Source organism: Pinus tabuliformis, chromosome 2_1, assembly GCF_031772625.1.
Source record: "Pinus tabuliformis cultivar Carrire ecotype Pingquan chromosome 2_1, CPIR1, whole genome shotgun sequence".
NCBI classification, from domain to species: domain Eukaryota; kingdom Viridiplantae; phylum Streptophyta; class Pinopsida; order Pinales; family Pinaceae; genus Pinus; species Pinus tabuliformis.
The window spans coordinates 429,032,095-429,104,183 of record NC_142299.1 but is presented as its reverse complement, the minus strand read 5'-3'; positions in this window follow the sequence as shown (position 1 = coordinate 429,104,183).

Genomic DNA, 72,089 nt, shown 5'->3' with positions numbered 1-72,089 from the left:
AGAAAAATATTTCTGATTTCTCTTTATTGATCTCTGTCCCGGATGCTTGGGTGAACTCAGATAGGGTTTTTAAGATCTGTTGGGCTTCCTTAAGCGAGGCCTGGCCATAAAACATTACGTCATCTACGAATTGCTGGTGTGTTATGGGGAGATCATTCCCACAGATTCTTAGCCCCTTTATCTGTTCCCTGGCTACTCGTGCTTTTACCAGCCTGCCCAGTCCTTCTGCTGCTAGGATGAATAGAAATGGGGACAGGGGATCTCCCTGTCTGAGCCCTCTCGAAGGGTTAAAAGCTTCGGATGGGGTTCCATTCAACATAACTGACATCATTGGTGTGCTCACCATTGACAAGATCCATTTCACCCATCTCTCATCAAATCCGTGAGCTTTGAGGATGCCTTCTAGGTACACCCAACTAAGGCGATCATAAGCCTTTGCCAGGTCTAATTTGATTATCATGCCTTTATTTCGAGAGTTTTTCAAAGAGCGGATTACCTCTTGGGCGACTATAATTCCATCTGTTATCTGCCTTCCTTTTACAAAGCCAGTTTGTTCCTATGCAACGAGGTCGGGCAGAATTAGCTTGAGTCTATTCACCATAATTGTAGCCAATATTTTGTACACTACATTACATAGCGATATTGGTCTGAATCCTTGAGGTTCATCTGAGTTTCCATTCTTTGGAATCAATGCCAGGAAGGTGGCATTAACGCCCTGATGCATACGCTTTGTACACCTTGATTCCTCCACTAGGTCCAATAGGTCATTACCCATAAAACTCCAGGCTGCTTGGTAAAATTCGATGGTAAATCCATCAGGTCCCGGGGCCTTATTCTTCACCATTTTGTTAACCACTTCCTCCACTTCTTCTTTTGTAATTACCCTGAGTAGAGCCAGATTTTGTTCTCTAGTTACTTTTTTAGGTATATGTTGACAAACTCTGGCGATTTCCTCCTCCCTACTAATGTTTGGTTCTATTAGGATCCCTTTGAAATAGTCCACCAGGAGCTTCTCCATTTCTTCCTGTTGCAGCACTCTGTTTCCTTGACTATCTTTTAGTGAAAAGATTCTATTATGTTGTCTGTGGTTCAACATTGCTTTGTGAAAGAATTTGGAGTTCTTCTCCCCTTCTTTCAGCCATTGGACTCGTGATTTCTGTTTCCACAGAATTTCTTCTTGCTTTTGTCTTTCCTCTAATTGATTAATTATCCTTCCTTCCTCCTTGACCAACTCCTCACTTCTTCCTCCTTCAATGATTTGTTGTTGAATTCCTTCCATTCTGGACTGTAGTTTCCCTCTCTCTTTTTGAATGTTGCCAAATTCCTCCCTGTTCCATTTCTTAATTTTGCCCTTTATGTCTTTGAGTCTAATTTGGAACGTGTGCATTTTGTTTCTACCTTCCGTTCCCATTTTTCTTTCTTGCCACCAGTTTTTTACTTTGTTTAAGAATTCTGGATCTCTTAGCCAAAAGGACTCAAAACGAAAAGGTCTCTTTTTATTCTGATTGTTCATAGCTATTTCCAGTTTAATTGGCCAATGGTCTGACCCTATAGAGGGGAGGATGGAGGCTTCGTAGAAGATGTCCATACCTATTATGTGTTCAGAGACTAAGAATCTATCTAATCTTGACGCTATTTGTTTGTTCCCACCTCTTCTATTGTTCCAGGTGAATTTCCCATTTATTGTTGGTATGTCTACCAGACTTAAGTTTGTTTGGATATCTATGGATCTTTCCATCTCCGGGTCTTCCCTCCTTATTCCTCCTTTCTTCTCCTCTTTAGAGGTTATCATATTAAAGTCTCCTGCAATAATCCACCTTTGCTCCTAGTGCATATTCTTTAGTTTTTTCCAGTGACTGAGGAATAGGCCTCTATCTACCGGGGTGTGGGGCCCGTAGACTGCTGACACTACAACCCATTCACTTTTCCCAATGAGTCTGAATCTGCCAGTCAGGATTCTGGGCATTCCTATCCACCAGTCTGATAGGACTTCTGCTGGGTTCCAAATTACTGCTATCCCTCCCACACTTCCTTTAGCATCTATGGTTACTTGCTCATATCTTAGACTTATTTTATTGAGTATTTCCTCCATCTTCTGGCCTGAAATTTTCGTTTCTTGAATAAGCATTATCTGTGGTTTGTCTTTCCTCAATCTTTCCGCTAAATGTCTCTGCTTCCCTTTATTGTTCAAGCCTCTAATATTCCAGGATGTCAAAATCATTGAGGGGTTTGATTTAGGTTTTGAAACACCGCTGAAAGCGGAACCACTCTCCCTGTGTTCACTAGCATTTCTCCCATTAGTTGGATGGAGTCTTTAAGATTTTTCCTTCCTCTTTTTTTTTCCCGCCCTTGATTTGTCCTTGTTGATCTGTTCTGCTGTCCTTCTGGTTCTCTTGGTATTCTTCAGGCGCAGCTTTACCTTTTTCCTGTTTAGCTATATACTGCTAGAAGGTTTCCGCATACAACCTCTTCTGGTCTTCCGGGATAAATCTCTCATCCAAGTTTCTCCATTCATTTAATAATTTTCTCAGAACTTCTTGTTCTTTACTAAGATCATCCCTGGTTATCTCCATTTCTGTATCCATATGTTCTGCCTGTTCTTTGCCTTTGTCTGTGACATCACTCAGGGCTTTCCTCTTTGTGTGAGATCTTTCACTGCTGGAGCTATTGTCTGACTCTTTATCTTCCTGATTTTCCATGGTTTGATCCTCATCTTCTCCCTCTTCCTGTAGTATTTCAAAGCTATTTGATTTCCCTGGGTTTATTTGTTTTTCCTTCTTATCTTCTTTGGAGTTTTCTTTGGTTATTTTCCTTCTACTTTTTACCTCTTGGAATCCTTCCTGGTCTACTAGCCCTCTCTTTTGCTGCTTACTTTTCCTTTCTTCTTCTTCCATTGTAATAGGGCATTCCTTAACCAGATGTCCATATTCATGGCATCTGCGGCATCTAAATGGTATATGCTCATAGTCTAGGTTTTGCTGCCAGACTTCTTCATGATACTCTAGTTCCATGGAATCTGGGATTGGGTTCACAATGTTCATATACACGCATATCCTGGCATACGATGTATACCTTCCTTTCTTCGTAGTTTCCGCTATTTTCACAAAACTACCTATTGTGTTTCCTATCCCTTCCAAGATTTCTGGATCCCAAAAGTCCATAGGTAACCCAAATAATTGAACCCATACTGGAGCTGTTAAATTTTTTTCCTTATTGGGGTTATAACATTCTTCCCAATATCTCATAAATAGACCAGCATTATAATAAAAATAAGGGCCATTTTCAAACACTTTTTCTTTATCTTGCAGATTAGAGAAGATTACTGTAAAGAAGCCTTTAGCTCCCAACTTTAGCTTGATGTGTCCTTGGGGCTGCCATTTTTGCTGAATCCATCTGGTAAGGTCTCTTTCAGATGGCCAGACACCGACAGACTTACAGATAAGGGCATGATCCTTCATGTAGCTTCTGTACCTTTCCAATTTATTTGGCGGGATTACAAATCTTGGTTTCTCCTCCGCACATGGCAGGCATTTTCCCCTTCTGCCCGCCTGCCATGTCACTCCCAAAATAGGACCTGCATTCTGCTTCTCCTTTGCCGACTGACTATTCTGTCCTTCCCCTGTTGTTGCATCCCGATAGGAGGGGATCTCTCCCCTCCTGACCTCTTCTGTCATGACTGTGGCTCTCAGATGTCCAACTTGTCTTCTGTTGTGACTCTCTGTTGTCTGCACCCTTACCTTTCTTGATTCCTCCCCGCCGATTTTACCACATGGCCGCCATTAGGTTTTGGTTGCAGAGCTCTCATATAAAAAAACGGCTACGACTTATGAAATATTAAAAAACCGGTTAATAATCTAATTGAGACACTTCTAGGTGGGATTTCTAGAAACGATTTCTAGGTTTTGGAGATCTCAATTATTCTAGCATCTACACCAAATTTTGTGGCTAGAGCACACCCGATGCTACAAAAAATAACATATACAAATGAAGTCAAATTGCTCTTTATATAGCCTTTTGAAGGGGTTGAATTCCCTCCTTTAGGTCGACTTGTTCTCTTGAGTATTCCAGGGCTTTCTAGACTCAAAACTAATCCTTTTTTCAGTTACAAATAGAATCACATCACACATCACAATAAATCCAAAAACCTAACAAACCCTAAAAGCATGAAGAACATGTTTGATCTAAAAACTGGAGAGCATAAAACTTGAAATAAAATCCCTTTTAATTGATTGTAAGGACTTGTAAACTTAAGTTACAAATTGTCACGTAAGCATGTAAATTAACCCATAATAGTGCAACTTAAGAAACCATAATAACTTATTCAAACAATGATCAAAGAGAAAACGTGCAGCATCAAGACAAAGATGATAACGGAGTTCACCCCGTCCACCAGGCTACGCCTCTGGATTCGCCTCCAAAGGTCGAAATTCTTTATTGTCCTTCTTCAAAAGAGGATGAATATATAAAATGTTTTACAAAAATGATTGAATCCCAAAATTTCCTTCTACTAACAAAGAGATTTCAAGGCCAACACATTGCATACATTTCTTCAATACCTCAAAAAGAAAAGACCCTCTCTTGAGCTCTCAAGGCTCTCTAAACAAAATCTTCTTCAACAATCCCTCTAACAAGACTCTCTCAAACAAGCTCTCCAAAAACTCTCAACAAGCTCTCTCAAGAAAAAAATCTCTACCTCCAAAGGCACATAAGAAAATTTACAACTTTTTGAGATCTATAAACAAAGGAGAGAATATTTCCTTAGATCCACATTCCAATGAGAGAATAACTCTCTTGATTCGTAAAATGAGGAGCTTCTAAAATTCTTAAGGAGAAAATATCTCAAATCCACATATCAAGGACCTCATCCACATTTTTAAAAGAAACAATCCCATGAAAATATCAACTTCCAACTTGAGGTTAGGAAATCGTTTGTGAGGTGGATTCTCACACTTAATCAAATTCCTTTTTTTTTTTACAAATTTAAAATTCAAATATATGAGCACATCCACATGAAGCTCATATTTAACATTTCAAATTTAAAATTATCACAACCTAGGCTTTAATGGACTTTTTTTAAGCATGGTACTCTTTGGAAAATGGTGACAAGATCCTTCTGGATCACACCTCCCCTTGGAGGAAAGCTTGTAGAAATTCCTTGTAGATTCAAACTGCAGATTGTAATATGTTAAAATAATTGACTTGAATCTACTCTACTCATCAGCGGAAATGATAAATGATCGATAAAATCACGAAACATAGAAGAGAAAGAATTCAATCACACATAACACAATGATTTTCTCGAGAAAGCCACAGCTAAAAACTCTTGCTATGTATATATATATATATATATATATATATATATATATATATATATATATATATATATATATATATATATATATATATATATATATATTGCATTAATAAGAAAATATGAGAATATTACAATGTTTTGCTCAAGCCCAAGCTATTAGTGTGAAATTTCTTGGAAGGTGTACCAAAAACACTTCACTTAAGTCACTAGGTGACAAGTGACCCTAACAACAAGTTGATGGCTGCTAGCAATTCAGATCTACAATAAAAATGGAAAACCTGCAACAAAAAGTATAGATGATCCAGAATAGAAAGCAGCAGTAAAAATATCCAATGCAATAACCCAAATGGAAAAATTTAATTGAATAAATATTTTATTAAAAACACCTGGTGAAGGAGATCTACAGATGGGTCTGTAAGTCCCCCTTTGTGGGATGGGTCCTTTGATGTCCTTGATGCTTCAAAAAATGATATTCTCTCTCAATATGTGAAAAACCCAGACAAAATGTGGAGAACTCGAATGGGATCTCAAAAGAAAAAAGATGATAATGGTGATGATGATTATGATCATGGTGAAGAATGAACGAAAAACCCTCCTATTTATAACAAAGTATTGAGTTAATCTCGAAAATGGAGAATAATAAAATAATATTAACCAAATCAAGATCTAACCGCTTGGAATACTTTATTATATTTATTGGAGAGGGAAAAGACATTTAAAATGGTTAAATATCTTTATTTAGAAATAATTAACAAATAAAATAATTTATTAATTATTTCGCGAGAATTAAGAATGGTGTGAAATTGAAATAATTATTAAATAGTGATTTAACAATTATTCCAATAACATAAATAAGGAAAATTAAATAAATAGTGATTTATTTAATTATTCCTAAGGGATTTAGTCAAATGTGACAAATAATAATTGTTTAAATAATGATTTAATAATTATTCCTAAAGAAAATTAAATAAATAATCATTTATCTAATTATTCTCATGGGTTTTTTTATTTAAATTAGAAAATAATTTAATAAAAGTGGTTTACTAAATTATTTTCCACAATGAAAGTGATTTTACTATGCTAAAATTAAATCTACATAGTGTATTTCGATCCACCTAGTTAGAAATGGCTAGGTGATCATTTTTTGGTGATAACACGAGCAACCTTTGCACTATCTCTATCTATCTCACTGCATCCCAGACAAGCTCTAGCCAATACTTAGCGAAATTCTTGCTTTCCCAAGTCCATATTTCCTTACATTGTTCACTTGGGAACTAGCCCCTATTTAATTGGGAAATTCGACAATTATGAATTGTGCAATCCTCATAGGCTTTCCTTTAATTGCATGCACCATCGTTTTAATTTAGATGATTTTACAACTGATAGTACATTGTTCCTGAACTCCAATCTCAACTGGGTCTTTCTCTGATATGACATGCATAAGTTAATAATGTGTGAATATTCAGTTTATTGGTTGATTACTACAGGTTACACCGCACTACTACAGGTTACATCCCACTACAGTAAGTTACACCCCACTACTGGACATCCCACTAATACCTCCATTAGTTGGAATTAGTTTAACTAACTTTAACTCAGTTAGACTTAATTAAATAATTACAACTCAAAATAAACTCAACTAGTGCTCCTAATTGTAGGAGACATTCTACATGACTCTAGTTAAACCCTAAACTCGAATCAACTTAGCTAACTAAGTCAAATTAACTTAGTTAACTATTACAAGTTGTCATGAGATGTGGAATTACAATTTTATTCCCAATTTAATTCAAGGAGAAAATTAATTTAAGATTTTCTTGTTGCATTTTAAAAACTCCCTCTCAATAAGAAAGGTATTATCTACTACCCCGATTTTGCCTCTGTGAAACTTGAATTTTCATCTTGATAATGCCTTTGTCAAAATATCTGAATCTTTCTCCTCTGTAGGAATGTACTCTAGCAACGTGATTCTCCTCTGCACACAATCTCGTATATGGTGATACTAGATGTTGATATGCTTGGACCGATCATGAAAAATTGGATTCTTAGAGAGTTGGATATAAATCTAATTATCACAGTAAATCACTATAGGATCCATCTGTTGACCAAATAACCCAACAAGGATCTTCCTCATCTAGATAGCCTCACAAGTTTCTTGACTAGCAGCCATGTACTCTACTTCTATTGAATTGAGTGCAACTGATATCTTCTTCATGTTGTACTATGAAACGGTTGCTAACGCAATACTGAAGATTCCCCCTAATGTTCTTTTCCTATCGGATGGACTCCCTACCAAATCTAAATCTGTGAAGCCTTGAAGTTTCACTCCCTCTATCTGTATGTACCAAAGACCACACTGAATGGTGCCTCTAAGGTTTCTTAACACATGTTTAGTTTCCTTCCAATAGAATTTGGTTGGCTTAACCATGGATTGACTAAGTTAGTTAGCTGGAAAACACATGTTCGGTCATGTGTTCACCAAATACATAAGTGAACCCACAAGTTGTCTATAAATAGTAGCCACCACTACTTCACCTGAAGTAGCATCTTCCTTCCTCCAATTACCTGCTAGAGGAGTCTCCATGGGTTTTTTTCTCTCCATGTGGAACTTCTTCATCATTTCATTGAAATACTTTCACTGAGGGACAAACAATTTTCCATCTCCTTGCCATACTTCCATAACAAGAAAGTAATGTATGAGCCCTAGATCCTTCATCTCCAATTCTCTTGCAAGATCCTCTTTACAAGAATTTATCAGCTTCTCATCACCTGTTAGAATCAAATCATCGACATATAATACTATAATCAACAATTTACCTTCAACCACAATATGGTAAGGTTTGCATCTGCTTCACTTTTGGTGAAGCCCAAACCAGTGAAATAGTTGTCAATCCTGGTGTACCAAACACGACGTGCTTGTTTTAGTCCATACATCGCTCGCTTGAGTCTGCACACATGTGACTCTCTCTTTAAGGTCTCAAATCCTTTTGGCTACTCAATAAACACCTCTTCCTCAATTATATCATTGAGGAATGTTGTCTTCTCATCTATCTTATGTATCTTCCATCCTATCTGCGCTGATATTGCTAGAATAGATCTGATTGAAGAGAACCTTGCTACCAGAGCAAAGGTCTCATCGTAATCAATTCACTCCACCTAAGAGAATCCTCTTTCCACAAATCTGGCATTGTTTTTCTCCACACTCCCATCTGCTACTTGCTTTACCTTGTAAATCCATCTGGAACTCACCACTGACTTGTCTGCTGGTCGTGGGACCACTTCCCAAATATTGCTTCTGAAAATGGATTCATACTCCTCAACCATGGCATCAACCCGTACTGGTTATTGCACTGCTTCCTCGAATGAGGATGGCTCAACCTCTACACTCTCGCTCATCAGAGCCATGTAGCCAGTGTATTGATCTAGTGACCTCCTCTTCCTGCATTGTGATGTGGGTGCTCCCACGTTATTTCTAGCATCATGCATCAATCTGTCAGCCTCTCTGGTTTTCTTCCTTCCATCTTTAGAAGTCTTTGCATGAGTGGGTGCTTCCACTCTCTGCTCCTTTGCATGTGGTTGTTCCACGTCATCTTGAGGTTCCTCCTTTGGAGCTAAAAGCTCCTCATTTGCATGTAACTGAAGCTCCCTCTCAAGGGAACATCTCATGGCCTTCTCTTCATTGAACTTCACATCTCTACGAACCACTTTCATCCTGTTGGATGGTAGGTACACCCGATAGTTGTGAGGTGTATCAATGTACCCCACAAATATGCCCAATTTAGTCGTTGGCTCCAGCTTTTTCCGTGCATCCTTGATAACATGAAAGTATAATGATGAACCAAATATCCTGAAGCATCCCTGATTTGAATTGGGACAGACTAGTAATGTTGTGCTAATTCCCCTAATCAGAATATAAAAATGTTCTTAAGGTTTGAATCCAAAGTAGCAAGTAAAAACATGAATTTTGTGTGTGTTTACTTAAGTGGGTTTCATGAAGAAAACTTAAAACATGAAACCAAAACACTAAATGGAGGCATGCATTAAATAATAATACACCAGCCATTGATAAAGGAGTTCACCCCTCATGGGCTATATTTCCTTGGATTAGCTCTAAAGGCATGACCCCTTCTCATTATGCTCAATATCAAGAAAAGAAGAGTACATTAGTTGTTGAAATGGAATGGCTAGTTTCTCCTTCAAAGAAACAACTTCCTACAAAAGTTCTCACTCCATACACATGTTAACCTATGGTTAAACATGTAAATATTCATCAAACAAAGGCATCTTACACCAAGACCCCATACTCCAACGTCCAAGAACATAAACAATACTACAATCCACTTGAAGTATTTAAACAATTCTCTTTCTCCATACACATATAGAGCAAAGAATAAATAAAGCTACAACATTGTTGTAATGGCTGTTGTAGAAAACATATGGAGATTGGAAGACCCCTACAAGGTCATCTCCATCTTGGAACTCCTCCATAAACTGAATCAACACTCTGGTTGACCAGGGCACCCATAGGCTTCACTTTACAAAAATCCTATCTAGAAGTTCTCCTTTGCTCCTAAAACGTGTTCCAATGAGTTCAGAATGCTCAAAAATGAAAATCTAGCCTCTTTTTGCAACTCATTTGGTCGAAAATTGCCTTAGTTATGACTTCTGCCAGTCTCTCCACAATTTTCTCCTCCAAATCTGGCTTACTGCCAGTTAAATTCAATATCTACAATTAAAACTGGAAATTCCTTCGAAATCGGCGGTTCCGCCATCATTCCCACCTATCTTGTGGTTAAGGGTCGAGTAGTCACATGCAGAGTGGTGGTCTGACAGTTAAGGCTACGGTTCTGTAGCCCTGTCGGATATCGCAATCACAATTGGCTATTAGCGAAGGGACAAACATCAACACTCCTTTAGAAAATGCATCTAGCAAATCTGACAAGTTATAAATTACAACTCTGAAAACATATCGCATTCGGGAATTATCGCAATTCGGAACTCATCGCATTTCGCTATTGGTGATCACAACCAGAACCATATCGCAAATCGCAATCATTTTCTACGATTGCAATATGTGATAAATCACATCGCAACCAAGCTTCATCGGGGGTCGATTCTAATCATTATGCGATATGTGATTTGTGGGGCCAACAAAAACTTGCCACTTGGTGCATCCTGATTCGTTGGGACCTTTTCCATGTCATCCAATCCTGCCATGTCATCAAGTCAACCCTGAACTTTGACTTGCTCTAACTTTTGCATACAAGCTCGGATTTGAGTGTCATTTGCACTGTTGGATTCCGAATGATGATCTCTTCGATCTGAAGCTAATATTATCAAGATTTTGACACTTTGAACTTTTTTTTGGGGAAAATTTTGAGCTCCTAATCACTCTCCCCACTGAAACTTTTGGTCTCCAAGATTTTAAATAATATGCAACTGCTCTGTACTTTGTTTGCACCGCAAGTGTCCTACATTTCATCCTTCCTTCTCCTTCACCTTTGTTCTTTAGAGCCATAAGAGATGAGCCAACACCTACATCCCCTACAAACTTGTAGTACAATATCTTGCAAATTACATATTTCGCTACGCGACCAAATAATTCAAGTTTGATGTTCTTCTCGACCTGTCCATGTCACTATGGCCATCCACAGCAACATCCTTCCCAAGAAGAATTCCAAAAAAATGAGCACCTTGGAATTGCTTATCTTCAAAATCCTTATCAAGGATAAGATCCTAAAAGACTTTTCTGCTTGAGGTAGGCCTTCCCATCTCTTAAGACTACCTCACACCCTTTGTCTTCAATCCTCAATTTCTTCATCAGTTCAAGTTTCTTGGCTTCATTGTTATTTCCGAATAGCTCATTGAGAGTCTTCCACATAGCAAAGGGAGTCTCTTTTCCATGTAGTTTCAAGACTATGTGATCTCTCACACCCTCCAGGATGATCCTCCTGGCTCTAGCTACACACTTCTTCCAATCTGCTAGATTCTGAGCATCGACTGCTACCGATTTTTGGACATTATCAATGAATTCCTTCGACCCATTATCTTCCAACATTGCCTCCATGCGGTCCTTCCAAGCAACATAGTTCGAGCTTCCCTCAAGGGCATACTCGAGTCTTAGTCCATAAAAGGCCATCTTGCTAGCTTTGAAGATTGATCCTGCAAGTTTGATCCTCTTGTAATAACAAGTTCAAAATCTCTTCTCTACTATGATTCCAGCTCAGATACCATGTAGAAATTAATGTGTAGATTCTAAATTTCTCATGAAAATTTCTAAAACACAATATTGGAACCTACTCTGTTGCTTTAGGGAACTCAATTCACAAATTAGAACATCAATCACAAACATCCAATGAGAAATAACACATATGCACACAATATTTTTCCAGGGGAAAACAATATGCTAAAAACCCCTTTGCTTGCTTGCATTAATATGGTGAATATCTATGTACTACAATTGCTAGCTCAATTTGAGCTCAACCTACAAGTGAATAACCTATCTCTCTGTTCACTAAGAAACTCTAACCCAGACTTAGTTAATTTCTGCCTCTGCTTGAGCCCCTATTTCCTTGCGTTGTTCCTTGAGGAATTGAGACCCTATTTAATATGAATTTTCCTCCATAGGATTGCTCAGTTCCTTTAGGCTAATTCTTTGACTACATGCACCACCTATACAAATTAGAATAGTTTACAATCGATAATACACTGCCCTTGAACTCTAATCTCACATGGGTAACTTGAATTCTCTACAGGCATGAGTTAATTTAGGTTGATTAATAAGTTAACTGGTTTATCACTGAAGTCACACCCCACTACTTAACCTTCCACTAGTTCACCCAACAGATAGAACTAGTTTAACTGACCACGGCTCCATTTATTTGGATTAAATTGCTACAACTGAATTTAATTCAACCTAGGCTCTGTTAGGGTCCCACCCTAACCCCCTTATTTATGTAGTGGGATAAGTCATAGTAAAGAGTCAATAAAGCCCATATTAATAATTGTAAGTGGTTAACCCACAATTAATGTCGGGACCACAGTTAGTTGCAAATGGGCCATGGTATTAGATAGATGGTATTAATAAAACCCATGGTATTGCATGTATGAGTCATATATAAAGGATAGAGACTCCTTGTGAGGAGCATCGTGTCTTATTTTTGAATCGAGCTCTGCTCTATTGGAGGTTGCCCCCTCGGAGAGGCCAGTGAACATTGCTTTATGAATAATAAAATATTTGTTGTTGCCTCTCACTATTCTATGTTCTGGGTATCTTTCTTCACATATTTTGTATTTGGGTATCTTTTTGCAGGTTAAGAGCATAACAAGTGGTATCAGAGCACTTTCCAGGGCCGGTGGGATCTCCATTTCTTAGCAATTTTTTTTTTGGCTAGAGACGTGTTCCGGTGTCTTTAAACCACAAGATCTGTCGTTAAGTGCATAAACCTGCGGATTTGGGGAGGCATGCACACAGGAAATACAAGAGGTGGTCACGCTTGTTGGACTCCCTTGTAACCCCTGTGGGTACCCCTTCGAGTAGTAGCGCATTAGATAGAACCGCGTACGGACTGTCTTCCAAGTACCTTCTGGGTATATCAGAAGCCCCTTAGCTCCTCTGCAACCTAGCCATAGATAAACCGTCAATCATCTTGCTGCTACAGTACACCGAGAACAACACTTGGAGAGATTGCTCGCCCGTACGATAGGGTAGTTGGGTTGTACGGCTAAGGGTACGGTTGATCCTCCTTAGTTAGAGCCCTGAAACATTGGGCCGAGTACTACTGTCAGACCCTTATGTATATTGTGATCTGTATCACCTGACACTCCTCGAGACCAGAGTTCCATTTTCTATCTTGGGATCACGCATCATCTCTGCCAGATCCGCTCGCGCAAAGGGGTACAGCAGCAGCAGACATCAGTCCCGCAGTTCTGAGTTCGCAGATCAGCCATTCCGATCTATTAGATCCATCAGATCCGCAGCAACAATCTATTCCGCCGCTCAGAGCTATCCGATCCGCCATTCAGATCTCTCAAATCCACCTGATCTGAGTAGTTGTGTGGGGTTCCTATACCGGGGCATGATTTTCGCAGGACTTTTGGTAGCATTGACATTTTGAGGATTCAGCGACTGCAGTATTCCTAAGGGAGTAAAACTCCGTTAGGAGTCTGAGATCTCTCAGGGCGCTTATTGGTGATCTAGCCCATCAGAATCAGGACAACGAGCTGAGCACGGTGGTACCATTCAATTCTTAGTGAAAAAAAATTTGGGCGGTCCCAAATTTCAAGAACATCAGGTCGGTGCATGGTAGAAACTAGAGCTCAAGCTATGGCCAATGAGAGGATGGACAAACTTGAACAATCCTTGCAATCCCTCCAAACTCAGCTTGACAGACTAACTAGCATAATCCCGAGCATAATCCCAAAGGGCAAGGAGGAAGCCCATGAGGAGGCGTATATTGGCAATGGACACAGTGAGGGTGAGTCTAGCCATTCTCTTCACCTCTGGGGCCCCCAACAACAATCCCGTCCGCGACCTCCCAAGTTGGATATGCATAAATTTGATGGTTCTCACCCGGCAGCATGGATAACACAAATGGAGCAGTATTTCAATCTGAACAACATCTTAGATAATGAGACTCAGCTTATGGTGAGGAGCATGTACTTGGACAATGAAAGGTGGCAATGGTGGGAATGGCATCAACGTTGCAACGGACCTTTTGTGACTTGGACCACCTTTTAAAAAGTTCTTACAGAACGCTTTGACCAGGAATCTTCTTTTTTGGGTCGTCTTAATAAGCTCTGACATACTGGCACAGTGGATGAATATATTACAGCCTTTGAAGCCTTAGCCTTCCGCACTAGGGGTCTCTTAGATGTGTTCTACATGGAATGTTTTATTAACGGTCTTAAAGAAGCCATAAAAGCCCACGTCCTACTGCACCACCCTCCCACATGGACGAAGGCTTGCAAGGTAGCTCGTAACGTGGAACGTGCATTAGCAGCCCAGTACAGTCGCGCAAATTTCACCGCTAAGGGTCGCCTCCCACAGGCTCACAGCACGACTCAAACACTTAAGGTTCAACAGGTGTCACCTGCAGAAATGGTCGAAAGAAAAAAGCAAGGATTATGTTACTATTGTGATGAAAAATACTCCCCAGGTCATAAATGCAAGGAGCCAAATTTTTTTCAAATTGATGCCACTGATTACAGCTCATCGGAGGAAGATCCACCACTGGAGGAACATGAGGCGGTAGAAGACGACAACCAAAAGGACAATGTCCCTGACGAACCAGTTATTGCGCTACATGCTTTGGTAGGGATTTCTTCACCTCAAACTCTCAAAATCAGATGTTTTATTAAACATCGCCCAGTAGTAGTCTTGATTGATAGTGGAAGTTCACATAATTTCATCCATCAAAAAGTCACGGAAGTAGTGCATTGTTTTGTACGAGCAGTTTCTAACTTCCAAGTCCAAATTGCGGATGGGGGCACAATGAAATGTGAAGGCCGCTGTGAAAATGTCAAACTTCAAATGGGGGATTATCAGTGGAAAACCCACATGTTTGCCATACACATGGGAGGGTGCGACATTGTCCTCGGTGCTGAATGGCTTCGCACTCTTGGGCCAATCACAATGGATTTCCAGGAGTTATATATGAGTTTTAAGCAGAACAACTCCACACATACCCTCCGCGGACTCCAATCAGGAGCTCCCTCTATCATCAGCTCGCATAGGATGGAAAATTTGCTAAAAAAGGGCCATCATGGAGTTATAGCTCAATTTAATGCCATCCAGGCAATCGAAACCAAGTCTCTGCCGATTCATCCTGAGAAGCAACAGATTTTAAATAACCATCTGTCGGTCATTGACAAGCCTCATGAGATTCCACCCTCGAGAGGGGAACATGATCATAGCATCACCTTGGTTCCAGGGGCCCAACCCCCAAACGTGCGCCCATACAGATATCCGTTCACCCAAAAGAATGAAATAGAAAAAATAATCAAGGAACTTTTGGAAGCAGGTGTCATTCGTCCCAGCATTAGTCCTTATTCATCACCGGTGGTCATGGTGCTCAAGAAAAATGGGGAGTAGCGGATGTGTCCAAACTTCAGGGCCCTCAATAAGTTGACAGTCAAAGATAAATTTCCCATCTCGGTGGTTGATGATTTGCTGGATGAACTCAATGGGGCTCAATTCTTCACTAAACTAGATCTTCACTCAGGCTACCACCAAATTCGCATGAAGGAAGTCGACATTCCAAAGACTGCTTTCCGAACTCATGAAGGCCATTATGAGTTCCTGGTCATGCCATTCGGTCTTTGTAATGCCCCATCTACTTTTCAGAGCCTTATGAACCACCTTCTCAAACCATATCTCAGGAAATTTGTCCTTGTCTTCTTCAATGACATCCTCATCTATAGTTGCACTTGGGCCGCACATCTTCAGCATGTAGATCTACTCTTGCAACTGCTCCGCAAGCATAAATTATTTGTCAAGATGTCCAAGTGTTCGTTTGGCATGGAAGAAGTTGAGTATTTGGGCCACATTGTTGGGCGTGAAGGTGTCAAGGTGGACCCCAAAAAGATCTAGGCAATGTAGGATTGGCCTCAACCTAAGACCTTGAAGAGTCTGCTAGGATTTTTGGGTCTCACAGGCTATTATCACAAATTTGTCCGCAATTATGGTCGCATAGCGAAGCCCCTCACTCAACTCTTGAAGAAAAATTCATTCTTCTGGAATGAGGACGCACAACAGGCATTTATAGCTCTCAAAAATGGCATGTGTTCCACTCCAGTCTTAGCACTACTTGACTTCACCAAATATTTTGTCATTAAATGTGATGCCTCGAGTACGGGTATTGGGGCGGTCTTAATGCAGGAAGGGCGACCTTTGGCCTTCACAAGCCAACAACTAAGTGGGAAGAACCTGGGCCAATCTACCTATGAGAAGGAAATGATGGCCATTTTACATGCAGTAGAGACCTGGTGACCTTACTTATTGGGGCGACGTTTCCAAATCCGCACAGACCATCACAGTCTTAGATATTTTTTGGAGCAACGCCTATCCTCCCCACAACAAAATAAATGGCTCGCCAAAATGTTGGGATATGATTATGAGATCATTTACAAGAAAGGGCAAGAAAATAGTGTAGCAGATGCATTATATCGCCAATTTGAGGAGGGAAGTACCTTGCTAGCAATTTCCCTTCCCATTCCATAATGGATTGAAGAGGCTTGCAGGGAATGGTTTTCACATCCCGGGCTCTCCCAACTCATTTCTCAATTGCAGTCAGATCCAAATTCCACCAAGGGCTACTCGTGGTAGGATGAGATTCTTCGCTACAGGGACAGAGTCGTAATATCACCAACATCCACCCTCAAAAGTCGCAATTTGGCAGAATTGCACTCATCCCCCATTGCCGGACATTCAGGCTTTCAAAAGACGTATGCTCGCACCAGAAGATCATTTTTTTGGATAGGCATGAAAAAGGACATCCTCACTTTTGTAGCAGAATGTGATGTCTGTCAATGCCACAAAGGGGAGACCGTCAAAGCACCAGGCACATTACAACCGTTGCCCATCCCGGTAGCAATATGGATAGAGGTTTCTATGGATTTCATTACAGGTCTTCCAAAGTCAGGAAACAAGTCAATCATCATGGTGGTTGTAGACAGACTTTCGAAGTATGCTCATTTCTGCGCCCTACCCCACCCGTTTACATCGACTTTGGTCACTCAATCTTTCATGGATCAGATCTTCAAATTGTATGGCATGCCCACTTCTATTGTGTCTGATCGCGACCCGATCTTCACCAGTAATTTTTGGCAGGAACTCTTTAGGCTACAAGGCACCCAACTAAAACTCAGTACTTCTTATCATCCTCAAATGGATGGTCAAACGGAAGCCGTCAACAAATGTCTCAAAACCTACCTTAGGTGTTTCACTTCAGAAAAGCAACATCTTTGGGTACAGTGGTTACCTCTGGCTGAATGGTGGTATAACACCAACTATCATGCCACCACCAAAATGACTCCTTATGAAGCAGTATATGGTCAACTCCCTCCTTCCCCTACTTCTTATATCAAAGGGGGCTCAAAGGTACAAGCAGTGGATCAACTCCTACAAAACCGTGCAACCATGCTCGCCCATCTTAGAGAGAATCTTCATCAAGCTCAAAACCGCATGAAGCAACAGGTAGACCAGCATCGCTCAGAGCGCCAATTTCAAGAAGGGGATCAGGTCTTTTTGAGGCAAAAACCATATAAGCAAACATCACTCAAAGACAAGGGTTGTCAGAAACTCTCTCCAAAATTCTACGGACCATATCAAGTACTGCAGCGCATTGGAGAAATAGCCTACAAGATGGCTTTGCCGGCTACTGCAAAAATCCATCCAGTTTTCCATGTCTCATGCCTCAAGAAAGTGATTGGGAACAATTGCAGAATTCAATCCAGTCTACCTGAATTGGACAAGGAAGGGTCAATCTAGCTCCAACCTGAACAGGTCCTAGACAAAAGAGAAAGGCATCTGCGTGGCCGCATGATTAGGGAAGTTCTCGTCAAGTGGAAAGACACCTCTCCGGAAGATGCAACTTGGGGAACCAACCACTATTCTTCAGCAGTTTCCGCAGCTTTAGCCTTGAGGACAAGGCTATTCTTAAGGGGGAGGGCATGTTAGGGTCCCACCCTAACCCCCTTATTTATGTAGTGGGATCGAGTCATAGTAAAGAGTCAATAAAGCCCATATTAATAATTGTAAGTGGTTAACCTGCAATTAATGTCGGGACCACAGTTAGTTGCAAATGGGCCATGGTACTAGATAGATGGTATTAATAAAACCCATGGTATTGATCCATGATATTGCATGTATGAGTCATATATAAAGGATAGAGACTCCCTCCGAGGAGCATCGTGTCTTATTTTTTAATCTAGCTCTGCTCTATTGGAGGTTGCCCCCTCGAAGAGGCCAGTGAACATTGCTTTCTGAATAATAAAATATTTGTTGTTGCCTCTCACTATTCTATGTTCTAGGTATCTTTCTTCGCATATTCTGTATTTGGGTATCTTTTTGCAGGTTAAGAGCATAACGGGCTCCTAAAATTTAGGAACCCATTGCGCAGAACTGAACTTCATGTCCCTAACTCGAATTAACTAAGCTAGAATCCTATTTTTTAGGAATCAACTCAAGTAGATTGAACTTCAACTCATTAACTCGAATTGACTGTTCTTAACTGAGTGAAAAGTGCCATGTGACCTCTGTTAACTCCTCTAAGTTGTTTGCTGATATGGAATTTCCTAAATTTAATTAAGGTAAAAATCAAAATTGAGACTTTCTTGTTGCATTTTCAACACTCACTCTCAACGAGAAATGGATTCACATCTACCCCAATCCAACACCTTTGGAATGTATTGCATGCAACACTTCTATTTGTTGTTACTGCTACTGCAACATATGTAATTGAGAAGCATCCAAAAAATAAAAATAATCATTGAATCAATGTGTAGTTGTCTATTGGAAACAACACTGTGTCTGAAATTTGTGAACAGAAGTATGGTAGGTTATTACTTGTTTGAGAACAACATTGACCACAAGAAGTTGTCACTGAAGGACAAGCTTTGTAGCATCAAGATGCAAAAGAATGACACAATTCCACAGTACTTGAGCAAGTTTACATGGTGTTGTGATGAACTTGGCGGGATTGGTGTGTCTATCCCTGAAGAAGATTTGGTAGCTCTAGCTCTGTTGGGTCTTCCCAAGAGCTGACACATTTATCAGTGTTTCGTGAACGGTAGAGACAAACTACCGAGTTGGGAGCAATTATGGTTCAATCTAGTGTAGGAAGAAATAAGGTAGGACAATTGAAATGGGACCTCATCCAAAGAAGAGGAAGAGCACCTTGCATTAGTCAACAAAGGAAAGAAAGCCAAGGGAAGGAAGTCCCAAGGCAAGGAGGGAAGGAAGAAAGACTTGTCCAACATCAAGTGCTTTCGTTCTCATGAATTCAGGCACTATGCCACAAAATATCTACAAAAGAAGGCAAACAAGAATGAGCTTGTAGTAGCAGCAGCAACAGGTGAAGCTCTAGCTTCATAATTTGAGCTTGATTTTACTCTCATTTCATGCATAGAAAGCATAGTAATGAGAAGCATGTAGTATCTCGACAGCGGTGCCTTGTTCCATGTGACGGAGAATAAAGATCTCTTTAGTGACTTGGAGGAGAAAGACCTCAAGCAGAACATTAAGTTTGGAGATGTCGAAAGGTATACGTGACCAATACCGATACAGTACTTTTTAGAGCGAGTCTAGCTCCCCTCTCAGACTCAAGGATGTGATGTTTATTTCGAGTCTAAAGAAGAATCTTATTTCCATCGTGGTATTGGAAGACTATGGCTATGATGTGATATTTAGTGAAGGAAAGGTTTTCCTTAGACATATCGCCACCAGACAAGTGAAGCAGATCGTTGTATGAGTCAAGAACTTGTATGCACTTGAGGTCGGAGATGCAGGAAAATCCTTGAGGATAAAGGCAAAGGTTAGAGACTTGGGGGTTGAGAGGGAGCATAATTTACCTCTAAAAATGGAGCCTCAGTAGTAGCCTTAGTAAGTTGAGGAGCAGTCACAATTGGAGAAGTAGAGAGGAGACATGGTGGAAAATCCCACTCAAGCAGAGACCTCCAGTAGGGGGAAATTTCAAGCTAAGTGGGCAGAGGGAGCACATGCAACCATACCTCCAGGTGTGAGGTGGGGCGATGTGAAGCAATAGTCCCAAGAGTTGCAAAAATTTGGGCAGGGTCCATTGAGGTGTTTTTGTCTCATGGATCATTACCTTGCTACGGGGGCCCACAATATTCAGTAGCAGGAGGATCAATGTTAGTCAAATACTGAGGAGTGCAGAGTAGTGTTGACAGTAGAGCAGGAGGCTCAATAGCATAGTCAACAACAACACAATTTTCCTAATAGACAGTTGCAAATTGATTCAATGATTTTATTTATTTATTTTTGGATGCTTTTCAGTTGCAGATGTTGCAGTAGAAACAACAATAGTGAGAAGTGTTGCATGTCGTACATTCCAAAGGTGCTAGATTGGGATAGATGTGAATCCATTTCTTGTTGAGAGGGAGTGTTGAAAATGGCAACAAGAAAATCCTGATTTAATTTTCCCTTGAATTAAATTAGGAGAAAATTGTAATTCCACATCACAAGATAACAAGAATGTGTTAACTAAGTTAATTTCACTTAGTTGGCTCAGTTAATTCAATTTGAGGGCCTAACTTGAGTAATGTAGAGTGGTTCCTAAATTCCAAGAGCCTAGGTTGAGCTTAATCTGAGTTGTAATAATTTAATTCAGTTAAAATTAGTTAAGCTAGTTCCAACTGTAGTAGGAACTAGTAGGAGGTCTAGCAATGGGGTGCAACTTTAGTGTTCAACCAATTAACTGATAAATCAACCATAATTAACTCATGCATGCATGAAATTCGAGTTACCCAGTTGAGATTGGAGTTCAAGGGCAGTGTATTATCAGTTGTATAATTTTTCGAGTTGTACAAGCGGTGCATGCAGTCAGAGAGTGACCTATAGGGATTGCACAACTTTGGATGGGTATTTCCCTAATTAATAGGGGGCTAATTCCTTGAGAAACAATGCAAGGAAATAGGAGCTTGGTAGGAAACAAAATTGGTTAAGTATAGACTAGAGGCAGTTTGTGAAGCAGTGAGCAAGATTATACTTGTGTAGATATTGTTCAGGCTTGAACAAGCACAATATTTATTCTTTATTTTTTTGATCTAATGCAATATCGATAGGAAGGGGTTTTGTGCAGTTACTTTCCCCTTAGATAAATCTCTGAACATATGTGATTGAATCTTGTCTCGTGTTTATATTGTGATTTCTTGATGGATTAATTGTGTCCGTTGAGGAGTAGATTAGATTCAAGTCTTTTGTTTTAGCATATTACATAAGCAATTTGAATCTACAAGGAATTTCTACACTCCCACCCCTTTGTTTTGATAATTGGTTTCGCCTCATGGCTAGGTGTTGCCTTTTAGCCTCCCATCATAGAGGAAGAAGAGGTCAACTAAGTCCCTCCCTTGGCTTTTACTCCCCCCTCCTATTGTTGGTCAAGCTCATGCACAATGAATTGCTTGGGTCATTGTGCATAAATACAAGAGCATTATCCCTAAAGTAGTACAAACAACCATTTATGAAGTGGAAAAACATGTTTGGCATGACAGAAGGCTTGTCCTTGACAAACTTATTGAAAGAGAAACTAGAGATTGGATCCTTGATGTAAACAACTCTATTAGGGCTTGTCCCTCATATTACATGTAGACGATTAACCTATACTAACACATTAAAACTCTGATGGGTAGAGCTGTTACCAATAGAACTAACACACAACATGAGTTGATAAGTTGCATGGCTAAAATTATGGAGAAGGTTGATAAATTTAACATGAAAGTTGCAAGGCTTGCAAAGGCATTGGGGAATTATAATATTTTTGTTGGAATTAATTCTTCCATGTATGTCATGTGTGTCATGTGATTTACAGGTTGTGATTGTGAGTCCCAAGGTGTCAATCTAGAAGTTGTTGTTTCCTATGTGTATGAGTTGTAGTTGTGTCATGTCCTAGTCATAGATCCACTTTCTTAGGATCTAGATTCGTGGAAGTCAATGATTTATATTCCTATATATGTAAACTTTGTGAGATGAATAAAAATAGTGTGGTTTTGTGTTGTGTGTGTAATCTCTCTCGACTCTCTCTATTTTTCTAATATGGTATCAGAGCATGTTTTGGCTTGAATCCCTCAAGGGAGGGCCACGAAGATGTGGGAGAGCCTTGAGCTTTATTGTTCTATAAATAGATTGAGGTAGGAGATTGTGTTGTGCTAAGAGTTTGTTGTGAGTAATTTTTATTTTGTTTGTCATGTGCCTTTTCTCTATTGGTCTAAGACTAGATGAAACATTGTTCAAGTTCAATCAAATAAATATTTCAAAGTAGATGCATTTAATTGGAAATTGTTAATTGTTTGGTGGAGTAGGGTGCTTCTTCTTCTTCACCCTATTTTTTTTTATCTATCCGTTTAATTGGATCTGTTGCGAGCTCAGAGATGGATGCCTTAGGGGTTCTCTAGGATCTGAAACCATGATCTCGTTGTGTGGGTTTTATTGAAGAATGCTTCAAGGATGATGGAATGCAGATGGCAAATAGTGTGATCAATGAATTTAAATTGGTATTCATCCAGAAACTTTAACAAGAGGACGAAATTTTGGTTCCTGTACCTAAAATATCACTTGCAGAGGTTAATATATTGTTGGGATTCTTGTTTGGTTTGTAGACAACAGATTGTTGGAGCCATGTTCGACGCTGGAGCCACAAATGTCCACAACATGTTGCTGCTCGTCAACACCTGAACACTATGCAAACACTGATTGTGATATCAATTCTTTTAATATGATGATAGGGATTTCCCTCGTAAGTTTTCGGTGGCATGCCCAATTTAAAAAATCCTTAATAGGTCATGTTCCTTGAAATCACCTTTTATTAGAGCTCAGTTGTGGGTTTCAAAGTATATTTTTAGAGATAATCAATTGTCATGTTATTTTATGAGATGGGGCATGTTATAGTGACATCTATGTTATTTTGGACCTAATCTCTTTCTCCATAGAAGCATTTTTTGTTGTTATTTTGATTTCATAATAATTGTTTCTTCAGAAGTTAAAAAAAAGGTTGTTAGTAGAAATTTTAATGGTGAAAAGGAGTTGTTGGTAATAATCAAATGACGTAGAACCACAAAAAACATGCCAAGTATTGAACAGACTAATGTGATCCGTCATGCCATGGCAGCATTAAATACAAGTTGTTCTTAATAAGGTCAAGCTGGTGTGACCTGTCGTGCTCTAGGAGCTTCAATACATGTAATTTTATACAAGGTCAAGTTGTAGAGTTGTCTACTAAAGACATTTTGTACCCATAATTATATCCTAGATAACTGATTAAGCCTGTAGAGGGTCATGGATTCAACAGATGGTGGCAGTTCCATAGAACAGTTCAATATTGAGACTGACCTGTCGTGCTCTGGAAGGTCGAGAAGCATCAATCCTGTAAAGTACGTCAACAATGGTCAGAAGCTATTAAGTCTTGAATGGATCAAGTGGGAAGCTCGAAAGCGTGGTGATGAAAAGAGCGGAAACCATGAGATTTCAGAGTGGATGTGAGTGCTAGTGATGACCATATTAGACAAATGTGACATAAAATTATTTATTGTTGTAATGTCTATTTTCAAATTTTTTTACATGTAAGCATTAAGGGAGGGTGTTGGAAGTAATGCTTCCATGTATTTCATGTGATTTATAGGTTGTGATCGTGAGTCCTAAGGTGTCAATCTAGAAGTTGTTATTTCCTATGTGTATGAGTTGTAGTTGTGTCATGTCCCAAACATAGATGCACTTTCTTAGGACATAGATTTGTGGAAGTCAATGGTTTATATTCCTATATGTAAACTTTGTGAGAAGAATAAAAATAGTGTGGTTTTGTTTTGTGCACGCAATCTCTCTTGACCTTCTTTGTTTTTCTAATAATTTATTCATTTGACAATAATAGTGAACAACAACTACCTTTTGAGGTGGATTCTCCTCCCGAAGTATGATCAAGCGAGCCAGTTAGCTAAAGAGAAATACAACTTAGAGAGTTGTTGTGTTTATGTTTATCAATTTATATTTTCTATTAGATCATAGTCTTAATTTCAGTTTGAAAGATAATATCGTCATCCATAATACTTTTAATAAAAACTTTTGAACTTATGCAATTGGTATGGTTTCCTAAGTGGCAAATCGTATTTTTTTTGCGATCTATATTTGCTTAATCTTAATATAAAAAACCTAAAAAAAGAATCTAAAATTATTCAATATATAAGCTTATATTAACAATACAATTTAAAATCATTATAATATTATATTAATTATATCAATTATAAATTTCAAATTCTTTGATATAAGAGGTTATATTAACATAAATTCAAAATGATTAAAATATATTATAAATTTAATTTGTCCTTTTTTTTCACTTATTAAAATAAAAAGAAAGAGAAAAACACTCATCTTACAACTACTTAAACAAAACCCAATTAATCATAATGTATATAATATTTTTTAACAATAATGAGAATTTGTATTAATAAAAATATGCTCCTAGAACACATGACAAGTACATCACAATGACTATTACAAAGAAAATATATTCCATGAATCTAAAAAGAAAGGAGCTAAAAACCATTACTTTTCCCAAAAAAGAAAGGGGCGGAGGGGGGCGAAGATCCAATACTAGACCTTCTAAATCTTGCACCTACTATTTATTGAGAACATGAGTAGATTCTTACAAATTGCTTGCACAAAATGATGCAAAGACAAAACATTTATAAGATTTAAGAGAAATTAACCCACTGATAGACCCAATGGAGGCAAGAGAATTCTTGGCACAAGAGTTCATGGTTTTCTTATTTCAATCTTTCCTGCATATCGTGAAAAGAGGGGAAGAACATGGATTATTTTTTAACACATTTGAATAGGAAGGAGAAGAAGGGGTGGAGGGGTGGGGGGGTTGATTTCCTCATCATCCTCCATTCTAACTTTTTTCTGTCTTTCTTTTCTATACGAGGGATTTTGTTAATGTCTTTGGACCAAGACTTTTCCTCAAAGGATGAATTATTATTCTTTTGATACACTTGATTTGGGACTAACTGATCAACTTGGGCCTCGGTACCCATAACTCCTGCCTTTGGGGACTTCAAAACTTCGTATCTATTATTGGAGGGAGGATGTTGATGAGATTCAAGCTTGCTAGCATGCAACCTCTTAGTCAATTGATTTTTGTGTTTCCTTGTAACTGATTTGGTTTCTCCTTGCTCATGATTACTACGAGAAGATGACACAGGATTAGAAGAAAGCTGAGAAGTTGGAGCCTTAGGACAACATTTTACAAAGTGTCCACACTCATGATAATAATTACATTTAAAGGGAACCTGTTGATAATCCAGGGCCTGAAGATTGGACCAACCGTCCAAGTTAAGCTGAATTGCCTCAGGAAGGCCTTTTGAAAAATTTATTTCAGCGCAAATTCTGGCACAAGAGAATTTATTTTTGTTGTCCATATCACTAGAAATAAATTGACCCAATTTATCTCCTATAGCCTTGAAAATACCTTCACCCCAACAAAGAAGGGGAATATATGGCAATTTGATCCACATTGGTGTAGAAGAAATTTCCATCATGGGGCTGAAATCTAGAGACCAGTGGGTGAGAAAAATTCTTCAAATGCCCATGAAATAAAGTCTAGATTCGTAGATTTGATCCCTATCCTCCTATTTTAAAAAAGAAAAGCATGCTAACTATTTCCACAATAGAAAATACTAGCCTCGAGTGTTAGCTCAATTGGTCAAGTTCACCTTGCTAGAAACACCTCATAAATGGGACGTCATAGGGTCAATTCTCCTTGACACCCTTGGGGTTAGGCTTTGCTAATATAGGAAGTGATCCTGTTGGGTGGATATGCCTGGATATTTCCTTGGAAGAAAAAAAAGAAAAAAAGAAAAGAAAAGAAAATACTAATGGGCTCATGATTTACCCAATTAATAGAGGTCCATTCTAAAATAAAATTATAGCTAGGGCAAAATGTCGGTGAACTTATCAATCAACCCTCTTTTCTTCAATGTAGTCAAATTCTTCTTCACGGAGGAGGAAATCCCCAAATCAAGAGAGCTAATTGACTCCACCTTTTTAATAAATCTACTTGGGAGACTCATTGAACAAATAATGATCTCAATCACTCAGAACTAGAGAAACACCACCAAATCATAGTTCGACAACAAAAAATACCCCAATGCACTGCAAATGCATAGAATAGGAAATAAATAACTTAATTAATAGTAAATCAAGTCAACTAAAAACCAAAACAAACCCTAATTCAACAACAAAAACTCGAGAGATATCATAAAAATTAGAAAAAACTACACTGATCCACAAATGAAACCTCAAATCCACAACAAAATAATCAACATAAAAAAAACAAAAAATCGTTAAAAAGACCCTAACCACTCACTTCTACAACATCTCCATTACTTCCCTACTTCTACAACATCTCCATTACTTCCCTAAAACAAACTTGTTTATAAAAAAATAATATGCATTAAATATTATGCGAATCCAATCAAATTATATTTTTCAAGTGGTTCACCTTACTTTTCTTAATTAATAATAATATTTTTAATAAATAAATTTTAACTAATATGTAAAGAACTGAAAAAATAATTATTAACACTATTAATACTTCATCACATAATAAATATAATGATATTTTTAAATAAATAAAAATTTCACTAATATATAAGCTTAAAAAACAATTAAAAAATACATTACAAATTAATAAAAAAACAACTCTTAAAGAATTAGGAGAGACATTATGTTTATTTAACCATTAAGCTCATCAGAAGTGATTGCGTATTCATCCCAATGCCTCCGCTTAGATTTAAGGAAACTTGGGTAGGTGTCCCAATGCCTCCCACAGGTTTATTGAAATCTCGGTCGGTTGCTGGTTCAAACAAATTGATGAGATGCACAGAATTTTAATTAAGAACAGTAATATTGATGGCACCTGCGCAAAGGCTCTCGGGAATGCAACGGCAGGCTTTGAGTTTGTACAGAGGATTCTTACGAGCAGCCCGATCCAAAGATTCCCCAGAGCGATGCAGAATAGAGCAAATTGTATCGACAGAGTTCAGGAAAAATGCGAAGTCAGTAGATAAAAAGGATTTCACCTACATCGAGTATTTGCTCCGCAGAGGCAACAAGCAGCTTGAGCTATTGAAGACCTCAGCCACTGTAGGTTTATCGGTTATCGAGGTCAGATGATTTTTATTTATATTTTTGCTGTGATTGAATTTGATTTGCTGCAAACTGCAGCTAGTCTAGGGTTTCCAGTTTTTTGGATTTGGGGATTCTCAGAGAGAAAGTTGTATTGCTGTTGCGGGTTCAGACGGCCAGATCAGGATTCGCGCTAAAATCTGTTTCTGTATGAATGATATAAGCCTAACCCTAACCTCAGGTCTTTATGTATGCCTATGTATCCGAAACCCTAATTTTAGGCCATGATGGTGGTCAATAAGGCTAAACCGTAATTTTAGGCCACGATGCATATCAAATTTAGTTTATTTTAAGCAAGATTGAATGTGAAGATCATTTGCCCTAAGCATGCCGCAAGTTAATAAAATTGTCCTGGAGGCGATTTGAATTGTTATTATCTTCTGAAGTGGGCAATGACCTGGACATCTTTGAATGCTCGCTTATCCTTTTAAATATACAGAGGATAACTACAAAGTTATAACATATTTATATATTTTGCAGGGTTCCAAGTTCTTTTATTTTGTTCCAATGATTGTTTTTTTCGTAATTGGTTGTCGTGTTTGGCTTTTTTTGAAAATTGAAAATTTAGGTGTAAACATTTTTTGTTGTTGTTGTTGTGGTGAGAAAGTGCCCTTGTTTTCAAGGGGCTTGCAAAATGTCATTTGTCGCTGTAAATTTGATACTGTTTGTCCGTGATAGAGTAGATAGAAAATGATAATGTTTCCGAATTTGTCCTTCTGAGATTCATGCACTTGGAATAATATCTTATTTGAATGGCTGGAACACTTGGAATATATTTCTCTCCTATGTGTCTACTTTATTTTTAATACCTCAATGAGAACGCTGATCTGCGAATGTTGCATTATCGACACTTTATTTATTTAGCATTCAAATATTGTTGTTGTCTAGGTACCCACAAGCATGTTATCTTCAGAAGAGACATTTAGTTCAAGGAAACCCAATTGATTTATGAGGTCAGTTTCTTGAACAGAGCTTAGCGATATGCTATTTTTAGCACCCCAATCAACATAAACAAAATAATCATCAAGCGTGTAGTGGTCAAGTCAAGCACTTTCAGTGCTTAGACCCGGGGGTATACATGTTGCAACTTTTGTGCTGCCAGCAGAGCTAACTAACGCACCTGTGACCAGTTGGAAGTCTTAGTCAGGGTTGCGGGGAGCGCCCCCCCACGGGATGCGCTCCGAGCGGGAGCGGCTCTGGAGCGCGCTCCCTAAAAAAAATGCTCCTTGCCTTTTCAGGAGTGTTTTGTTTTTTTTGCAGTAATATTCCAAATGCAATTTTTTTTCAAAGAAACAAATAAGTTTTGAGTGGGGTAGCCTAATGATCAAGACTATGGCCCTAGTATTGATATGTTTTTCATGGTAAGTAAAAGTGACATTCTCCTTAATCTTCATTTTCATCATTTTACTTAAATTTTTAACATTACCATGAAATGACTTGGGATGTTTGAGAGTGATACCGACCTCATTGGATTTCATTTGGAGAAAGTAGAATTTTAGATTTCATTCAAAATCCAGCAGACTTATCTGTTTTTCAGGATTGGGGGGATTGCAATGTTTCCATTGGATTTTGTCATGTATTAGGGTATGGAACTCGTATTTAATCAAGAGCACCAATCCCTCTATATACCTTGATGTTAGTGACATTGGTTGTCGAACTCCTTTATCACGAACTTCCTAAAAATGTATGCATCACTCAAACAAAATCTTGACTGGACATGCTATGCTATTTCTATCTTATGTTAATGCTTAGAGGGTGATATTAATGACAAAGATCCCTATACAGATCCAAAGGTAATGACAAAGATACCTCTGGATATTAATGCTTAGAGGGTGATGTTAATGACAAAGATCCTAATATCTAATTCATCATTCTACATGCTTTTGTTGACATATATGCATCAAAATATAATATATATATATATATATATATATATATATTATATAAAAAATGCTCCCAGAATCTCTCCCAAATCGGGAGCTTCTGAAAATGTCGCTCCCGCTCCCAAGTAACCTTGGTCTCAGTGACCTTGATGGCTTATGGATGTTGTGCAAGTCTTGGAGAATCCATGAAAATCTATTTACCTTGAGTAAATATTGTTTCTCATTTCCCCCTTTCTCTGTGCTAATTGTTACCTCCTCGGTCCGTACATGGTGCAAAAGTCCTCATGCACAAGTTGTGAGACCCCATGGGCAACTTAAATGAGCTACCCACTTTTGCCTCAGTAGCCTTGCCTTTCTTAGGACTAGATGAGCTCTAGCTTGGGAGGGAATCCTAATGGTTAACTAAACTCACGATGTTGTATTATAAGTGGAAGCAAAGGAGTTAAGAAAACAAAAATAGAAATTTAAAATGTGATGGATGACAGGGAAGACCGATGCCTAATTTTGTTTGGGCTATGGGATCATGCACACAACACTAAAGGGCAAATGTTTAAGAGATCTAGGGGATGTTTGGTGATAAACTACAAGCTTCTAGTAGCTCTTGATTTGAAAACGAGATATTAGAAGTTCACGGAAGGGAAGGGCCTCTATGGTGAGCTCCATAACCAAATAGATCCAATAGTGGCCTTATCTAAAGATAAAGCCAATGCATTCACTCACAAAGGACATTCTAGGGAATGAGTTTCTTCTCTCTTGGTTAAGATGGCAAAGATAATATATGAATACCTCTTCCAGTGTAGCAAGACTACTCCTTTGTGGCTCCCAAGCCGCCTTTGACAATCCAAACCAACAATACAAGCTACTAATATGCACCAAGAATATTTGCCACACAAAAAAAGTTGTACATCCATTCCACAATATCCTAAACAAAAGATGAAGAAGTTTTATTCCAAAGCTTGGGAGCTTTTCCATTCATACCTTACAAATAAAGAGAGTAAACCCTTCTATAAGTTTCAACTCTATTTCTTTATACAATAAACAAATATTAGTTGACAATGGTATGTTCTATGCTTAGCACAATTACTTCAATGTATGTTAAGCAACCCAATGATAATTTCCAAATTATTTTCCAATAACAATCACATTAACCATAAATCACATTGACAGTAACTGTAGATGGAACATAAAAATAAAATGTAGAAGACAAGCCAAGACAAGAGGACACCAGATTTGGCGGATGCCAGGGAAAAACCCCAATGTGGGGAAATCTTTTGATCAATTCTTCTTATTATTATATCAAATGTTTTTTTTTCTAAGTAAAAGTAATCTATTAATATGTACAGATAGTTACAAAGAGGACTAGGCCTCGAACAAGGTATCGAAGAGTGTCAACAAAATCTGGACTGCCCCAACATCGGGGAAACCAGTCCAGTGAGAGCAGAAATTCCAAAAATTGTGTCACTTCTCAAGTATAGACCCCACAAAAAAACAGTGAGATGGTTCCATATAGGTAGCCATAACCCAAGCAACACAAGCAGAAAACAAAGAAGCCAGATAATGAACACCTGGGTATCCCGCAGCCGGCCTCGTACTATCATCAGGCAACCCCTTCCTATTCTCCATCCCTTGGTTTCCACCCCTTGGATTCCACTGATGCGAAATTGCGATGCAATCTGATCGCAATCGCATATCGCTGGAAGTAATGGCCTTTCCCTTTGGTCTGCCCATACTGCGATCTGCCGACGGGTCTGCGTCATCTCATCGCACAGGAGAAAGAGTGTTGGCTCCCCCCCTTGTAAACCACCGATGCAATATTGCGATGCGATCTGATTGCAATCGCATATCGCTAGAAGTAAAGGCCTTTCCCTTTGGTTTGCCCAAACTACGATCTGCCGTCGGGTCCTTGCCATCGCATCACACATGAGAAAGTGAGTAGGCTCCGCTCCTTGGAAACCGCCGATGCAATATTGTGATGCGATCTGATCGCAATCGCATATCGCTATTGGTTAAGACCTTGCCCTTAGGTCTCCCCCTTCTGCGATCCGCCAATATAGCGATGCGATCAGATTGCAATTGCATATTACTGGTTATCGATCTGCCATTACTGTTGCATTGAAGAGAGCCAAAGTCTGAGATATGCTGGAGCGAGCAGAGGCATGAACCGGAGCGGAGGACAATATATGATGTCCGGAACGACTTAAGACAAAGCCGATGAACCCTGCTCTGCTCAAATGCAGAGATCCATTGATCAGAAGCCAAAAATCCGGCTTGTCGTGGGTAGGCTAGTGTCGCCCCATCTCGCCCCTCCCTTGACCCATCATGTTTAGCGCCCGCCTATATATCCGCATCCGGGAGAGTTGCATCCCTTTGGACCAGTATTTTGCATTCCTGATTTTGATCATGATTCTGAATTATGTCTAGAGCACCAATGAGAAGAGTGTGCCCAGTTTCCACCCCCAAATTGGCAAGTAGATCAGTGACCTTGTTTCCTTCCCGTTTAACGTGATTGAATATGATGGCACGATTGGTGTGAAGCGATTGTTCTATTGCATCCAATCTGGCTTCAAGTCTCCAACTGTTGGCAATTTTATGCGCATGTGCCCCATTGAGGAGTTGATTGGCCAGGTTGATGAGGATTAGGGAATCACCTTTGATCTCCAGAGGTTGGAAGCCATAACGCTGGGAAAGGAGTAATCCTTGCCAGAGACCCTCCAGTTCAGTTGAGTTGTTTGTGTCCCAGCCAAGGTTTTCGAAGTAGATGAGAAGAGGCGAACCCTTATGATCTCTAAATATGCCCCCAAAGCCTGCTTTGCCGGGATTGCCCTTTGAAGCTCCATCAAAATTAAGTTTGATAGTATGCTTTGGAGGGGGGGGGGGTCCATAAGTGCTTTCTGATGTTGTTGCCTTCTGAAGGTCTGTGATTGTGAGTACCTTGCGGAAGTTGTATGTTCCAGTTTTCCCAGATGGCTTTCTCATTTGCAAGAGTGGGAAAATCTTCCGTGTGCCAAGTTTGAAGCACCAAGGTCTCTTTAAGATTGAGACAGAAGTTGCCCCAAATGATTTCTACAGGAGTGCTTTGATCTTTGAATATGCGCTTGTTCCTTTCTTTCCAGATTGTCCAAAGGAAAAGGTCGGGAATCATTCTCCATAATTGATTGAGGAGTTCGCTTTTATAAGGGTTCTGGTGCCAGTGGCGAATGGAGTTGATAATATCTTCAGACACTCTGCACCTTTTTTGACAACGGAAGCTAGCCTTCTCTCACAGTTGGTTGGCAAGAGTCCAAGAGATGTTGGACCGTTTCCTCCTGAGAATTACAATTGGGACAGATGGAGGGCCCATGAAAGTTTCTTTTTCTAAGATTGTCCCAAGTGAAGATTTTCCGGTGCCCAACAAGCCAGAGGAATAGGGAGGCTTTGGGCCAAGTACCTGGTGACCAGATTCTGCCCCAGATAGGATCCAGGGGCGTTGGATCTTTGCATATAATTTTATAAGCCTCTTTGGTTGTGAAGGAACCTCTAGGGGTATATCCCCATCTTAAAATATCCTTGCCTTTGGAAGATCTAATGCGACGATTTTGGAGCTCACTCTCCAAGACCTCCCTAGTCTGGTTATCTGCATTCCTGATCAACCTGTCGCTCTGCTTCCATTGTTTGTACCCTTGTTCTGTCTCCGGAGTCCACTGTTGCCGGACGGTTTCTTTTTGTTGCTCCTCCCACTCTTGGCATGGAGGCGGTCTAAAGATGTTGATGAGCTTTGGTAATTGGTTCCAGGCATCTGTCTAGAATCGAGTAGTGCTGCCGTTTCTTATTTCCCAAAAACTGTGTTGTTGGATCAGCAAGAAATGTTGTCTAGTAGTGTTCCATATTAGTGTTCCTTTTTCATTAGGAGTGAATCTAATAAACTCCTCCGATGGTCTGTGGTTGGGATATTTGGCTGTCCAGATTGCTGCCCATGGCTTATTGGGATGAGAGAGCCATTGCCACCATATTTTTGCACCCATGATTGCATTGCTGTGATTAGGATCTCGCAGTCCTATACCCCCTTTTTGTTTTGGCTTGCATGCTGTAGTCCATTTTGCCAAGGCCCATTTGCGATTTGTCCCTTTTACACCCCACAGAAAATTGCGCTTTAGAGCTTTAATTTTTTTAAGGACCCATTTAGGCGCTGCCAGGATTGAGAAAAGGTAAAGAGGCATTGCCTGAAGCACAACTTTGATTAGCACTAATCTGCTAGTTATGTTCAGAGTCCTGTGAGTCCATAAAGTGAGACGAGATTCAAGTTTCTCAAGGAGCATACGCCAAGAGGCGTGCTTGATGGTGGAGACTATAAGGGGGGCTCCAAGGTATTTGGAGGGTAAGGAGGCTATGGAGAAGCCCAGAATGCGGGCAATAGCTTATTGAGTAACAGGGGGGGTGTGAAAAAAGAAGATCTGCGATTTAGCTGTGTTTATGATCATCCTTGAAGCATCAGAAAAATCATTTAAAAGGGATTTAAAAATGGAGGCTTCCTGAACAAAAGGGTACCCAAACAGCATGTTGTCATCAACGAACTGTTGATGAGTGATGGCTGGAGAATTGTGAATGGATAAACCTTTGAGATGCTGGGAGAGGAGGGCATGTTTGATATGGCGTCCCAGACCTTCCGCCATAAGGACAAAAAGGAATGGGGAGAGGGGATCTCCTTGTCTGATACCTCTGGAGGGACTGAAAGGTCGAGTGGGTATGCCATTTATGAGGATAGAGAAGAATGTTGTAGAAATGAAACTCAGAATCCATCGAACCCACATTAGGGAGAAACCAAAGGCGGTCAATGTTTTTTGAATATAAGTCCAGCTTAACTTATCAAAAGCTTTAGAAAGGTCAATCTTGAGAATCATACCTGCCTGTTTGGAGTGCTCGAGGGAGTGTATGATTTCATGAATGAGGATAATGCTGTCCAATATTTGTCTTCCCTCAATGTATCCAGATTGTTCAGGCGATATGAGCAAGGGCAGAAGCGGCTTCAACCTATTGGCAATGACTTTAGATATCACCTTGTAAATAACATTGCATAGTGCGATTGGACGAAATTTGTCCGGCGTACTGGTGTTCTCTTCTTTAGGGATGAGGGCGATGAAAGTTGAGTTTAGCGAGGGCAGAAGCCAATGAAGAGTGCGTGATTCCTCCACCACTTGCCACACCTCCTCCTTTATAAGATCCTAGAAAGAGTGGAAGAATGTAGTGGTGAAGCCATCCGGACCAGTAGCTTTGCCCTCCTTGAGATGATTCATAGCCAAATCCACCTCCTGAGGCATAACAGGTCGAAGGAGTTGGTTGTGTTCTTATGTGATAATTTTCGGCACATTTTGAGTGATCTTTTCTATAGCAGGCCGTCTATCAGTTTGGGGTTCTTGATGGACCTCTTGGAAGTGACTGATAAACTCCTGTTCGATCTCTGCATGGTTTTCCACTCTTTCCCCTCCTTGCTTTTGTATGAAGGAGATGGTATTATGCATTCTTCTCTGTATTGTTGTTCTGTGGAAGAATTTAGTGTTCCTTTCTCCTTCTTTCAGCCATCTAATCCTAGATTTCTGTTTCTAGAGAATTTCTTCCTGCTTTCTTCTCTCCTCCAATTGATTGTGAAGGTGTTTTTCCTGTTCTAAAGTACCTTCCTTGTATCCCTCTGTGATTATCTGTTGTTGGAGTTCTCTCATTTCTTCGTTTAGATCATGTTGAGCCTGGAAAATGTTACCAAAAGTCTCTTGATTCCAACGCTTGATTTTGGATTTCAGGAATTTGAGTTTCTGTTGAAACTGAAACATTTTTGATCCTTCTGGCGAAGGGAAGTTGTTCAGGTGGATCTGATGAAGTCATTGAATGCGGGATGGGAGAGCCAAAAAGCTTTGAAATGGAATGGATACCTGGTAGGGTTGCCTGGTCTTTGCCATTGGAGAGAGATAGGCCAATGGTCAGAGCCTGAAAATGGAAGAATTGATGCCGAGATATCACCTCCAAGATGGACTGCGTTATCGGAGATGAGGAATCTGTCTAGTTTGGAAGCAATTTGTTGTTGCCCAACCCTGCGATTGCTCCAGGTATGCATTCCATTACAGAATTGCATATCAATTAGCAGATTGTTTTGGATAAATTCTTTAAAGTGGCCATTTTCCTGTTCCAGCTTGGCTCAACCTCCCTGCTTTTCCTCCAACTTGGTGATCATATTGAAGTCTCCTCCAATGATCCAAAGAGGATGGACTCTATTGAAGTTGAGCGCTTCTATTGTGTCTAGCAGAGCAATTTTGTTGCCTGCTTCCTGTGGGAAGTAAACATTGGTGAGATGGCCGTGCATGTTGGTACCGATTATATGAAAAGTAGCTTGTATAATGTGATGGGAGGCATGAAAGTCTGAAAGCGTTATAGCTTGCGTATTCCAGGCAATTGCCAATCCCCCGGAGGCGCCCGAAGCATCCACTGCAACCGATTGACAACCTGGCCATGCTCTAGAGAGGATGTTTCCAAGTGTGTTACTATTACATTTCGTTTCCTGCAAAAATAAAATCTGAGGCTGCTCCTGCTTTATCATATTTTTTATCATTTTGAGTTTTCCGGGGCTGTTGAGCCCTCTTAGATTCCATGAAGTGAGCTTCATGATTCACTAGTAGTGGTGGGCTTGTAATACTTTGTCAACTTAGCATATCTGCCCGAGTCTACCAGGATTTCCCCTATTGCAATAGTTCTTTGAAGATCTGTCTTTCTTCCGCGTTTTTTGGAGTCTTTAGGAAGGAAGCTGTCATCCCACTGACTGCCTGGCTGTATGCCCAATTGTTGTTGCTGGTAAGCCCTGGAGATGATGACTTCCAGTGTACTGAGCTGATGCTCTTGAATCTTGTCGTAGTCTTTCCTTCTGCATGCTTGTTCAAGCTCGAAAATGTCAAGTCCTCCCAAATCAATGCTTTCTAGTTCTTCTTCCATGTGTTGCGTCTGACTGCTTTCTGCTGAGGTGATTGCTAAGTGCAGGGTCTGGCTGGGGAAACCGTCAACATCCATTTCATTAGGTTTCCAATCAGGGTCCTTTCGAGCTGCCTTTGGAATCCCAATGTTGTCATTTATGGGCAAGGGAGTGGGAGAGGAGCCAGGTAAAGGGGGGGGAGAGGACGAGATGATCAGCGGTGGGATTGGCAAAGAGTTCTGAGGTGGGTCTTCTGAAGTTTTAGCAAGAACCTCAAAGCTATTGCTTGTGGAGGGAATGGAGGCAGCATCCTGCTGGGGCTTTTTCCCGGAGGAAGGTTTTTTATGTGATCTTTTGTGGTTTGCGACCTTGGTAAAGCCATCATGGGCCGACTTGTTTGAGGGGTCAGAGGTTTGGGGTTTAGCATTTAGAGGACAATCCCGAAAAAGATGCCCATGGGCATGACACTTACGACAGCGAAAGGGTACATGTTCAAAATCCAAGGGTTGGATCCATTCATAGTCATCATGGAAGAGACTTACCGAGTCCGGAAGGGCTTTGTCCAGGCGCATGAAGACACAAATATGGGCATAGGAGGTGTATCTGCGCAGCTTCATTTCTTCAACAATTTTTATAAACTCCCCCAGCCCCTTGCCAATGTCTCTGAGCGATTCTTCATCCCAGTATTCCGACGGGAGCGAGTACATCCTGATCCAGACTGGTGCCCAGCTGAAATCCTCCTTGTCAGGGTTAAATCTCTCTACCCATTCCCTTAAATACAAACCAGCGGAGTTGAAGAAGTAGGGACCTTCATCCATAACCCTATTCCGATCTTCGATGCAAATGAAAATTGCAGTGAAAAACCCTTTTGGTCCTAGCTGCAGGGTTACATGTCCCTTGGGTTTCCATTTGGCAGAGATCCATCCTTGCAGAGCTTTTTCAGTTGGCCAGAATCCAATAAATTTTCCAATGAGCGCATGGTCCTTCATGTACTGGATTTGACCATTGATTCTATGGCTGGGAAGTTGTATCTTGGGTCTTTCAGCTGCTATGGGTTTGCATGTCGTTGATGTAACCTTGGGTGTTTCCTGTTGCCCAGTCTTACCTTCTTGTCCTTCACTGCGTTTGTCGGCCTGATTAGTGGAAGAATTTGTCGTTTCTTGCATTGGGGATTCTCTTTTATCCATGTCTTCTTGTTCTGGATCAGAAGGCGTTGTCGGATTCTTCACGGGAGGAACTCTTTTGGATGAAGGGGAAGGCTTTGAGGCCCCCCCAGGGGAAAGCCATTGTGGAGCGGACTATGCCAGCAATCTGCTGTCACGATGAGGAAGGCGGACGAAAAGAAGAGGCAGAGAGGGTTCAGACTGCGCCGTTGCAGGGGCGAGCAGAAAACCCTAGGTTGCAGAGCTTAACGTTGTCGCAAGTGATTTTATTATATCAAATGTTCAACAGAGAGAGAGTATAATAATACAAAGTCAGTCAAATTGACTTGTTAAATCACTGTCCAAAACAACCCTATAAAATTTGCAGTAATTCTCTCAATCAACAACAGTCAAATAAGCCCTAACCAGGAAGTCAACGGTGGTAAACACAACAACAAGTAGTTCGGTCAAACCCAGTCAAATTCGACCTTCCTTGTTGGTCAAATTCACAGCCCAAAACAATCAACAAATCTGTAGTCAAAGTTGGTCAACCTGAAGTCCACCTTGCGGTCAAACTGGTTTGCGGTCAATGCAGGTCAAACAACCCAGAAAATTTCGATTTCTGTGCCAGTCAATGCGGCTTGGTTAAACAGAAATATTCCTCCAAAAATCATAATCAAAATTGGTCAAAGACACCTTGGTCAATGTTGGTCAAACTTCAGCTGAAAACAGAAAAGTCAACATAGTCAAAAGAGCTTCCTGAAATCCACATGTGTGAGAGAAAGTGAGTTGCCTGCAATTTTGTACGACCCAATTAGATGAGGAGAGAGAAATGATGAGTTGTGATGATGCCAAATGAGGTGAGAGGTCACTTGTATTTATACAAGTCGTTGAGGGTGAAGTGACACGTCCATTGGGCTTCATGAGCCTACATGATGATGTGGCTGACCTGAACAATTTGCACATATGTGGGCATAAATTAAAAAATGCACTTTTGCTTGTCCAAATTAGATGATCTTTATATCAATTTTGATCCTCTCGAAAAGAGGAATTTAATGCAATCATCATCTCCATCAAATGAGCTGTCCCATGGTGGAATTTGGCCCTAGTTGTCGATTTAACACTCCCTCTCAACTAGGGAGAATTCCACTTGCCAATCCATCCATCATCATGCCATCTTGTCGTTATGAACCATCTTTGTATCTCATCTCATCTCTGCTCCGCTGAACACTAATATGAATAATGAATAAGAACCGATTGAGAGTGAGTCACAAGACATTACCACTCTCCACTGACAAAAGCCAGTCCAAAGGTAGAACCTTAATCAGACTTGATCCCAGATCAAGTTTTTGAATGCCATGATCCTAGACATAGGGAGTACCGCAGTACACGATGCATCCATCTGTAGTGCTATGGTCCCTATCCACTTTTCCCCACTCATTGGCCAGATGAGAGGTACTTCCTGTGAGTCTCTGACTACATGGATAGGATGTATGCTGGGGCATTAGCAGAAGAAGGTGAACCACTCATCCTGCTCATATGCCATAGGAGAAGGTGAATCACTCATCTTATGCATATGTCAATCGTAATGGAAGGTGAACCACTCACCTTACACGTGTCATCAATCGTAGGAGAAGGTGAACCACTCACCCTACACACATGTCAACCATCATGGGGTATCACAGGGGAAGGTGAACCACTTACCTTGTACACAATGCACCAATAGGGGAAGGTGAACCACTCACCCTATGGTTGCTTATAGCTCCAAGAAGTACACCAAGCCCCCAGGAGCTCCCAGAGTTCAATGTCCAACTCAAGCGGGATCCTCATGGGAGGGTCTTTCCATGACTCCAAGTCTCTCTCGGAAGGCTAAGAATTTGACCTTCCCTAAGGGCTTCATGAGGATGTTTGCGACCTGCTCATCAATCTTGATGTGTTGGAGCCTTATTTCTCCTCGTTGTACCATATCCTGAATAAAGTGGTACCTGATATCAATGTGCTTGGAGCGGTCGTAGAACACGGGATTCTCTGAAAGTTCTCACAACCTGCTCGTCAATCTTGATGTGTTGGAGCCTTATTGCTCCCCGTTGTACCATATCCCTAATAGAGTGGTACCTGATATCAATGTGCTTGGAGCAGTCGTGGAACATGGGGTTCTCTGAAAGGCGAATCCCACTCTGGTTATCACAGGAAATCACAGTGGTGTCCAACACGTGCTCTAATAGGTCACTAAAGAGCTTCCTCAACCAAGCAACCTCACAACAGGTCATATTAGTTGCAATGTATTCGGCCTTGACAGTGCTTAGAGCAATCGATTTCTGCTTCCTGTTCATCCAAGAAATTGAAGTAGACCTAAATGAGAAGCAACATCCAAACATGCTTTTTCGATCCACCACACTGCCAACCCAGTCAACATCAGTATATCCATGTAGCCTCAAATTCCCGACAGTGTATCTCAATCCATAGTTGATTGTGCCACAGAGATATTTCAAGAGATTCTTAGTAGCAATCCAATGTATGTGATGAGGCTAGACCATAAATTGGCTCAACGTATTCACAATGAAGCATATGTCCGGACAGGGGTTTACCAAGAACATCAGGCCCCCCACAAGTTGTCTATATTCAGAGGGGTTGGCCAATTCAGACCCATTGACACTACCACATAGCTTCTTGAAGTTGAGTTCCATTGGAGTAGACATAAACGTGCAATCCACCATTCCACATCTCTCGAGCAACTTCACAATGTATTTTCCTTGAGAAAGGAAAATCTCACCTGTCTTTTGCCAGACCTCCAGGCCTAGGAAGTAGTGCATGAGTCCTAGGTTCTTCATCTCAAACTCGAAAGCCAACTCCCTCTTGCATTGATAAATGAGAGGGTCATCACTTGTTAGAAAGAGACCATCTAGGATGAAAATGATAGGCATGTCCTTTTCAACCTTAAAGTATAGGTTAGAATCAACATCTCTCCTTGTAAATCCCAACTTCATAAGATAGCTATCAATCCTCTCATACCAAGCCTTAGGGGGGCTTGCTTCAACCCATATAGGGATTTCTTCAACCTGTATACATGTGTCCTTTGATCTTGTTCTTCGAACCCATGAGGTTGTTCCAAGTAGATTTCCTCCTTAAGCGAGCCATGCAAGAAAGCAATCTTAACGTCCATTTGATGCAGGCTCCATCCTTGAGTGGCAGTAAGAGCAATAATAGATCGGATAGTGGTATATCCGGCAATCAGTGCAAATATCTCGTCATAGTCCACTCCTTCCTTTTGGGAGAAGCCTGGAGCAACGAACTTGGCCTTATATTTCTCAGCACTTTCATTTGCTCCATGTTTGATTTTGTATAGGCATTTTGACGTGACTACAGACTTGTCCTTCGGTTTAGGTACCACATCCCAGACATCATTTTTCGTGATAAATTCATATTTATCATTCTTCACATCCTTCCAGACGTGGTGCTTTATGACTTCTTCGAACGTGCATGGCTCAGTTTGAACAATAGTACTCATAGCAACTAAGTACCCTTGGTACCTGTTTGGCTTCTTACTTTCGCGAAATGTTCCTCTTGGAGCAATATGTCTTTCATCTTCTTCGAGAGTGTCTTTGAGCCACAAAGGTCTTTTCCTTGAGGTAGAGGGATCACGAGGAGGTGGATCAATGGGATCCATCGGGCATAGGCTCATTTGTCAGAGGTTCATCCTATTTTTTTGCAGCATCATCATTATCCTTCCTTGGAATGGGGAGATCTTTGGCTTTCCCAAGGGCAGTGTCTTCATCGAAGGTGACATCATGGCTTATAATGTTAGATCATAGACTTTTGTGATCCATAATGTAAATAATAATGTCTTTCGGATTAATCACATCATTAGGATTTAATCCTAATGATGTGATTAATCTGAAAGACATTATTATTTACATCATGGCTTATTTCCACGTGTCTTTGACCAGACACATAGATTCTACATGCCTTTGAATTTTCACTGTAGCCCACAAATATACCTTTCTTCCCAGATGCTTCCAACTTGTTTCTTTTCTCTTTAGGCACATGAAAATATACGAGACAACCAAAAGTTCTAAAATGAGAAACATCAGGGTTCTTAACGGAGAAGACCTCCTCGGGAGTCTTGAAATCCAGTGCCTGATGCGGGCTCCTATTTTGAACATACACGACATTGTTGACAGCTTCTCCCCATAAGAACTTTGATAGACCTTGATCATGGAACATGGCATGGGTAGGTTCCATAATTGTTTGATTCTTCCTTTCAACAACTCCATTTTGCTCAGGAGTGTATGGAACGGTTGTTTCCCTCTTAATGCCAACCTCTGCAAAATTCATTGAATTCATTTGATTCATATTCGGTTCCATTGTTGGACCTCAATATTTTGATCTTCTTCCCTGTTTGATATTCCACCAAGGCTTTGAAAGAACGAAACCATTTTAACACTTCATCATTCTTCTTGAAGAAATAGATCCATGTTTTGCGAGAGAAGTCATCCACACAAATTGCATAGTATAAGTATCCTCCCAATGATGTTATGGGAAACATACTAGATAGGTCAGAATGGGGCAATTGAAGATTATCGGTAGTTTGGCTTTCACTCGACGGGAATGGTCCCCTTGTAAGTTTCCTAGCTACACAACCCTGATAAACTCCTTCATGATTCATGTTGAAATCAAGCATACTTGAGACCATCTTCCTTACCCCAGGTAAGGCTTTGTAATGTAAGTGGGCGAACCTTCGGTGCCATAGCTCAAATTGAAGTGAAGCATCACAAGTCAAGGCTCCCAAAGGACTTCCTCCAACTTGATAGAGACCATCAACTCTAAATCCAAGTGTGAATGCATCTTTAGGGTTTCTTTGCCAAATACGTACCTTTTTATCAATGAATGCTACCTTGAAGCCTTTATCTTCCATCACTAAAATAAACACCAGGTTCTTCTTCAAATCGGGGACATACAACACTTCTTGTAGATGAATGGTTTGACCTTGATTCAAGTGAAGAGTGACAGTACTTATGTTAAAATTGGCAACTAGGGCCAAACTCCAGGTGGGTCATCTTATTAATGGAAGCTGATATTTTTCTTGGATCCCTCTCATCGAGAGGTGTAGGATTGATCTAAAAATCATCCGATTCCGATAAGTATTCATGGAGATATGAATTTATTTGTGTTATGGGACAATTCGTCCAGGTTGGCCAGCAACCAAATAAACCCCACTTGTGCTCAACATTTTAGTACAAATAGAGGTGGCCTTCAAGTCATTTTCAACACGCTTGGGATCTCTTCCTCTCTACTTGTCTTTGGGTTTTAGTAGGAGGAGAGATCCTAAGGGATAACTCTGACCTAATCTAGAGGGCAGAAGCCGGAACTGTCGGGAACTGCTGGGAACTATCGGAATTGCCGGAATTGTCGGAACTGCTAGGAACTATGGGAATTGTCGGAACTGCCGGGAACAACCGTAACTGTAGGGAACAACCGGGAACAATCGAAACTGCAGGGAACTGCAGGAATTGCCAGAACTGCTGGGAACTGCCGGAACTGTTGGAATTGCCCGAAATTGCCGGGAATTGTTGGGAACAGTCAGAACAGCCGGGAACTGTCGGGAACTGTCGGAGCATCTATCTCCGAAGGAGATCAACATGCAAGGGACAACTAACTAACATTGGGACAGTTGTATGGTACTTAGTAGCAAATACACCAAGCATGCAATGTTATAGGTAGCATGCAAGGGATAGCTAGCATGCAACAACAAGCATGCTAAGGACAACAAGCATGCTAGGGACAACAAGCAAGCAAGGGACAACAAGCAAGCAAGGTGCAACCAGAGCATAGGTCAGTACGACAACATGGTGTAGCAATGGCACATAATGCAGTACAGTGATGGGTACAGTCATGATTAATGAAGCATGATGAGATGCAACATAGTGATGATGGGTGCAGCATGGTGCAGCGCAGTGAGGTGCAGCATGATGACGAAATGCAACACAACGATAAGTGAAGGAGTCACCTTGGAGAATCAGTTGAAGCAACATGTCTTCAACTGATCTCATGTATCATCTTCTTAGAGATGATTTATGCTCTTATCTAGATAAGTCAAAGTGTTGACTTCTGTTGTAAACGTACTATCTCTCTCTCTGCTGAACTATTGCTGAACTATTGAAGAACATATAAGAAGAATTGATCAAGGGTTTCCCCACATTGGGGTTTGTCCCTGGCAAGTGCCACATCTTGTGTCCTCTTGTCTTGACTTGTCTTCTGCGATTTACCTTTATGTTCTATCTGCAGTTTGCTCTATCTGCAGTTTACTTTAATGCTGATGTGATTGCTAATCTGGAAAAGCTATTGAGCTAACTGTGAAAATTGAAATAAATTTCTCTAAGCATAGAACATACATAAATTTAACAACCTATCCCTTTCACGGGTAGGTGGCATTACCTCCAAGTATGATTTCCAAATTATTCTTCTTTTCAATCAAATTTGAGAGGGCCTCTTTGTACCCAGTGAAGTGCCTTGAGGCTTCACTATCAATTAACCAATGATCCAAAGTATTCGGAGGAGAGGCAGTAGATAGAGTGGAAATAAGATAAAATTCCTTTTGTTTTTCTACAACATTACTTTCCTCATACTTGGAGTTTCTCGTCCTTTTGGGAGGTTGACCATTTCCCAATCAAGTAGCGGGAGCATTCCTTTTTCCTTTATTGTTGAACTCGTTGTTCCTTTGATTGCCATTGCCTTTGAAATTGTTGTTGTTGTTGGCGTCATCCCTTGCTTGAATTCTTCTTGTGAGGACACTCTCTAGCATAGTGGCCAAACCTGTAACAATTGTAGCACCTTCCTTTCCTTCCTTTTGTGAATCCTTGCTTGAATCCTTGAGCTTGCCTTCTTGGACCAACATTATTTTTCCTTTTAGCATGAGCGGAGAAAGCAGTAAGTTCATTTCCATTTGAAGGCTTGTCTCTCTCCATTATCCTCATCTCCTCTTGAGTGTGTCTAGCCAGTAATTAATCGAAACTAGGAATCATGTCATTGTTGAGAATGGTTGTGTTAAACACATCCCATGCTCTTGAAAGACCTCCAAGTGCAATGCGAGTGAGCTCCTTGTCAGCGATAACTTCTCCAATAGATAGTAGGTCATTCTTGATTTGTGTTTTTCTCATAAAGTAGGATTGGATAAGCTCCCCGTTATCCATCTTGATGTCCTTCAAATTGTTCTTGAGAAAGAGGTTTGATTTGCATTATTTACTTTGAACATCCTAATCAGCTTATCACACATCTCCTTAGATGTACCCAAATCAGAAATATAGGCAACCAAATGCTTTTGAATGGAGTCTATGATAATTCTCTTAGCTTTGACCTCACCTTTCTTGTACTTCGTCTTAGCAACAACTGGTGCATTTGAAGGAGGCTCCACCACTTTTCCTTGCACATATTCCAATACTTCATGCTCTTCCAAAGTCAGGTCCAAAGTCACCTTCCATGCATGATATTCAGATTTGTCATTGAGCTTGTCCTCAGTCTTGAAGTAAGATGAAGAAGCCATTGAAACTTGTTTAATAAATCTTTATGGGTGATTGCTTTTCTCTATTTTACTTGGGCTTTGTCTTTACCTAGGCTTTGATACCATGTTAAATTTAGTTAACAATGGTATGTTCTATGCTTAGCACAATTACTTCAATGTACTTTAAGAAACCCGATGACAATTTCCAAATTAGTTTCCAATAGAAATCACATTAACCATAAATCACAATGACAATAACTGTAAATAGAACATAAAAATAAAATGCAGAAGACAAGCCAAGACAAGAGGATACCCAGATTTGGTGGATGCCAGGGAAAAACCCCAATGTGGGGAAAACCCTTTGATCAAATCTTCTTACTATTATATCAAATGTTCAACAGAGAGAGAGTACAATATTACAAAGTCAAAATTGACTTGCCAAATTATTGTCCAAAACAACCTTGTAAAATCTACAGTACTGCTCTAAGTCAACAACAGTCAAATCAACCCTAACTAGGAAGTCAACGATGGTGAATGTAGCAACAAATAGTCCACTTGGAGCTCAATCAAACCCAGTCAAATTCGGTCTCCCTTGCTAGTCAAATTCAACCCAAAACAATCAACAAATCTGCAATCAAAGTTGGTCAACCTAAAGTCCACCCTGCAGTCAAACTGACTTAAGGTCAATGTAGGTCAAGAAGCCCAGAAAATCTTGATTTTTGTGCCAATCAATGTGGCCTGGTCAAACAAAAATATTCCTCCAAAAATCATAGTCAAAATTTGGTCAAAGATACCTCAGTCAACGCTGGTCAAACTTCAACTAACAATAGAATAGTGAATGTAATCAAAAGAGCCTCCTGAAATCTGCACGTGTGAGAGAAAGTGAGCTGGCTGCAATTTTGTATGACCCATTGATGAGGAGAGGGAAGTGATAAGTTGCGATGATGCCATATGAGGTGAGAGATCACTTGTATTTATACAAGTCGTTGAGGGTGAAGTGACACGTCCATTGGGCTTCATGAGCCTACATGATGATGTGGTCGACCTGAACAATTTGCACATGTGTGGGCATAATTTCAAAAACACACTTCTGCTTGTCCAAATTAGATGGTCTTTATATCAATTTTGGTCCTCTCGAAAAGAGGAATTTAATGCAATCATCATTTCCATCAAATGAGCTGTCCAAAGCTGGAATTTTGACCTGGTTGCCAATTTTAACAATTTCTCAACACACATAAGCAACGAAATAATCAGAGAGATAAAAATGCAATCACATAAGAGACAATAATTTTTCTAGGGAAACCCAACTGGGAAAACCCTCTTCTTGTTGTAGAATTTTATTGATAGAGTTTTGAGCAATCATATTTCTTACAAGGCAAATAGTGACCCTGAAAACGCACTTGTTCTCTGCTATACTAGCTGGACACACCTTGCAACCTATCAACCTTTGATCCTACTTGCTTGCAGCCTGCTTGACCCTTTTTCATTGTGCAGGAGATCTCCTATTTCCTAGCGGAGTCTTGGCCCCTATTATTTAGGAGAAAACCTCCTAAATCCTAGTGCAAATATGGCAGCAAGAAGTCTCTCTATCACAGTGTGTTGGCTGCTCCAAAGTACACACTCTCAACAAGATGCTCTCACACACACAACCTCGTGCATACAAGAATGAATAAATTTGTGCCTTCGTCCTTCCTTTATAGGCTCGATCCATGCTAAAATTGGTGAGTACAAATTTAGAACAACAGTTGTGATTGACTTGTTAACTGAGTTTAACTTGTCTCTAACTTGTCACTAACTTTACTTGTTTGACTTGTTAACTTGTCTCTAACTCATCCTTGCCTCAATTAGAAACTGAAGCTCCCAACTCGTTTTATCTAAATTTATAACTGCCAATCGATTTGTACTCAAATTGAAGGAAGGATCCTCATGATAGTTATTAGAACCAGACCGGTAGACCTCCCATACAGGAAACCAGTAAGAACTAGACTGAAACCGGTAAAAAACCGGACCAAAAAATTGGTCAACAAAAAACACATAAAATACTCAAATTTTAAAGAAAAACATATATGTTTGTGTGCATCCATATGAATCCAAACCATTTATACACAAACAAGCAAAACTTCTCAGTTATATAGGATGTAAGGGTGCACATAATCAAAATAGCACAGGTGCAATCCATCTCTAAATTGAAAATACATCAGCAAAGAAGGTCCACATAGTCTCTAGCATCCAAAAAAAATATGCTACAACAAATACCTACATATCATCAAAATCATTGCCTATATTGGGATCTTCACCATCAATATCACCCTCTAAGCATTAAAATAAGATAGAAAAAGCATAGCATGTCAAGTCAAGATTTTGTTTGAGTGATGGGTATTTTTTTTAGTAGGCTCATGATAGAGGAGTTCGACAACCAATGCCACTAACATCAAGGTACATAGAGGGCTTGTTGCTCTTGATTAAATACTAGTTCCATGCCCTTGTACATGACGAAATCCAATGTAACGTTGCAATCCCCCCAATTTTGAAACCTTGGAAAATTTTCAAGCGTGCACGATTTTGAGTGAGATCTAAAATTCTACTTTCTCCATTTGAAATCCAATCAGGTCAGAATCACTGTCAAACATCCTGGGTCATTTCCTGGTAATGTTAAAAATTTAAGTGAAAGGATGAAAATGAAAGACAAAGGAGAATGTCACTTTTACTTTAAGAATTTAACATTACCATGAATTGCATAACATTAGTAGGGTAATATGGTCAAATACTAGGCTTCCCCTATCATAAATCACTGTTTTTTTGAAAAAAAATGTGTTCAAAGGATCCTTGGTAGTGATGTACAAAATCAATCGGTTCAATGAAAAATGGCCAATACGGTACCAAATCGGCCAAAAATGGTTCAGGTCATTGGTCCGAACTAGTTTTGGCCTTAAACCGGTTGAATCAGTCAGTTCAGACCAGTTCGGTCTGGGCTTGATAACATTGCTCCAAAATACACACTCTCAACAAGATGCTCTCACACACACAACCTTGTGCATACAAGAATGAATAAATTTGTGCCTTCGCCCGTCTTTATAGGCTCAATCCAAGCTAAAATTGGCGAGTACAAATTTAGAACACCAATTGTGATTGACTTGTTAACTGAGTTTAACTTGTCTCTAACTTGTCACTAACTTGACTTGTTTGACTTGTTAACTTGTCACTAACTCGTCCTTGCCTCAATTAGAAACTGAAGCTTCCAACTCGTTTTATCTAAATTTATAACTACCAATCGATCTGTAGTCAAATTGAAGGAAGGGTCCCCATAATTGGTCCTCCAACTCTACGCATTAATTCTCGAACTCCATGAGCTCGCCCATGGTCAAGGAAAGACTGATCGTGGTCTTTCTCTGGCTAAGGACCACGCACAAAGAAGGCCTTCTCTTGTTACTATTTTCAACAAGTAGATGCAACAGAAACAAAAAAGATCACAACAGGAAAACCATGCACAATAGACACCAAATTTTTTCACCTGGGAAACCCAAACTCGGGAGAAAAACCAAGCTTTTCTAGGAGAAATTGCTCAATTCAACAAAAGGTACAATCTGATTTTTCTAGTCAATCTTGGTCAAACAAACCAAAGAAACCAACATAGGTCAAACTTGGTCAAATAGGCCTAAATTCGGCCTCTTGTGGTTGTCCACAAATTTGGTCAACCCTGAGTCAAACTAGTTGAATTTTGGCCTCTTGCTGTTGCCCATAATCTTGGTCAACTGCCTAGTCAAACTCTTAGTGAAACTCTACCTCGAACTTGGTCAAATTGCCCAGATTAGAACTTGATCAATTGCCGAGAAAACTCAGTCAACTGCCTTAGAATATTCGATCAAAATTGCCATAAAATATTTGATCGAACTGCCTCAGAATATTTGGTCAACTGCCTCAGAATATTTAGTTAAATTGTGCCCAAAAGATGACAACAACCAGAAAACTCGGTCAAATAGTGGTCAACACTGGTCAATCTTCTGGGTCAAAGTTTGATCTTCTTCTCTTTCTCCTTGGCATGTGTGAACACAAAAAATGGATGATTTTTGATGATCCGAATTGATCCCAAATGTGGGAGGTCGAATGTGTATATATAGTGGTCAAAGGAGGTGGGTTTTGACCAAGGGTCATACCCATTCGCATGGTGGGGCTGACTTGACTTTCTGGCGCATATGTGAGCTTGTAAATAATATTTTCCTTTCTTTTATTTTAGCCGACTTGTGTAGCTGGGGAATATTGACCATAACTACTCAAAAATCAACAACCACTCTTAGCTATGGAGGTATTCACCTTGGATTCCTTAGATGTACTCTTTGTTGAACAATTTCTCCATCCCAAGAAAAGATTGAAAGAGCTTGCTATGTTAATGTATCCATCCACCTCATGTTCTAACCTAGAACCATGTGGAAAGCATCATGCATCAACATCATGCAAAGGATCTAGTTGCGCACTAGTCACATATCCTTTGTACATGGATCTAGTCACCCACTAGCCAAATACCCTTTGGCAATTTTGATTAGGTACCCCCTGACTGGAGTAAACACAAGACTAGTCCTGGGTTACCAACTATCCAAGTTGTCTCTTGGAACCAGGTCAGTGTCCTTGACCAATGGAAACCTTGTGCCAATTTACCATTCCCTCGGGTCATCACATGATACTTGAATGGTAAAACACTTGCCCGATGCTATGAGGCACTCACTCTACCCACTAGCTAAGTAACCCTTGGCAATATGGTCAGAACCTTTTGACTGGGGGAGCACTCCGGGCCTTGATACTCTCTGGCCAATCTCCCCAGCCACATTACATGGTTCCTGGTCAATACCCTTGACCTGGGGGGAATATCTGCCCTTGATGTTACGACATCAACACTCCTTCTAACTGAGGGAAACATTCTCCACCACTCCAAGCTTGTCCTTGAAGTAGACAAAATTCATTTGGGACAGAAGCTTTGTGAGGATGTTAGCAACCTACTCGTCTGCCTCTCATGTGCCTCAAAGCCCTGAGGTAGCTCTATGTATGCTGCTTCTTTTGAAATTATTCCATTGAGGAAAGTGGTCTGCACATACATCTGATGCAATTTCCAACCCATAATAGAAGCAATAGAAATAATAGTTCTAATAGAAGTGTACCTGACAACTAGAGCAAATGTATTTTCATAGTCCTCTCCCTATTGCTGGGAGAACTCTCTTGCAATGAATCTCGCTTTGTACTTCTCTATGCTTCCATCTAACGCATGCCTGATCTTGTCGATCCACTTGGAAGTCACAACTGACTTCCCTTCAGGTCTCGGTGCAATTTCCCACACATCATTCTTCACGATGGACTGATATTCCTCCATCATGACATCCTTACAAACTACTTGGATGTCTGCTCCCACTGAAGTAGGAGCTCTTCCGGTCATCTTGACACGGTTCTAGATGTTAATATAATTTTTCCCTCTTGAACACAAATCACTCTAGCTGGGTTTATGCTCGATCCTGGAAGAATCCTCTTGTCACAAACTTTGCTTCATTCTTCCCGATCCTTCCATTTGTTAGGAGAGCCTTGGCAACTTTCACGATGTACTTGCAAACCTCATTGGGAGCCCATGGAAGAAACAATTATAACCAAGCAAAAAGATACAAAGACAAGGGGCTGACTAAAAAAATAAAGTAATAATAATCAATAAAAGAGATACAAAGTACTTATCTTTTGATCCGAGTATTATAGGGAATTGAAATTCCATCTTAATCCCGAGCCTTGAACTCTCTATCTGTACTTTCTTAAATAATAAGATCATCGGTACTATTGTTTCTGGATCTCTTCTGATTTGGATGCTCATCATCATCAATGTTTGCTGCTTGTCCTTCCTCTTCCTATCATTCTTCCCTTCAAGACACTTGTTTTTATAGTGACCAAACTTGTGACAATTGAAACATTGAATCTTTGACATATCCTTCTTCTTTTGATCTTGAATGGGAGCAGGTCTTCTACTTGTATTCCTTTTTTGAAATTTTCCAAAATTTCTTCTTCCTTTACCATTCTTTGTATGAGCTGCAAGTGCTTGGGACTCATCATCTTAAGGTTTCTGAATCTTTCCCTTTGATATTAGCCTAGACTCCTCTTGAGTACAGGCAGTCCATAGTTGATCAAACTTTGGAATTTCTGATTTGCCACAAATGCTTGATACAAATGAATCCCATGAATCTGGAAACCCATTAAGAGTCACAATCACAAGTTCTGATTTGTCAATATTTTCTCCAATGGCTTTGAGCTGATCTCTTAACTGAAAGATCCTCATAAAGTAGGAAGCCATAGTATCTGATCTAGACATCTGCATATCACGAAGTTGATTCCTCAAGGTCATCTTTTGACTATTGTTGTTGATTGCATACAATCCCACTAGGGCATTATACATTTCCTTTGGAGTCTACAACTCATAAAGAAATGGAATCAAATGGCCTTGGATGGATTCAACAAAAATCCTCTTGGCCTTAATTTCTATCTTCTTGTGCTTGGCCTTTCCCTCATTATCCTGGGGTTTAGTAACTTTGCCTTCCACATATTCCATGACATCATTCTCTTCAAGAATGAGATCTATTTTGGTCTTCCAAGCCCTAAAATTTGTTGCACCTTCTAGCCTATATTTAGGCTTGATAGAGGGAGCCACTTGTTCAAAGATTTGATTGCAGAATAGGTGTCTTCAAGGAATGATCTTACTGGTCTTTCTTCACCAAAGCTCTGATACCATGTTGATTTTCTAGTGTTAATTCAGACAAGCACACTTTCCTGCCGCTGATAATTACTTCCCATGATATACAATCTTACTTTAGCATATTTAAAAACATCATTAAGCGATTACACTTAGAAAATTCAACAGTAGATGCAACAAAAACAACAAAGATCGCAATAGGAAAACTATGCACAATTGACACCATATTTTTTCACACGGGAAACCCAACCACTGGAGAAAACCCAACAATCTTTTCTAGGAGAAATTGTTCAATTCAAAAAAAGGTACAATTTGATTTTTCTATTCAAGCTTGGTCAAACAGATGAAAGAAACCAACACAGTTAAAACAGGTCTAAATTTGGCCTCTTGCAGCTGGCACAAGTTCGGTAAACCTTGAGTCAAATAGGCCGAATTTTGGCCTCTTGATGTTGCCCAAAATCTCAGTCAAACTGCCTAGAGATTCAATGAAACTGCCTAGTCAAATTCTCGGTCAAATTGCCTAAAACATAACTTAGTCAACTGCCCAAAAAACTCGGTCAACTACCTCGTAATATTTGGTCAATTGCCGCAGAATATTCAGTGAAACTGCCTCAGAATATTTGTTAAAATTGGCAACTAGGGCCAAATTCCATGTGGGTCTTCTTATTTATGGCAACTAATATTTTTCTTGGATTCCTCTCGTCGAGAGGTGTAGGATTGATCTAAAGATCATCCGATTCCAACATGTATTCATGGAGATATGAATTTATTTGTGTTATGTGACAATTCATCAAGGTCAATCAACAACCAAATTACCCCAACTTGTCCTGAACGTTTTATTATAAATAGAAGAGGTCTTCAAGTCTTTTTGTACACACTCATCTCTTGTGATCTCTCTTTTCATTTGTTTGGATTTTGGTGAAAGAGAGATCTAGAGGGAGTGCCCTAATCACAATCATGGAGGAGTCTTATACACTGCCCTAAAGACATCAAATCACAATTGTGGAGTCTTATACGCTGCCCTAATGAAGATCAAGCTTTGGTCATGAAGGAGACTTATACGCTATCCAAGTAAGGTCACCTAGCTGCAGTCCTAGGAGGAGACATCTAGACGCAGAGAAAGAAGTAATCTAGCCGCAGAGAAAATAAGGACTAATGCAACCCTATAGACGCAGTCAAGAGAGGGCTCCCATATGCAGTCAAGGAGGGAGCTAGCTGCTGTCCTAAAGAGGCTCCTATCCGCAGTTCTAAAGAGCCCTATTCATTGTTCCAATGTGCCCTAACCGTAGGTCAAGAGGTGCCCTAAATCCGCAGTTAAGGGTGACCCTTATTCGTTGTTCAAAGAGGCCCTTATACGCTGTCCTAAGGTGACCTAAATCTGTAGTCTATTAGACTCTTATACACAGCTCAAAGAGACCTAGTTACAGTCACCTAAACCGCTGTCATAATGTCACATTGTTGTAGGTGACAGCAAGGCTGTTTGGGCATGTTAGTGTTGTTCTTGAGCTCGAATGGAGGGCAGAAGAATCCGCAATAAGGAGGAGCTAGAGGCTGCTGTGTAAAGGCTGTTTGGATCACTGTTTGAAGGGACCTAAGCTATTGTCAGTTGGAGGTCTTTAAGTAGCGCGTTCAGAAAGATAGCAGCCTTGTAAGGCAGCGTGTGGTTGGATGGATTGTATGAATGGCTAGCCGTAGTCAATAGGTGGATTGTGGGGTGTGTTTAGGATGCTTTAGGACACTAAGTTTGTCCCCTATCAAGTGACCAGGTCTGCCATGAAATGAATCGGTCTTTGCCGCATATGAAAGTTGCCAGATTAGCAGTCTTGTCATGATCAGTAAAGCAACGAAGGAAGGAGAATCTCATTGAAGGAAAGCCTCAATATTTTGGGTAATTGGTTGAGCTGTTCTAAGCATATCATCCACTGCAGTCCTTGGTATCAGATCTGCAACCTCATTGTGTCATCATTACGGAGAAGATCTTTGATCTCATGTTTAACAAGTCAGGTATTGACTTCAAATCATTGTACTCTCTCTCTCTCTCTCTCTGTTGAACTATTGAAGAATATAAGAAGAATTGATCAAGTATTTTCCCACATTGGGGTTTGTCCCTGGCTGGTGCCACATCTTGTGTCATCTTGTCTTGGCTTGTCTTTTGTGCTGTTTATGTTTATGTTCTATCTGCACTTTACTATCATGCTAATGTGATTGCTAATCTGAATATTGACATTAGGCTAATATGAAAAATTGAAGTAAATTGCTCTAAGCATAGAACATACCAAAAATTAAGAATATTCGGTAAAAAACTGCCTCAGATACTCTGCTAACTACTTCGGAATAGTTGGTCAAACAAGCCCAAAAGACTTAGTTAAACGATGCTCAAAACTGGTTAGACTTCTTGGTCTTGATCTTCTCCTCTCTCTCCTTTGCATGTGTGAATAGAAAAAGCAGATGATTTTTGATGATTTGAATTGATGAAAAATGAGGGAGGTCGAATGTGTATATATATTGGTCAAAGGAGGTGGGTTTTGACCAAGGGTCACACCCATTCGCATGGTGGGGTTGACCTGACTTTTTGGATCCTACACGAGCTCATAAATAATATTTTTCTTTCTTTTAATTTGGCTGACTTGTGTAGTTGTTGAATATTGACTGTAGCTACCGAATTATTGTGTCCTTCATGCCCCGTGTCCCGTTGTCAACTGACTTAGGTAAATATCAATCATATAATGGAATTATGTATTTGAGATGAAAGTCAAGATAATTTTTAATATATATATATATATATAACTTGTCATGTTCCAAGGGGTCAACGTGCCCGTATTGGACACTCGAATTATCATGTCCTTCATGTCCCGTGTCCCGTTGTCAGCTGACTTAGGTAAATATCAATCATATAATGGAATATGTATTTGAGATGAAAGTCAAGAATAAGGTCAAAGTGTTACCTGTTATGGAGGCATTTAAAGAGGGTTTTCTCTCATAGTTTGTAGTGGTGAGAAAGCATCAACAGAGCTTTAGGGCAAAAAGGAGATTTGGTCATTTTTTATAGTACCCGCTAGATTTTATATAATTATGGTGACAATGTTACTCAAATTCTTTTGGCCACTGCAAGGGCTAATATTGTCTATCTAGAAATTGGAGAAGCCATCGATCTTCGCACTTCTCGGTCTAGGAATTCAACCATATTTTTGCAGCCTCACACAGGCTGATTTTATATACAGTAGCTTTTCCATTCATGGTATCTTACAGTTTGTTGTATCTTATGAAAACAAAAGGGCCATGGAGTTGTGTGCAGGCTAGGTGGTGATTTCAATGATATTTGGAGCCTACAACAAGATTAGGTCACCCATGCATGTGAGGAGAATCACTACAGAAAATGTTGGTTTCTTTATGTTTGTGGACAATATAACTCTTGTACACCTTTCCAGTTAGTAAATCAGACATAATGAATCTCATATAATAGGACTTTGGCACATAGTTTTTGTCAATGAGTTACCATACAAGAAAATTGTTATCTTCCCCATAAGTTTTTACCGGGACACTAATGTTGCTTATACAAACTCGAGGTCGGTGATTATTTTCCGATGGAGATTGTTTTTAACTTAAAGAATTATGACATGATGGTGGTCTTATCATAGCTATTGTGACTTCTTCCTCTGTTCATTCCATGACCATAAAAATAATTCTCTTTTATATTTGTATGCAATCATCGACCTCCCATCTCTTCCATTCTGCTAACGAGCATACACGATTCAAACACCTAGCCATGTATAAAGTCGTACATGTTTGGCCATGGCATCATGTTTACGTCAGAGATATCATAAATGATCTCTAAGAGTTCTTTGGGAGAAAAGTGTCATTGAAGCTTGTCGACATATCTCAAATCGATTCCAGCAATGGAAGTGCAAAGTTAAGTGAAATGTGCTTCTGCAGGATTGGATCTCTAAAGGAGTCATTGTCATACCACCTATGGTATCAAATTCGATTGTGACTCCAACTTCGGAAACCCAAGTATTCTTTATTGCTAATTCACATAATCACGAGTTCTTCATCAAGTCACTCAACCACAAGCTCCTAGTCATGGAAACATATTTAGAAGCATGGACAAGCAACATGATCCAATTGCTTAAATAAATTTCATAGCCCCGTGGTTGCTCGACTTTTAATAGAGGGGGAAGGCTGAAAAATGGTGTGATGAAACCTGCCAGTCAAAGATCAATGTCCGAGATTTATTTCAGGGGTCCTGCCCCAAAACCCAAAAACATGCACCTACCTACAAAGATAGATGGCATGTGCAAAAAGTAGTAGAGGGACAACTATGCAATTAGATATTAACACAATGAAAAGGTTAATGTTGCAAGGACGCTCTATTATTTAGCCACATGCCCCTTCATGAGGGGCATCCTCAACAGTTTCATGTTGAACAATGGATGAGGGGCATATTGCATATAGGAATATAATGACTATTTTTTGGGAGTGAAGCTTTTATTCAGTTGGGGCTTTTCTCCACTATAACCTCAACACTTCAATACTGTGATGTTTGTTCTCTTCAGCATTTATTATGAGTTGTTTTAGGAAATATCATTTTGCAAGTACCTGTTAAAATCTCGCATTCTCCAATCAGTAGATGCTAAAACTCTCTACAATCCCAAGTTGGTATTGACAATAAGCCAATCTAGATCCTGATATATGAAGATGATTTCAGAGAAAAGGCTTATTATGTGCCCACTAAAGCTCTTTACTATTTTGTGACTACATTCAATCAATAGAAATACAACCATATTTCCTAATTTAGAGTTGGAACTTCCGAAATGTTCTTTATTAGCTTAGAAACCATTGCTTTTTCCGTAGGAATTTAAATAAGCAGAAGCAAACACAACAATTGAAAACAAAGCAAAATGAACCTAAGAGAGAAGGAAAATAAGCAAGACTAAAAATTGTTGCGAGCAATGGAGTCTCTAATGAAGCCCCACACCTTATTCCTTACGATGTTCAAAACTTTGTTGGCATTGAAGCATGGAAGATGGCAGCCATCATGCTTTCATTTCTAGTACAAATAGCCTGAATTTGGGCGTCCATTTTTCATATAGTTCTAGTGATCTAGTATATCCCTGCAACTCTTGTTCATATAAAAGAGACTGGCAAGTTCCGACATCCAATCCCGAAGTAATGGCGAATTGGAGAAAAACATACATGAAGAATATTAATGTTTACCTCCTTTGCCCTACCCAGTCCTTTTCCAAATATCCATTCCCTCCACCACCAAAGTTCATCATCATTTCTTACAAGCAACGCTTCTTTCATTACCCACTTCACTGGATGGATTTATTTGAAGCTATCCGCAACCACGTCGCCCACTTGAGCGACGTACAATGCAAGCGAGAGGGAAAGGAGTGCTTGTTTGAACTTCGAACATGAAGAGGGTGTAATGTAGATTGAGCTCACAGGATTCACATTTAATGCATGATAGCATGGTAAGTGGATGTCGGGTCGCATAACAAAAGTGGTGATGAGCTGGATGGTCCACGCCAATGATCAATTGGATGGGTGTCTAAAGTAAATGCCAATAGTTGACGAAAAATGTTATTGGGAGAGATAACAGAGGGCAACAAAGCTGGTGAGAGAGAAAATGAAGGGAAAGAAAGTTGGACTAGTTGGAGCGCTAATGATCCTTGGCCGATGATCAGACAACGAAAAAGAGTGTCAAAAAATGTGCATATCATTTGGGATTTAGCTTATTGCTGAATTAACCATACACATAACTACCCTCCCTTGGCTAATATTATAGCAACAATAATCCCTGAAGATGTGAACCCCAGTATAACTTTTCCATTTCTTTCAAATCAAAGTTCTAGGAAAAATCTTGAATCTCACACCCATGAACAAGATCATACTACCTCGAGACCATGATAAATCTTTGTGAAAACAACAAATATTTCAATGTATTAAAGGACAATAATATTTTGTAGGAAAAAAGTATGGCTCACCTATCCTTTTTGCCATGTTTATAGAATTTTTAAGGTATCTTCACCGCTTGACCTTTGTGGATTGTACACTTGTAGTCATTCACTACAAAAAGAAAATCAATATAGTTGATCAGTACAGAAAGTAAATCAATATAGTTGATTATGAAAGCATACATAGAACATATAATAAATTAAATAACAAAAAAATGTAGCCACAAATTAACAAAAGATACTTTTAAGTGAAGTGTAATGTATATAGGTATGTTGATTCACCTTCATTTACAAACAATAACCTCCATTTTCTTTCTCTGCTTCCTTCATTTCCTTTTCCACACCTAACAAATAAACCAAGACCAAGCTACAAAAAACGTGAAAAAATTTGCAAAACAACGGAAAACGAGTACAATGCTCTCAACAAACAAAACCAAGACCAAATTACAAAAATCGAGAGAAAAAAAAAAAGCAAAGCAAAACAAAGGAAAATGAGTACAACACAAAGCATGGCCATGCTCAAACAAAACAAAACAAAACATGTAGACAAAAACAAAGAAAAAATTGCAAGCATCCTCTCTACGACTGAAAAAGGTTAAAAAACACACAATTAGTAATGGTAAGCATATTTCAAAACCATTAATTATTCATAATTGGAAACACACCTCCCCTAGGTTTTGTTTTATAAGGATGGACACTCTTTTGTATTCCACTTGCTTGTGCTCATCATAACATGCCATCTACAATATATACAAAATATGATATCATAATTGTTATATAAGTTAAACTAGAGAGTTGAACACAATAGTTAATCGTATTAAGAAACACACATTTCTTTGAGTTTTTTACATAAAAAGGGAGAGTCCATTTTGTATTTCACATATTCATGCTCAATAGAACAAGCCATTTGCAATAGATATACAATAAAATATTGGATTTTTGATAAAAGTTAAACTAGAGAGTTTGAAGGCATGAACTTGTCATGAAACTTAGTTCGAGTCCATTTATATTCCATGCTATATCTCAAAAATAATAATAAGTTAAAGTGGAGAGTTGAATGCAATACTCAATCATAATAACAAACATACCTGCCATTGAGTTTTGTTAAATAAAGGGGGACAATACATTTTGTATTTCTTGTATTCATGCTCACTGGAATCAACCATCTACAATAGATACACAATAAATATTAGAATTCTAATAAAAGTTAAACTAGAGAGTTGAAGGCATGAACTTGTCATCCAACTTAATTCCAGTCCATTTATATTCCATGCTATATCTCAAAATATATAAATTTTCTAAACTAGATGTAATTCTACTAGGAATAATGCAATTAATGTTGTCATAAGAGAAATAATTCTTTTTGTAGAGGGATCTAAGCATATTTAAACATATTGAACACCCAAAATCCTAGGGGCCACAAGGCAATAGTGTTGTCTATTAGCACAATGGTTGATTGGCTAAATGGTCGGTATGCAGTATACTTGCATGTTCAACCTTTACATCCTGCTCTCTGCACTTCATCTACATTGCTTAAGGTATCTTCTCCACTTGATCGTCCCAGACACTACAATTGTAGTCACTCACTACACAAAGTAATATTATATATGAGATCACAAATAAACCATGAGAGTTTAAATAACAAATATACACAGCAATGAATTAAACATACACATATTGCCCTCCCTTGGCTAATATTATAGTAGCGACAATCATGAACAATAAGGCCTTAACATTTGAACACCAATATATCTTTTCCACTTATTTCATAGCAAAGCTCTAGGAAAAATCTTGAATCTCACACACATGAACAAGATCATACTACTTAGAAACCATGACAAAATAATAAATCATTGTGCAAACAACAAATATTTCAGTGTATTAAATGACAATAGTATTTGTAGGAAAAAAATATGCTTCACCCATCCTCTATGCCACATTTGTGGAATGTCTAGTGCATCTTCACCACTTTGATCTCTGTGGACTATACAATTGTAGTTGTTCACTACATAAAAAAGATCAATATAGTTGATTATGATAGCATAGATAAAACATATAATGCATAGAATAAAAAACAAATGAAGCCACAAATTAGCAAAAGATACTTTTAACTGAAGTGCATTGCCTATAGGTATGTTGACTCACCTTCATTTTTTAACAATAATCTCTATTTTCCTTGTCTGCTTCTTTCATTTCCTTTTCCACACCCAACCAACAAAACCAAGACCAAAGTACAAAAAATGTGAAAAAACAAAAGAACACGAGTACAACACACCCCAAAAAATGAAACAAAGACCAAACTACAAAAAACAAGAGAAAATAGCAAAACAAATGAAAACGAGTACAACACAACATGGCCATGCTAAAACTCAACAAAACATACAAACAAGAACAAAGGAAAAATTGCAAACATTCCCTTTGCACATCATCTCTCCTGCCGTGTGCTCTTCTTTGCTGAAAGGAAAAGAAACGAGCTAAAAAAGGTCAAAATACAGACAATTAGTAATAGTAAGCATGTTTCAAAACCAATAATTATTCATAATAGGAAACACACCTCCCCTACAGTTTGTTTTATAACGATGGACACTTAATTTTGTATTCCACTTGCTTGTGCTCATCGGAACAAGCCATCTATAATAGATTGAAAATAAGATATTACAATCGTTATATAATTTAAATTGGAGAGTTAAAGCAATAACTAATCATAATAAGAAACACACCTTTTTTTGAGATTGTTATATAAAAGGGGAGAGTTCATTTTGTATTGCACATACTCATGCTAATTGGAACAAGCCATTTGCAATAGATACACAAAAATATACTAGATTTCTAATAAATGTTAAACTAGAGTTTAAATTCATGAACTTGTCATGCAACTTAGTTCGAGTCCAATTATATTCCATACTATATCTCAAGAAAAGTTAAATTTTCTAGACTAGATGTACTTCTACTAGTAATAATAGAAACAATGTTTTCATAAGAGATAATCTTTTTGAGAAAATGAAAACAACATGACTCACCCATCCTCGATGTTGCATCTGCATTGCGTAAGGTATCTTCTCCACTTAACCATCCCAAACACTACAACTGTAGTCAATGAATTCACAAATCAATATTATATATGAGATCATGAATAAACCACAAGAGAAATTGAATAAAAAATGTACAGAGCAATGAATTAACCATACACATACTTGCTTGCCCTTGGCTAATGTTATAGCATAAACAACCATGAACAATAATGTAATATTCCTAATTAGCTATGGCTAATTGGAATATTCGATTTTGTTCAATTTTTGCCTTCTATAGTTATTTGTAAATAATAAGTGCAGAAGGGGGAACATAACTCACTTTAGAATAAAAAGTCACTTCCTAGTTAGCACAACGTTGTGACTTAAAGGGGAACCAAGGGGGCCAAAGGGGGATGTAGAAATGGAGCCCACGCAGACACATGGAGGAACTGCGCAGGAGGAAAAGAACACGTGGCAAGAGGGGAATCACGCAGGAGGAGGTGAGGCTAGGGATTGTGAGAGGCAGAGGCTATAAAATATATAGGAGCTCCCTCATTTTGGATCATTCAGTTATGTGCATTTGGAGCTAGTCGTTTCGACTTCTGAGCACGCTGGCTGTTTAGCTAGTTTGCAGCACTGTTTAGTGCATTGAGTGTCTCCATTCATAGATCTCACCCTTAGCCTCGGGGGGACTTCGAGTGCCTGCTCGGGCAAGGTATTTCCATCAGTATTTCAGCGGTAGTCTTATTATCATTTCAACAACAGTTTCATCAGCTTTTTGGAAGACTGTGCAACACTTGGAGAGAGACGTAGTTCTTTTTGGTTGCAGTGCTGGATTGGGGGTTTTGCAGGAGGATTTATGCCAGGAGATTGAGCAGGGATCTAGCTCTTGTCTCATTGGATAATTTTTGGCAGGGTTTTCTTCAGTGGTAGCGCAGGACACTGAAGAACTACGCAGAACCCCAAGGGGGTGTTTTTCGGGGGTTGACCATTCCAGGAAAGCTTTCTGGGTTTTCTGGGTTTCTTGAGTAGAGTCTGAATCCAAAGTTTCAGCTTTTTCCAAGGAGGGGAGCAACCCCAAATCATCACTTGTTTCCTAGCAGCAGCAACAACACAACAACAACATCCACGCAGAGAGGCCATTCTTGTCATTCTGAGAGTATTTCTTCACTTTCCTGTGCAAGTCGAGGTGCCATCTATCTATTCACCTCTTGTACTCATTTTTGCTCAATATAATAAAATGGCTTAGCATTTTCTCGCTGCATTTCTTGTGTATTTGCTTATATTTCCGGTTTACATAATTATAAGTTGTTCCACTACTATTTTATCACTTTTGGGTTATTATATCATTTGCACATATTTGGTTGGGATTTTTGCTGAGGTTTTGAGGGATATTCCGAGTTAGGAATATTACAGTGGTATCAGAGCATAGATCTGGCTCACCCTGTGGAGCTAGCAATCTATGACACCAGGGGAAAAACCCTACATTTGTTATAGAGGTAGGAGGTACAGAGACACTGGAAGTAGGTTGGAGAATACCTACAGGGAGGGAGATTGTGTTCTTGTGGTGGACGCAGAACAAGAGGAGCCTGTGGCAGATGCAGAACAGAGAAAGCTAGTAGTGGACGCAGAACAGATGGCCGACGAGGATGGGAGGAGATTTGCGGATATGCTCCTCAAATCAGTGCAAGCTCTGTCGAGGCAGATTGAGGTGATGCGGCAAAGATTCACGACAGTAGAGGCGAGACAGCGTGAGAGCCCACGAGTTTTTCTGATTGGTGAGGGATCAGGTGCATCCCATCACTTGCCAGAGCAACGTGATATTGCGCAGCAGATGGCCTCACATGCCCTTACACGCTCTACCATGCTCACTTTCTTAGGAGCAGACACGGGGGCCATAGCCCAGCAGGAGGCAGAGCCCGGACATATGGGCGATTATTTTGCAGAGTACCAGGCCTATGGGCAGGAGTTCAGGGAAGCCCTCTCATTCAGAGATTTTGTTCAGCTCCACCGGGATAGTAGACCCCGCGACCATCATAGAGGGTACCGGCATTATCATGATGGCGATACCCACCGTGCAGCGAGTAGATTCCACTTGCCTACATTTTATGGCTCATCAAACAGTTTGGCAAAGTCTTGGGTGGAGAAGCTAGACATTTATTTCCAGCTTAACCAGATGTCGAAGGCAGAGGCCATCAAGGTGGCAACATTGCATTTGGATGGCGAGGCCTAGGTTTGGTGGTTTCATGGGATGGTTACACTGGGGCACTCCACAGTGACGACATATGCCGAGTTTACCAGGAGAATGATGGAGCGATTTGATCGGAGGGATCCAGAGCAGCGTTTTGTAGAGCTGACAAGGCTCAAGCAGAAAGGGAGCCCAGAGACCTACATTGCAGATTTCTTGAGGGTCTTCGTGATGGTGCCAAACCTATCCAAGGTCTATATGTATGTTGAGGGGTTAGCATAGCCACTTCGGGGTTTAGTCCGATCCACTAGACCAGCCACACTCTAGGACGTTATTAGCAGGACTCGAGACTTATAGGATGTCTTACCCAGGACCCGGACACCTTACCCCCAGAGACAGACTTTTCAGTCTAAGGGGAAGGATGTGAGGATTCCTCCTCCAAAGGGGAATCTAGGATGACTATAGCTTGACGACGATGCCAGGTGGGAGCTGAAGAAGAAGCGGTTATGCTTCACTTGTCAGGAGCCATGGGCACCAGGTCATAGATGTGCTGCTAGCAAAGCACATTTTATTGAGGTCTTCTCCAAGAGCAGTGGAGAAGAAGATGACGAGGAGGATGTGGAGGCAGGAGATAGCCATACCATACAAGGACCTTTGCCACCTCCACCACCAGCAGCAGGTGGTGCATCTTTTGCACCCACCGAAGGGGCCCTTGCAGCGTTGCGAGGAGTTCCCAAGTATCTGATGCTACGCGTACGAGGAACAGTGCGTGGCCAACGTGTATCAGTTTTGGTTGACAATGGGGCAACCCACAACTTCATCGATGCACAGATGGTTGAGCGGAGAGGTATTCAAACAGAGAGCTTCGATGGGTTTTCAGTATTGGTCCTAGGAGATCAGACCATGACGTGTGCTCGTTATGTTCCGGAGCTTTCGGTGACAATGGGCACCTACACATTGGCTGACCACTTTTTCGTGGTCGATATTTCGGACACCAACATGATACTGGGTGTCCAGTGGATTATTACTCTAGGGAAGGTCACGACGGATTGGAAGACCTTAGAGATGGAGTGGGATGATGAAAAGACCGGGAGGCATGAGAAGATACGGGGACAACACACATATTCGCCTCATACTGTGTCGGCTCATTGGATGGAGGTAGTATTCTGGAAGGGAGACATAGAGTGGGCAGTGGAGCTGCGTGCATCAGAGGAAGGGACTATAGGGCAGACGGTACATCCAGAGATCCAGTCCATCCTTGATCAGTATGCCATAGTTTTTGGGGAGATTCAACCAGGACAGCCACCGGATCGGGGGTTTGAGCACACTATCGAGCTTGAGCAGGGCATCCAGGCAGTGATCACCACCCCTTATAGGCACCCCAAGGCCTATTGGGACGAGATTGAGCGGGCTATCCAGGAGTTGCTGGCACTTGGGCACATTTGTCCGAGCACAAGTCCTTTTGCTTCTTTTGTGGTGTTGGTGAAGAAGAAGGACGGTACATTGAGGATGTGCATCGACTACAGGGCCCTGAACAAGAAGACCCTGAAGAACAGGTACCCCATACCTAAGATCGATGAGTTGATGGACGAGTTGAGGGGAGCACAATTCTTCTCAAAGATTGATTTGAGATCTGGGTACCATCAGATTCGTGTGAGGGATCAGGATATTCCCAAGACCGCCTTCAGGTGTCACTATGGGCACTTTGAGTTCTTGGTGATGCCTTTTGGGCTAACCAACGCCCCAGCTACATTTCAGTCCTGCATGAATCACATCTACCATAGTCATTTGAGGAAGTTCGTGTTGGTATTCTTCGATGATATTCTCATTTACAGCAGGACCTGGGAGGAGCATCTCCAGCACATTGAGACAGTATTATGTATCTTACAGGAGCAACAGTTCTATGCCAAACTCTCCAAGTGTGAGTTTGGGTTGACGGAGATGTTGTATCTGGGACATATCATAGGGGTGGACAGAGTGAGGGTCCACGAGGAGAAGATCAGGGCCATCAGGGAATGGCCGGAGCCGAGAAACGTGATGGAACTTCGAGGATTCATTGGCATTTTCACTTACTACGGGAAGTTCGTCAACGGTTTCTCACAGCTTGCTACACCCCTGACAGATTTGACGAAGAAGGGGGCATTTAGCTGGTCAGATACAGCGCAGCGAGCCTTTGACAGGTTCAAGGAGGTTATGAGCAGTTGCCCAGTGCTTGCGTTGCCAAATTTTACGCAGCCATTTGTCTTGGAGTGTGATGCGTCGGGAGAGGGGATCGGCATAGTATTGATGCAGAGAGTTCGCCCTATAGCATTTGAGAGCCATAAGCTCCTTCCGCACGAGAGGTTGTATTTCATATATGACAAGGAGATGTTGGCCATCATGTATGCATTGGCTAAGTACAGGCAGTATTTGGTAGGCAACAGGTTCAGGGTGAGGACTGATCACAACAGCTTCAAGTTCTTTTTGGAGCAGAAGTAGCTACAGGAGAGGCAACAGAAGTGGATCAGTAAGATCCAAGCATATGACTTTGACATTGAGTATGTCAAGGGTAAGAACAACGTGGTAACAGATGCCCTTTCACGTAGACCAGCCACGCTGTCTCTTATGAGCTTGGATATAGATTGGAGGGCTCGATTCTTAGTAGAGTACTCCAAGGACAGGTTTGCATGTGAGGTTTTGGATGGACAGGTGACAGATGATAGGTACAGGGTGGTCGATGAGATCATCTATTACAAGGACCAGATCTTCTTGACTGAGGGGTCTCAGCTCAAGAAGAAGGTACTCCAGGCATCACACAATTCACCTTTGGCAGGACATCAGGGGTTTACCAAAACCTACAGGGCCATTAGAGAGAGGTTCTCATGGAAGGGCCTCAAGGAGGACGTACTCCAACACATCCGGGAGTGCGATGTTTGTCAGAGGAACAAGGGAGAGATGAGCCATCCCACGGGTTTATTACAGCCTCTTCCCATTCCGGAGGGGAAATGGGAGAGCATTTCAATGGACTTCATCACAGGGTTGCCCATGGTACAAGGTAGGGATTGTATCTTTGTCGTCGTTGATCGACTGACGAAGTACGCACATTTCTTTGCCATATCCGCACACTATACAGCAGCACAGGTGGCCGAGCTGTTCTTTAGGGAGATCTTCAGGCTACATGGTCTTCCTAAGACCATCGTCAGTGACAGGGACAATCGTTTCATGGGCGGGTTTTGGCAGGAGCTTTTCCGATTGGTGGGGACGGAGTTGACACCGAGTACCAACTATCACCCATAGACGGATGGGCAAACAGAGATAGTTAACAAGTGGCTGGAGGGCTACTTGCGTAACTATGTTAGTGGGCAGCAACGAGCATGGCTGAAGTGGCTACATCTGGCGGAGTACTGCTACAATACTTCACATCACATGTGAAGTATTGTGATAGCAGGGCTCCTAGAGCCAAAATTTGGATCCAAGAGAGTCAGGATATCCTCCGAGCTCTCAAAGATAACATGGCTACAACGCAGAACCAACAGAAGCTGGATGCCGACAAGGGTCGGGTGGAGAGGCAGTTCGAGGTAGGGGATATGGTCTACCTACGATTACAGTCATACCAACTGTCATCACTGAAGCAGAAGGGCTGAGAAGCTCAAGCCCCGCTTTTATGGGCCATTCAAGGTGATACACAAGATTGGATAGGTTGCATATGAGTTGGAGCTGCCCCAAGGCAACAAGATTCATAACATTTTTCATGTATCATGCCTGAAGAAGGCTTTAGGGCAACAGGTGACCATGACAGATGAGCTGCCACCCATGGATGATGAGGGGAATTTGGTATTGCAGCCGGAGGCTATCATTGACACTAGGGAGAGGTAGCTGCGGAGCAGGACGGTCCAGGAATTCTTGGTGAGGTGGAAGAGTTTGCCGGATGAGGATGCCACTTGGGAGAGTGAGAATATCTTACAGCATCCATCACGTCAGTTGCTTGAGGACAAGCAACATTTTGCCGGGGGAGACTGTAATATTCCTAATTAGCTATGGCTAATTGGAATATTTGCTTTTGTTCAATTTTTGCTTTCTATAGTTATTTGTAAATAAAAAGTGAGGAAGGGGGAACATAACTCACTTTAGAATAAAAAGTCACTTCCTAGGTAGCACAACATTGTGACTTAAAGGAGAACCAAGGGGGCCAAAGGGGGACGCAGAAATGGAGCCCATGCGGACACATGGAGGAACTGCACAGGAGGAAAAGAACATGTGGCAAGAGGGGAATCACGCAGGAGGAGGTCAGCCTAGGGATTGTGAGAGGCAGAGGCTATAAATAGATAGGAGCCCCCTCATTTTGGATCATTCATTTATGTGCATTTGGAGCTAGTCATTTCGACTTCTGAGCACGCTGGTTGTTTAGCTAGTTTACAACACTGCTTAGTGCATCGAGTGTCTCCATTCGGAGATCTCACCCTTAGCCCGGGGGGACTTCGAGTGCCTGCTCGGGCAAGGTCTTTCCATCGGTATTTCAGCAGCAGTTTCATCACATTTTTGGAGGACTACATAGCACTTGGAGAGGGACGCAGTTCTTTTTGGTTGCAGTGCTGGATTGGGGGTTTTGCAGGAGGATTTATGCTAGGAGATTGAGCAGGGATCCAGCTCTTGTCTCATTGGATAATTTTTGGTAGGATTTCAGGCAGAGTTTAGAGGGGTTTTCTTCAGTGGCAGCGCAGGACATTGAGGAATTGCGCAGAACCCCAAGGGGGTGTTTTTCGGGGGTCGGCCATTCCAGGAAAGCTTTCTGGGTTGTTTTGGGTTTCTTGAGTAGAGCCTGAATACAGAGTTTCAGTTTTTTCCGAGGAGGGGAGCAGTACCAAATCATCACTTGTTTCCTAGCAACAACAGTAGCACAGTAGCAACATCCACGCAGAGAGGCCATTCTTGTCATTCTGAGAGTATTTCTTCACTTGCCTTGTGCAAGTCGAGGTGCCATCTGTCTGTTCACCTCTTGTACTCATTTTATTGCTCAGTATAATAAAATGGCTTAGCATTTTCTCGCTGCATTTCTTGTGTATCTGCTTATATTTCCGGTTTATATCATTATATGTTGTTCCACTGTTATTTTATCACTTCTGGGTTATTACATCATTTGCACATATTTGGTTGGGATTTTTGCTGAGGTTTTGAGGGATATTCTGGGTTAGGAATATTACAAATAATCTCTAAAAATGTGAACCCTGATATAACTTTTCCTTTTATTTCATATTAAAGCTATGGGGAAATGTCAACCTCACACCCATTAACAAGATCACATTACCCTAAAGCCATGACAAAAGGATAAATCGTTCAACAAATATTTTAGTGGCTTAAAGCACAATAATATTATGTTGGAAAAAAATATGGCTCACCAATTGTCTGTGCTGCTTTTGTAAAATGTCTAGGGTATCTTCACTACTTGACCTTCATGGACTATACAAATGTAGTCACTCGCTACACAAAGCAGATCACTATAGTTGAGTATGAGATCACATATAAAACATAAAATAAATTGAAAAGCAAGCAAATAGAGTCACAAATGAGGAAAAGATAATTGTGAGTGAAGTGCATTGCGTATAGTTAAGGTGATTCACCTTCATTTATGAATGATAACCTCCATCTCATTTCTTTCATTTTCTCTCCATGCTCCCTTGCTTTCCTTTCACACACCAAAGAACAAAACCAAATACCAAACTACAAGAAATGAGAAAAATACAAAACAAAGGAAAATGAGCACAACACAAAACATGGCCATGATGAAACTCAACAAAAACAAAACATGTAGGCAACAATTTTTTTTTTTGCAAACTTCCCCTTTGCACAATATCTCTACTGAAGTGTCCTCTCTCCTAAAAGAAAAAAAGTGGAGTGAACAAAGTTAAAATATAGACACAAATTGTAATGGTAAGCAAATTTCAAAACCAATAGCTACTCAAATAGGAAACATACCTCCTCTAGAGTTTGTTATATAATGATAGACACTTCATTTTATACTCCACTTACTCGTGCTCACCAGAACAAGCCATCTACAACAGATACATAATAAAGATATTAGAATCATTACACAAGTTGAATTGGAGAGCTGAAAGCAATAATCAATCATAATATGAAACATTCTTGTCTTTGAGTTTTGTTATATAAAGGGGGACAATCCATTTTGTATTCCACGTATTCGAGTCCACTATACATCCACTAGAATCAACCATTTGCAGTAGATACAAAATAAAATATTAGAATTCTAATAAAAGTTAAACTAGAGAGTTGAAGGCATGAACTTGTGATCCAACTTAATTCTAGTCCATTTATATTCCATGCTAAATCTCAACTTATATAAATCTTCTGAACAAGATGTAATTCTACTAGGAATAAGGAAGTCAATGTTCTCATAAGATATGATTATTTTTGTAAGATGGATCTAAACATATTTAAAACCCAAAATCCCAGGGCCCTCAAGGCAATAGTGTTGTCTATTAGTACAATGGTTGATTGTTTGAACGGTCAGTATGCTTGCTTGCTTGACCTTTCCATCCTCCTCTCTAGGGCATGCTCTATGGGGTTATGTGTGCCATGTGGAGCAAGAAAGCATATAAATTTAAACATACAATTTGATGTATATGTCAAACCACTAATTGAGTGGTACTACCCGAGAACCAGGTTAGAAGGAGAAAACGTTGAGCAAATGAATAATAAGAACACTATTTTGTTGGAAAACAACATCACTCACCCATCTTGTGCACTGCATCTACAATGCCTAAGGTATCTTCTCCACTCAACCCTTCCAGATAGTACAAATGTAGTCACTCATTACACAAAGTAATATTAATAATGATATCAAAATAAACCACAAGAACTTAAATAACAAACATACAAAGCGGTGAATTAACCATACACGTACCTCCCCCCCCTTGGCTAATATTATAACAACGACAATCATGAACAATAAGACCTGAACATGTAAATCCCAGTATAACTTGTTGAAAATGTAACTATGTTTGGTCTTCATAATTGTCGTTGTACTCATGTTATTATGTATATCTTATGTATCTAGCAAAAGAAGAAAGAAAATTATTATTTTTTCAAGCAAGGGTTTCATGCTCCATTTAAGTGGTCATCTAGGTCAAGCATGCATTTCATGCTCCTAGGGTTTCTCAAGTCTATAAGAGATGTGTCATGAATCAAGAGAGTCTTTGTCCTACGTATAAGACCCTATTGAGAATAATGTAAACTTTGAAACGAGAACTATAAACTCAAAACAGGAACTCTGGCCAAAAAACGGCAAAAAAACATCAAAAACAGTGCTAAAAACGAAAAGTGTGTATACTGGAACGATGGTTTTTTTTTAGGGACAATTTTGAACATGTTTTAAAAATGGCAGTGAAAACAAAATTTTCGTGCAAAATATAGCTTGAAAACGAAAAAGTGATTATACTGGAACGATGATTTTTTTTTTAGGGTCAATCTTCAAAATTTAAAAAAATATGCTAGTAAAATGATCTAACAACATAAAAATGACTCATAACTTCTCATTTAACACCATATGGAAATCAAAATTTTTATTTCAAGAGACGATGCATACATCAGTTAGATAAATTGTCTTAAACAATTATTCAAAATCACTCATATTTTCTTGCATGCCATCAGAATTCACATCTTCAGATGAGTGACTGGATGCTGATGAAGATGTTCCATATTCTTCTCTTTCATCAACTAGTGCCCCATCTGAGTCCACATGCATGCCCATCATTTCAGGTTTCAAAATTCTTCTAGATCTACGACTGGTTTCAGCAGACTCCCATCTCAATATTGTTCCTTCTGGTAACAACCTTTTCAGAATCTCTATCGTCTTGAAGCGAAGAGTTCCCCTCTTTGTTAAATTGAAGTCATAAACAAGTATGTCAACATCCTCCAATTTCAATATGTCTGTGCGGCGACGATTTATATTCGTACCCTTTCTTTTTCTCTTTCCGCCATTTTTTTTGTCAACTACCATCTCTGGCTTATACACACCATTGAATGGGTGTGTATTTGTGGCATACCAATGTACTTCAACACTTGTAACATCCTCATTTTCTGTAAAGACCTTTATAACTTTAGCAACCCAAAATGGAAAGCCATTGAGATCTCCATCTGCTAGCACTGCGATCATGCAACCCTCCTTAATATCCTGTACTGAACCCCTGTAAAGGTCTTCCATGGCTTCACGTTGTGCACGAGATCTTCTAGAACCAATATACATCTCTCTTTCCTCTGCCTGTGAAGAATTAATGATACCTTGAGATTGTTGTTGTTCAACAATGTTTATTTCGTCATGTGCATTCGACACATTTTGTGGCCAAATAAATGGATTTCTCAAAGGTATATCTTCATAATTTTGTTCTTGTTGAAATGATATCACTTTGATTATTGAAAAATGACTCCCACCAAACTGAATCAGCAATGCCAGAGTACTCATATGTATATCTAATACATTTTTTAATTTATTCTAGGCAACCAGAATAATTTATATCTCTGTTTTGTTTGTGTGCATTATGAACTTCACCAACTGATTGTAATAACAATATTTTCGATGCAAATATTGGATGATCTAGAATGAACTTCAAAAATTGCAAACCTGATGACGATGCCCATTCTGTAGTAGTTGAATACTTCTTGCCCCACATTAGTGTTTTCCCATCAATTTGTTTGATACGAAATTGATGTTGGAAGCTAATGTCATTAAGTTGTTCAATGCATTTCCCCTCACCATATGATCCCATAATAAACCTTCGCATGTCAACAGTTTCTTCCAACACATCAAAAGTAGGCTCTGGCATGTATGATTTCTTAATACATTCAATTAATGATGGCAAGCTCCCAGCTTCCTTCCTCCTCAATGTGACTGAAAAACGATTGAACATCTGATCAATATGGTCATGAGTGTGCCCAACAAGAAGGAAACCAACCTTTACCTTCTGAAAAATTCTCAATTCAACAAGCATGTTTAGATATCCAAAAACAACCTGATTTTTGTTTTCACGGCAAGTGTTGTCCAATTGTAGATACAAAACTTCAGGGAGATTACCAGACCAATGAGAAAGCACATCATGAATTATGGTTATGGTCAGATTTACATCATTATGAATATTTGGAGCTGTGAAGTACACCTTTTCTGAATTCTTGGGGTGTAATCTTGCACATTTTAACCTTTGAGTTGTCTAAAGTTCTACCAATTCATGATGGCTTTCTGCATATAATTTAGAGGGTGGAATGGTATTTTGATTGCAATAATGAAATCATTCCAATAAATTGAGATCTTGACGTGTTTTTTAATCTCCTCTTGGGTCTTTGATTCCCACCATACAGCTTCACCCTCCAATATCAAGGAAGCTAACTGAATCTTTATGTCATCCTCTTGAAGGTTTTGAATCCTGCAATAGACCTCCAACTGATGAATCCAATTATCAAGATTCTTTGCATTCATTTCATCATTATACACGGGCAACTCGAATTTAAAATCAAGTTTTAAAAAAGGTGATTTACCAATTCCTCTTGAAGTATGAT